General features: G+C 32.6%; 1 protein-coding gene and 1 non-coding gene across 2 annotated transcripts; one reads left to right on the top strand and one right to left on the bottom strand.

Annotated features, from left to right (window-relative positions):
- The first annotated feature begins 15500 nt into the window (after positions 1 to 15500).
- LOC115711804 (small nucleolar RNA R71) lies at positions 15501 to 15607 on the top strand. The gene has a single exon (XR_009687053.1). It is a non-coding gene; the product is annotated as a small nucleolar RNA R71 (small nucleolar RNA).
- Positions 15608 to 29471: 13864 nt separating this feature from the next.
- On the bottom strand, positions 29472 to 40165 carry LOC115710299 (RHOMBOID-like protein 12, mitochondrial). Its single transcript, XM_030638665.2, has 8 exons — positions 39565 to 40165; positions 33306 to 33426; positions 32900 to 33019; positions 31721 to 31831; positions 31020 to 31061; positions 30584 to 30688; positions 30458 to 30499; positions 29472 to 29884 (listed from the first exon to the last, which is right to left on the bottom strand). The coding sequence occupies exons 1-8, from the start codon at positions 39954 to 39956 to the stop codon at positions 29798 to 29800; spliced, it is 1020 nt and encodes a 339-aa protein (XP_030494525.2). The 5' UTR covers positions 39957 to 40165; the 3' UTR covers positions 29472 to 29797.
- Between the last annotated feature and the right edge of the window lie 31924 nt (positions 40166 to 72089).

The raw sequence follows: 72089 nt of genomic DNA, 5'->3' as shown, positions 1-72089 counted from the left end.
GTATGAGCCTTTAAGATTGTTATTAAATCATTATTATCTATTTAAACACATATAAATCTCTTTAGTTATGAGCTTTATTTAAAAAAAAATAATAAATGTATGCCTTTTTAGTAAACTATGAAATGTATCATGATGTGGCTATGTTGATTACATTTATAGGTCAATATGTTATAAAACTTTTTCTCTTTTAAGTTGGTATTAATTTAGCTATGTTTGAGTTAAAATAAATATATAATTAATCTTTTTTTATTCTTAAATGAAAATTAATTTTGATGATTTTTGGTTTGACTGTTCTTATTATAAGCTATAAGTATAAGTATTTTTATAAGTATAGACATATAGATAAAAACAAAATTTTATAATGCCACATCACCTTATTTATCATTAGAATTAGAATTATAGACATATAGATAGATACGAATATATAAATAGATAAATATATATAAATAAATAAATATATGTATAAATATAAAGTAAAAATAATTATATTTTAGTTACAAATCTAATAGGTATAAAACCACCAAACTCATCCTAACACATATATTATGCTAGAACGTTAAATAGAATGTAAGAGTCTTAAGAATTAAATGTCAAATTCAAACTCTGTTATATAAAATCTTTAAGTTATTATAATTGTTAAAAAAAATATAATGATTAAGTTATGGAAGTGTAAGAGTTTTATGGATTAGTTGTCAAAAATATAATGATTAAGTTATGGAAGTGTAAGAGTTTTATGGATTAATTGTCAAAATAATTTTTACAATAATTATGTCAAAATAAAAAATTAAAACACATTAAAGGAGAAAAATATAATAAAAACTAATAAAATAATATGAAAAATTGAGAGAGCTAAGATTTAAAAAAAAAGATCATATCGATTGCCACCTTAACTCCTTCAAACTTTCCTTTATATATATATATATATATATATATATATTGATTGATCCATTAGCAAGATGACATTCTTAGTTTCAATATTATCTTTTTTTTTTTCATTTTTTTTTAAATTTTTATTCTACATTTTTTAGTGTTAACCCACAAAAGTGGAGAGTTACACAAAAACATTTATTAATATTTTTTTTCTTTTCAATTTTAATGTATTATGATAATGACCATTGTTAAATAATCTTTGGTTGCAATCCTTAAATTACAATTAATCCTAATATAACATGTAGTTATTACTATGGAAATTAACTCATATTAAAATATGAAATTTCAAGAAATGATATAGCTAAACTATATTCTCGTATTCTCACTTAAAATAATTATATATAGTATGCATGGGAAGGATGATAAAATTATTGAGCAGGCTACAAGAAGCTGGTATAATACTTGATTAATTATTATTTTGTTAGAAATTTAGATGGTATACTAACTTTTGTTATTTTTTTTATAAAAATACTGCCAGGCAGTATTTTTTACTTTTTTACTGTGTTTTTTTATAAGTTTTATACTGCAGTATACGGTGTTAAGTTTTCACTGGTGTTCTACTGGTGTTCTACTGTTATTTTGAGTTGTTCTGCTTTGTGTTTTACTGGTATTTTATAAAAACACAGTATTTTTTAAAAGATTTCCGTGTGACATTATTTTGAGTAATTTGCGGCATAAATACCTAAGTTTTATGCCGACTAGCAGATAAATACCTAAGTCGTCTTTTTGGCGGTAAAAATACCTTCCGTCACTAGTGTGGAACTTCCGTAGGTACCTGGCCGTTATGTGCCAGATTAGTGTCCACGTGTTATTCTTTGATTAGTCCACGTCATTTAATTTATATATTTTATTTAAAAAATTAATTTAAACATTTAAAAAGTATTTTAAAATTAAAAAAAGAATCATTAAAAATATCAAAATTATATTACAATTAAACATAATTAAAAAACTAAATGACATATTTAAAATAAAATTAAATATATTTAATATATTCATTCAAATTCATCCATGGCTCCCGAACCCAGAAAATTTCCAACCCCAATTCAAATTCATCCATTGTTCTTCCCCAATATTTTTTTACTCAGATCCCACTTCAACTTGTAGCAACATCAAATACAGTCAAAAACCTCATCACTCACCAAACATCTATCTAGCAAAATCAAATTGACAATAAAAATCGGACCACCAAGAAAACCCAGAAAAACTTGAATAATAATTAAAACAAACCCAGAAAAAGAGAGCTCGACGGAGAACCTAAGAACACTTTCAATCTCTAGACGCAGAACCTTGTCGAAGCTCTGAACATTTATTGGGCTGGGCATGGCTACATGACCACTGTTGAAGCAGGAACTGACTTGTTTGCTGAACAAGGGACTGTAAAATCAAAGTCAAACACTTATCAAACCCACAACTTTTTAGATTAAAAACCTCACATTCTTTCAAAATAAAATAAGAAGAAGGAGAAGAAGAAGACCTGAAGCAAAAAATTGGACTGACCCATCAACCTCCGACGAAGGATGTCCAGGCGAAGAGTTAAATTGACCCATGATTGAAGTGTATTTCTTTTCTTGGTCTGATTTTTGTGAAAAATGGGAAAAATAAATTAGGGTTTTTGGTAGAGAAATGGGATAGAGATGCAACATAATGTCACTTATTTAGCTGCCAACTTTTTCTTAGCCTTTTGAATCTTCAAAACCTTCTTCACAATCTTTTGTTCTTCCACCAAGAAAGCACGAATGATCCTCTCCCTAACAGCACGGCCAGAAAGAACACCACCATAGGCACGATTCACAGTCCTACGGTTCCTCGACAATCTAGAGCGCTTGTATTCAGTGGATCTCAAGTGAGGAATCCCCTGAATTCTCTTGCCAGTAATAGGGCATTTTGGGCCGCGAGTGTTGGAAATTATTTTACCAGGATCTTAGATCTACTCACAAGTATGTTTATTAACATCGTAAATAAGAACTTTCTAAAACGATAAATTAAACACATATAAAGTTTAAGAAACCTTACATTGGGTGCAGCGGAATATAATGACTCCTTCCATTCAGATATCTAGCCCTTGATTCCTTTCTGTAGCAGAGCATTATCAATATCTGAACCTGGATGTAAAGCCCGCTTAGTTAATTTGGAAATTAGCAGTTGTTTATGATTAATTATGGAATTATTTATAGCTATTTAAATAATTCATTATACTGTTATTTATGTTATTCAGTATCTTGCATATTTTTGCATTTCCGGTGCCCGATTTTGGAACTCGGCGTTTGGCTCAGTAGAAATCACAACTTAGCATGTTATTAGTTTGGGACGGGTTTTTGACATTGGGAATGTCGGGAATGGCCGGGAATTTAGAATTTCCCAAAAATACCCCTTTAGTATGATTTATGTGGTTTTATGGTGGAAGGGCAAAATGGTCTTTTTGCCCTATTAGTGTTTTGTCTTTTAGTGACTTTTTATTTGGAAATTAAATGTTTAATTGTTTAATTAATGGCTGAAATAAAATGTGATATGTGGCTTATATTCTTTTCCTTTTCATTTCATCACTTAACAAAAAAAAAATACTAAGTTTAGAAAAAAAAAGAAAGAAAATTTCAAAAGAACAACTCTCTTTCTCTCTCTCTATTTCGACTGGTGCATGGGATTCAAAGGCTGGGTTTTTCCATCAAATTTCTAGCTAGATTCTTCCTAACTTTGGGTACTCTTGATTGTGGTATGTATTTCCTAATTGTTCTCCTTTGTTTTCTTGAAAAAAATGGTGAAATATTGAGTAAATGCATGCTCTTAGTGGTTGTTGTTATTGCTGGGTTTTGTTGTTGATTTCTGTGGTATAAAGCATGCCTAATTGAAGTTAAATGAACTGTTTGAAGCATGTTAGTTAGGATTGTTTAAAGCTTTGAGTTTTCTATGCAAAAATGTGGTTTTTGGAAGAAAATATAGTGAATCTGTTTCTGTGATGTTGCTGTTGTTTTTAATTGTTTTCAGAGGCTTAGATAAGCTTGATTAAGTAGAATTAAGCTAGTGAAATGCATGATTAGGTGGTTTTGCTCAAGTTTGAGTTTAGAACTCAAAGCTTGAGCTCCAATGGCATTTTTCGTGTTTGAGGTTTCTGGGTTGTTTTGATGCCTTGGATATGTTCTAGGGAAGGTATAGAACAGGTCTGGAAAGTTTGAGGTGATTTGGGGTTGAATTGTGCAAGTTATGAAAATTTGATGTTCTTTGCTGCGAGGAACCTAATTCGGTTGTGTATCGGAATTCGGATGGGGGTCTGAATTTCCCGAGCCGGAATTCGGTTGGGCAGCCGGTCTCTTAGGTTGGGGAATTTTCAGAAACCCTAGTTTTCCTCGTTTTTATGTTTTAGGGGGTATTGCCATGCTTTTTATCGATAGGGAAACTTTTAGTTCCTAGTTTTAGTCCGCGGGAAGTGATTTAGCGTGTCACTTATAGCGTTGTGATTTTTATGGTTTAGGAGCCAGTAATCCGTCGCTCAGCTTCAGTTCCAGTCAGGTTGACCGGCACACCTGAATTCGGAATCCAGGTAAGATTAGTATAACAGTATGCATATGTAGATTACATGTTTAGCGTGCATGTAGGAAGCCTGTTAAATTACATTAGTTATGTATATAGGCTTCGAACCATCCAACCCTGTCACGTCGGTATAGGCTGGAGTATGACCAGCAGCCGGAGTATGACCGGTTCGACCGATCAGGTTGACATTTGGTTGGTGGAGCCGGAGTATGACCGGTTCGACCGATCAGGAGGATACTTGTCAATAGTACCGTCCCTGTGAACGTTCAAAACTCAGTACCATGTTGGACATGGCAGTAGTGGCTCAATACCATGTTGGACATGGCAGTAGCGGGACTCAGTATCGTGTTGGACACGGCAGTTAGAATTATGTATGAGTATTATTATGCTTTTCTTACTGAGTCTGTCGACTCACAGTTTACGTTTATGTGTAGGTAAAGGCAAGGCTATAGCTGATGGACCGTGAGCGAGCTTATGAGGTTGTACATGTCGGGGCGGTTAGGCCTGGAGCGTACGATCCTCGGGACAGCAAGGCTGAATTTTTTGTAACTGGTCGTTAGACGACTTTTATTTTATGTAACAGTTAAACAGTTAAAACTTTTTGTAAATAATTTTATAATCGGGATCTCGAGTCTTTTGTAATATTGTTTTATAAGTTTAATTAAAAAGCAAAATTTAATTAATCACGTTTTTCCATAAACCTCGTTGATTAGCAACGAGCTGCACAGTACGTTTAAAAATCACGTAATACGCCTAAGTTAGTTAGGGTGTTACAATTTGGTATCAGAGCCGCCAGGTTGTCTTCCGAAGATCGTCACGACATGTACAATCATCATCAGCAGTTAGCTCGGTTCACGGTTCAGTAAGCCTTTATTGCTTTAGTAGTTTATTTTATTCAGTTATGAAAAAGAAAAGCCTGTTAGGAAGCATGTTAGTAGCCTGATAGTAGAATAGGCGCATGTTTCGTTTTTAATTTCCAAATTAAGCGGCATTAGTAAGCTCTCTTTGAATACGACCTGATATGCCAACTCTTGGTTTCGCAGGCGGTTCTAATCAGATGGACGCCAGGCGGACCACCAGGAGTCAGGGCAACTCAGTGGGGTCGAATCAAGGTCAGGGAGCTCAGTTTCCCCCACCTGTTAGGGGCTGAGGTAGAGGTCCCCGAGGCAGGGCTCGTGGCCGGGGTGATGAGAACCCGCCACAGGCTGCCGAGCTCCCCGGCCGATCGGGGAGCCCGGGCGGGAGTTACGGTTTGCGGAGATGCAAGCCGGATCGAAGAACAAGACCTCGAGATTCGAGAGGTTGAGACGGCGGGGTGCTCCTGCCGGTTCTGTGCCGTAGTTCCGGTGGCACACCTTCTTTGCCCGGGCCGAGATAGTGGTGGCGGCCCATAGATTGGAACCATTGTATGAGCGGTTCGGAAGCAAGCACCTCGGTTTTCTGGGAGGTCGGACGTAATGAAAGCCGAGCGGTGGGCGACGGTGATCACCAAGATTTTGAACTTCATGGGTGTCACCGTGTAACGACGCAGTGGTGTGCGCCACGTTTCGGTTCCGGGAGGACGCGTTGGTACGGTGGGACATGGTGTCTCGGATCCATGACGTCACCACCATGACCTGGGAAAGGTTCCAGGAACTCTTCAACGCAAAGTATTACAACGAGGCGGTCAGAAGCGCCAAGAGGAAAGAGTTCGCTCACCTGACCCAGCGTGAGAACATGAGCGTCACTGAGTATACTACTCAGTTTGATCGGTTGGCGAGATTAGCCTCGGGAATTGTGCCGACCGACTTCAGCAAGAAAGAGAAGTATCTGGACGGGTTGAATGCCAGGATCAGGCATGACTTGATGATCACCACCGACGACAGTACCACCTATGCTCAGATGGTGGAGAAGGCACTGCGAGCTGAGGGCGCAGTGGGGTGTATGTCAGAATCAGCCAGTACTCCGGTGAGTGGCGGAGCTCCTACCCCTCCTGCATCAGGCTATAGCAGGGGGGTTAGTGGTTCGGCCATTGATCAGAGGAAGAGAGCACCTGCTGCTTCCGGTGGCTCGAGTCAGAACAAGAGGTTCCGGGGGAACCAGAGCAGAGGGAGTCGTCTTGGTGGTACTGAGACCCTATTCTCCTATCCCGAGTGCCCTAGCTGCAAGAGGCATCATCGGGGCGAGTGCAAAGGTCAGGGATGCTTTCATTGTGGCATGCCCGGACACTTCAAGAGGGATTGTCCCCAGCTCCGACTAGAGGCACCGAGAGCTCCAGCGATACCCACTCCAGCCAGGGTATTTGCTATCACGCGGTGATGCGGATGCCGGCCCATCGGTTGTCACGGTCGGCTTTCTATTAACAACTCGCTATATTCGGTCTTTGTTTGATTACGGGGCTACACATTCTTATGTGGGGGCCGAGTCTTTAGTAAGCCGGGTAGACCTATGATAGATATGAATCGGGGTTTGGAACCACATTGCACAGCGGAGAATTGGTTATCTCCAATAGGTGGATTAGGTCTATGCCGATCAGGATAGATGGTAGAGAGTTAAGTGCTGATCTGATAGAGATGAGTTTAGTCGAATTCGATATTATTTTAGGAATGGATTTCCTATCTAAATATTCGGCGAGCATTGACTGTAAAAGGAAGATGGTAGTCTTCCAACCGGAAAGTGAAGAACCATTTGTATTTGTTGGTTCAGTTCAGGGATCTCGGATCCCGGTGATCTCGGCTATGTCAGCGAGAGAATTGTTGCACGGCGGTTGCTTAGGGTTTCTGGCCGTGGTGGTGGACACCACTCGGCCAGATACCATTCGGCCAGAGGACATCAGGGTGGTTCGGGAATTTTTGGATGTTTTTCCCGAAGAACTTCCAGGGTTACCACCTCAGCGGGAGATTGATTTCGTGATAGACTTGGCACCAGGAGTGGAACCGGTTTCCAAAGCCCCGTATAGGATGGCTCCAGCTGAACTTAAGGAATTAAAGATCCAGCTCCAAGGGTTGCTTGACATAGGGTTCATTCGGCCCAGTGTGTCACCCTGGGGAGCCCCGGTTTTGTTCGTCAAGAAGAAGGATGGATCTATGAGAATGTGCATCGACTACAGGGAGTTGAACAAGCTGACGGTGAAGAATAAATATCCATTACCTAGGATCGATGACTTGTTCGATCAGCTTCAGGGGAAGACGGTCTTTTCTAAGATTGATCTCCGTTCGGGTTATCATCAGTTGAGAATCCGAGAGGAGGACATTCCAAAGACGGCTTTCCGCACTAGGTATGGACATTACGAGTTTCTGGTTATGTCATTCGGACTAACCAATGCTCCTGCAGCATTCATGGACCTGATGAATAGAGTGTTCAAGGATTTCCTCGATATCTGTGTGATTGTATTTATCGACGACATCCTCGTGTACTCTCAATCAGAGGAGGAGCATGAGTTACATCTTCAGATGGTTCTGCAACGGCTTCGAGAACATAAGCTTTATGCCAAGTTCAAGAAATGTGAGTTCTGGTTATCTCAGGTGTCTTTCCTAGGGCACATTGTGAGTAAAGATGGGATCAAGGTAGATCCCGGGAAGATTGAATCTGTCAGGGATTGGCCGAGACCGAAGACAGTGACAGAGATCAGAAGCTTCTTGGGTTTAGCCGGGTACTACCGTAGGTTCGTGGAAGGGTTCTCCAAAATTTCAATTCCACTAACCGAGCTTACAAAGAAGAATCAGCGGTTTATCTGGTCAGATAAATGCGAAGCTAGTTTTCAGGAGCTGAAACAGAGGTTGATTACCGCTCCAGTGCTAGCTTTGCCTTCGGACAAGGAGAAGTTCGTAGTATATTGTGACGCATCCAAACAGGGTTTGGGGTGTGTATTAATGCAAGCCGATCGGGTCATCGCTTATGCCTCCCGTCAGTTAAAGGATTATGAACAGCGATACCCGACTCATGATTTAGAATTAGCCGCAGTGGTTTTTGCACTGAAGATTTGGCGGCATTACCTGTATGGGGAGAAGTGTGAGATCTATACCGACCATAAAAGTCTCAAGTATTTCTTTACTCAGAAAGATTTGAACATGAGACAAAGGCGTTGGTTGGAATTAGTAAAGGATTACGATTGTGAGATCCTCTATCATCCCGGAAAAGCCAATGTAGTGGCCGATGCCACGAGCGAGAAGGGTCCGGACAAGTAGCTAGTATGATTCGGATCTCACCTCGGCTAGCGAGAGGATATGGTTAGATCCGACGTTGAGTTTGTGGTAGGTCAGCTTCACAACTTGACGCTGCAATCTGATCTGTTGGAAAGAATAAAAGTCGCTCAGATGACAGATCCAGAGTTAGTGAAAATCCAAGATGAGGTATTGGCTGGTCAAGCCAAGGACTTTTCAGTGTCAGACAGTGGGATGCTTTTGTATAAAGCCAGGGTTTGTGTTCCGAACAGTGTGGAACTGAGAAATGAGATCTTTGAGGAGGCTCATTCTACCCCGTATTCTCTACATCCCGGCACCACTAAGATGTACCAAGATTTGAAACCGTACTTCTGGTGGAGCGGTATGAAGAAGAATTTGGTAGAATTCGTATCGAGATGCCTCACTTGTCAGCAGATTAAGGCTGAACATCAGAGACCAGCAGGGTTGTTGCAGCCTCTAACCCTACCAGAATGGAAATGGGAAGAAATTACGATGGATTTTGTGGTCGGGTTACCTAGGACCCCGGGTTTATTTGATTCCATCTGGGTAGTGGTGGATCGATTTACGAAATCTGCTCATTTTCTGCCGGTTAGAACAACATTTACAGTGGATCAGTTGGCAGAGTTATATGTCAGAGAGATAGTGAGACTTCACGGGGTACCGAAGTCTATAGTTTCGGACAGGGATCCGAAGTTTACCTCCAAATTTTGGCAAAGTTTGCAACGGGCAATGGGTACAAAGCTAAAATTCAGTACAGCATTCCATCCTCAGACAGATGGTCAGTCCGAAAGGACAATTCAGATATTGGAGGACATGTTGAGAGCTTGTGTTATGGACTTTGAAGGCTCATGGAATAAGTATCTACCGTTAATAGAATTTTCGTACAACAACAGTTATCAGAGTACGATAGGGATGGCTCCCTATGAACTGTTATACGGTAGGAAATGTAGATCCCCTATCCACTGGGATGAGACAGGGGAGAGGAAATATCTAGGTCCAGAGTCAGTTCAGCGGACCAATAAGGCAATAGAGAAGATAAAAGCTAGAATGCTTGCCTCACAGAGCAGACAGAAGAGTTACGCAGATCCGAAACGCAGAAATGTTGAGTTCCAAGTAGGGGAACATGTGTTTTTACGGGTATCTCCGATGAAGGGGATTAAACGTTTCGGGAAAAGAGGCAAGTTATGCCTTAGATTTACAGGACCTTTCGAGATTCTCGAGAAGATAGGTCAAGTGGCATATCGGTTAGCATTGCCTCCAGCCTTATCAGCAGTTCACAACGTATTCCATGTCTCGATGTTGAGAAAATACGTTTCAGAGCCCTCTCATATACTCAGTTATGAGAGTCTTCAGCTACAGCCAGACATGACTTATGAGGAACAGCCAGTGCAGATCCTGGATAGAAAGGATAAAGTCCTTCGGAGTAAGACCATAGCATTGGTCAAAGTTCTCTGGAGAAACAGTAAGGTGGAAGAAGCCACCTGGGAGCTAGAGTCAGATATGAGAGCTCAATATCCAGAGTTATTCAGGTTAGATTTCGGGGACGAAATCCTTTTAAGGGGGGATAGTTGTAAAGCCCGCTTAGTTAATTTGGAAATTAGCAGTTGTTTATGATTAATTATGGAATTATTTATAGCTATTTAAATAATTCATTATACTGTTATTTATGTTATTCAGTATCTTGCATATTTTTGCATTTTCGGTGCCCGGTATTTTGGAACTCGGCGTTTGGCTCAGTAGAAATCACAACTTAGCATGTTATTAGTTTGGGACGGGTTTTTGACATTGGGAATGTCGGGAATGGCCGGGAATTTAGAATTTCCCAAAAATACCCCTTTAGTATGATTTATGTGGTTTTATGGTGGAAGGGCAAAATGGTCTTTTTGCCCTATTAGTGTTTTGTCTTTTAGTGACTTTTTATTTGGAAATTAAATGTTTAATTGTTTAATTAATGGCTGAAATAAAATGTGATATGTGGCTTATATTCTTTTCCTTTTCATTTCATCACTTAACAAAAAAAAAATACTAAGTTTAGAAGAAAAAAGAAAGAAAATTTCAAAAGAACAACTCTCTTTCTCTCTCTCTATTTCGGCTGGTGCATGGGATTCAAAGGCTGGGTTTTTCCATCAAATTTCTAGCTAGATTCTTCCTAACTTTGGGTACTCTTGATTGTGGTATGTATTTCCTAATTGTTCTCCTTTGTTTTCTTGAAAAAAATGGTGAAATATTGAGTAAATGCATGCTCTTAGTGGCTGTTGTTATTGCTGGGTTTTGTTGTTGATTTCTGTGGTATAAAGCATGCCTAATTGAAGTTAAATGAACTGTTTGAAGCATGTTAGTTAGGATTGTTTAAAGCTTTGAGTTTTCTATGCAAAAATGTGATTTTTGGAAGAAAATATAGTGAATCTGTTTCTGTGATGTTGCTGTTGTTTTTAATTGTTTTCACAGGCTTAGATAAGCTTGATTAAGTAGAATTAAGCTAGTGAAATGCATGATTAGGTGGTTTTGCTCAAGTTTGAGTTTAGAACTCAAAGCTTGAGCTCCAATGGCATTTTTCGTGTTTGAGGTTTCTGGGTTGTTTTGATGCCTTGGATATGTTCTAGGGAAGGTATAGAGCAGTGCGGAAAGTTTGAGGTGATTTGGGGTTGAATTGTGCAAGTTATGAAAATTTGATGTTCTTGCTGCGAGGAACCGGAATTCCGGTTGTGCATCCGGAATTCCGGATGGGGGTCCTGAATTTCCCAGAACCGGAATTCCGGTTGGGCAACCGGTCTACCGGTTGGGGAATTTTCAGAAACCCTAGTTTTCCTCGTTTTTATGTTTTAGGGGGTATTGCCATGCTTTTTATCGATAGGGAAACTTTTAGTTCCTAGTTTTAGTCCCCGGGAAGTGATTTAGCGTGTCACTTATAGCGTTGTGATTTTTATGGTTTAGGAGCCAGTAATCCGCCGCTCAGCTTCAGTTCCAGTTAGGTTGACCGACACACCTGAATTCGGAATCCAGGTAAGATTAGTATAACAGTATGCATATGTAGATTACATGTTTAGCATGCATGTAGGAAGCCTGTTAAATTACATTAGTTATGTATATAGGCTTCGAACCATCCAACCCTGTCACGTCGGTACGAGTGGAGTATGACCGACGGCGGAGTATGACCGGTTCGGCCGATCAGTGACATTTGGTTGGTGGTTCCGTGCTATTGACCTATCCGTCGGTACGAGTGGAGTATGACCAGCAGCCGGAGTATGACCGGTTTGACCGATCAGGAGGATACTTGTCAATAGTACCGTCCCTGTGAACGTTCAAAACTCAGTACCATGTTGGACATGGCAGTAGTGGCTCAGTACCATGTTGGACATGGCAGTAGCGGGACTCAGTATCGTGTTGGACACGGCAGTTAGAATTATGTATGAGTATTATTATGCTTTTCTTACTGAGTCTGTCGACTCACAGTTTACGTTTATGTGTAGGTAAAGGCAAGGCTATAGCTGATGGACCGTGAGCGAGCTTATGAGATTGTACATGTCGGGGCGGTTAGGCCTGGAGCGTACGATCCTCGGGACAGCAAGGCTGAATTTTTTGTAACTGGTCGTTAGACGACTTTTATTTTATGTAACAGTTAAACAGTTAAAACTTTTTGTAAATAATTTTATAATCGGGATCCCGAGTCTTTTGTAATATTGTTTTATAAGTTTAATTAAAAAGCAAAATTTTAATTAATCACGTTTTTCCATAAACCTCGTTGATTAGCAACGAGCTGCACAGTACGTTTAAAAATCACGTAATACGCCTAAGTTAGTTAGGGTGTTACACTGGATCTCTTTCTCTGAATCTTTGATGCTGAAACTCCTTTGCTGATGATCTTTCTTCACGATCTTCCTCACTATGATTGAGGTATCACTTGATGTGTGTGGGCACTACTCATACACTAAGGATTTCGAAATATTGAAGAAGAAGAGAGAGAGTGGTCAGCTAAAGATAGGGAGAGAGAGAAGGCTCAGTTTTTTCTGACTCAGAAAGTCTGAAGAAAAGTGTAATTTTCCTGAAGCCTTCACTATCTATGGCATTAAAATAATGAAAAAATCAACTTAAAATACACACAATAGGTGGTCGGCCAAGCATTAGTGGATTGGGCCTTAGGCTTTGCAATTTTGCAATTTTAACACCTTTTGTATCTGATTTTCTCAAAAATACCAATTTCTTAATTCAACCATTTAAATGCCAATTCTAACTATTTAATAACTATAAATAATTATTAAATAATATTGTCATTTATCATATTTATTAATTGAACCATACAAAGTATCATAATTAACAAATATGCCCCTATTAACTCTTTCTTTACAATTTCGCCCTTACTTAGTGAAAATTTCACAAATAGACATAGTCTAATTCGTGAATTATAATTGATTAATCAAAACCAATTACATGAGTCTTACAAGCAATATTATCTCAACTAGTGGGGGGACCATGGGTCTATATAACCGAGCTTCCCATAAGTAGATCAAGAATTTAGCACTAAAATTCACTAACTTATTAATTCTTCGTTGAATCCACGCATAGAACTTAGAATTGCACTCTCAGTATATAGAATGCTCTATATGTTCCACCATATAGACACATCATTAGTTATCCATTGTTATAATCCTAATTTGATCAATGATCCTCTATATGAATGATCTACACTGTAAAGGGATTAAATTACCGTTATACCCTACAATGTATTTTATCCTTAAAACACTTGACCCCGTATAAATGATATTTCAGCTTATGTGAAATGAGTACTCCACCATTTATGTTCGTTTGGTCAAGCTCGAAGGAGATCATCCTTTGCTTACTATTCGCCAGATAGAAGCTATAGATTCCATGTTTATGCTAGCGCTCCCACTCAATTGCACTACCGTGTTCCCAAAATGTACGTATCACCCTGACCTAAAAGTAGGCTTAACTAACAAATCAAAGAACACGAATAGCCTCTCGAGATTGAGCCTAATCATAACAGGATTAAGAACATTTGATCTAGGATCAACTAGGCGATATTGACTTGAATAGATATTACGGTAAGTTTAATAAATCTAAGTCAAAGTTCAATATCGGTCCCTTCCGATGCATACTCCATGCATCCAACCTGAGCTTTACTTTAACCAATGCTCTGGAAAGAACATAGCACTTCTCCAAATGCAAGTAAACTCTTTGTAGATTATCATATCAGTAAAACCCTATGTCTGATAAATCTAGGAAACTTTATTCACATAGTCATGTTTACTTTCCAATGTGTTGACGGCACAATAAACAGGATCAAGTATGTGAAAAGGGTTTCAGATGAATTTATACATTATGTACATATAATCATGAAATAAATCATGTGAACCATGCAACATTAAATGTTATTTCTGATCTATATTAATAAGTAAATCTGATTATATTGAAATGAGTTTTATTTAGGGCATAAAACCCAACAGCGAGCTCTCTTCTTGGTGGTCTGGTACACCAACTTCCCTCCTGGGGTTTTGACGATTTGGTGCTGGTTCGATTTGGTGGCGTAAATGTGTCGAGAACGATAAGTGAGACGCTGCACCATTTTCGATTGCTTGGGAACAAACTCTACAACAGTTTGTTCCTCTTGGTGCCGCTGACTGTAAGAAAGTAGGGTTGTTGGACAAGATAACACTGGTTTTCAACAAGAAGAAGAAGGGCAGGAAGAAGAAGAGGACGATGAAGGGGATGACCTTTTGATTTTCTTGTGTTTATTTGGTAATTTTAGGTTTTGAGTTTTAATTAATGATTTATTTTATTTTAATTTAATTAAAATATGAATATTAAATATTTATTATTTTATTTTGATTTTAAACTTTTTTGTTTTATTTTTAATATTTAAATTGATTTACAAATAAAAATTAAAAATTAAATGATCTGGACTAATCACATAGTGGCACGTGGACACTAACCTGGCACATAACGGTCAAGTACCTACGGGAGTTCCACACTAGTGACGGAAGGTATTTTTACCGCCACAAATACGACTTAGGTATTTATCTGCTACTCGGCATAAAACTTAGATATTTATGCCGCAAATTACTCCATTATTTTTGTAAAAGTTAACTTAAATTTCTGTATTTTTGTAAGTTTCCCTTTTGTTTTGCTTTAGCTTTTATTTATTTTCATGTCAAATACTAAAATAACTATCTTAAAAAAATAAAATATAGATTAAATTAAACAACGGTGCACATGTTTAAAAATTAAATATTTAATTTAAATGATGTTTTTTAATTTTCAAAAATAAAAAATAAAAAAATATTAGAAAAGATAATTTTATCGTTAAATTATGTATATTTAAAATTAATAATAAAAATTTTTAAAAAATATTAGAAAAGATATTTAAATTATGTATATTAGGCAGTATTTAAATTTACAAAATCAATACTTACATAAACATAAAATAATAATAAAAATTTAATCAAACACTATTGGATAGATGTACCAATTATGACTTTCCATGTAAACCAAAAATGTAGGATTGAATTGAAACTTTTCAAAAGTATGGCTCTCACTACAATAAACACACAAAACTTCCTAAAGATGACCCATAGATGAGGAAACATTATTTTGACCCATGCTCATAGTCTTCAAAGTATTTGAAATAGAAGCTACTTGGGCAGCCAAATCGGTAATGGCATCAACCTCAATAACACCAGCAACCTTCTTTCCCAAAGGTGCTCCGGTAGTAGGCCATTGGTAATTGTTGTTGAAAATTCTTTCAATAATGTCATAAGCCTCATTATAGGACTTAGCAAGTAAAGCCCTATTTACCGAAGCATCACCAACATTCGAGTATGAGCGTTTAGACTGCTGTAAAATGTTTCCATTTAGATGCAATGAGAAATGCAATGGTGAGGACATTTCGGCAAAAATTCCTTGAACCTCTCCCATGCCTCATACAAAGACTCGCCTTCACATTTTTGAAAGGACGTTCTCCGTTATCTCCTTCTGGAGCTTAGCATTCTTAGTGGGAGAAAAATACTTCATTAAAAACCGCTCCGCTAATTCTTGCCAAGTTGTAACTGACATAGAAGGCAAGGATTTCAACCAGGCTCGAGCTTGATCTCTCAAAGAATAGAGGAACAACTTCAACCTCAAGGCATTCTCTGTAACTCCAGGAAATTTGAAAGAATTACTCACTTCCATAAATAGACAAAAATGAAGGTGAGGATCTTCAGTGGGTGCACCACCAAACTATCCCACGGTTTGAAGCATTTGGAACATAATCGGCTTCAATTCAAATTGTGAAGCCTGAATTTCTAGCCTCACAATGCTTGGATTGAGCTCATTGAAAAGAAGGGTTGCATACTATCGAATGATTTGATCTCTATCATCCGCCATGATCACTAGATTTTGACCATTGTTAGGGGCCAGCCCCCTCTGAACTCGTTGTCCATCTCTTTAGTTATCCATCATTTCTATTTCCCCTTGTGCTCTTTGTTGTGCTCTTCTTCTTTCTCTGAATGTGCGCTCAATTTTAGGATCAATAGGAAATATATCAAGATTAATGAATTTTCAGTACTCGTTCATGTACTAGAGTAAACTCAAAAAAGAAAAATACAATCCACTCAAACAAGGTTAGAACCTCAAACCAGAAATAAATTACAAAATAGTTGATGATACACAATTTTTAATTTCAATCCCCGACAACGACTCTAAAAACTTGTTGTGAAAAATATATATACGCAAGTGCACATAATCGGCAACAAGTAATATAATGATAAGTTGAGTATTGTCTCCACAGGGATTATAAATTAAAATAAATATAAAATCAACTAGCTAACAACTTAAAGTCTTTTGTCAAAAAAAAAAAAAACAAATAGATGATTGATGAAAGTAAAATAAATTGGTAACAGTGAAAATATGCTCGGAATAAGACGACAACTACTGAAAAATTAACTGCAAGGGAAAGTATCGATGGAATGGTAGACTTGAATAGCTGATTCCCCCTATGTTAAATTTGTCCAGTTTTTACAGCATTACTTACTTCAGCAAAGTTGCACAGAGTTAATAGAATTCACAATATGTTAGTGAGGTTTTTCCAAAACTCACTAATTCAGTTCTACCACTTGATTCAATATATTCCTATATTAAATCAGGTTGTGGAACATCATTTACATACCAATTCTCAAGTTATGCAAGGTAGCAAAATATTCCTATCTTACTAACTAAGAACAACCTAAACATGGTAATTCACTTGCATCATTCAAGTTGTAACTACTAGATTTAGCCTTTTCAGAATCAAATCTATACTTACAACCAATAAGTATAATTAAATGACAATAAACTCACTTGAATAAAAAAAAAAGTCTACATTGCCAAAATCGTGCTTAAAATTAATCATACCCAAACATAGGGGTTTATAGTCACTCAAGCCTTAATAAAATTAGCTCATACTTACTTTAACTACAATAATCCAAAACAGAGTATAATAATCCATGGGTACAAAGTCCTTCTATATGTTCACTTCAGATCTTCCTTCTTTTCCTCCTTCCTTTTTTGTACTTTTTTTTTTTGCAATTAATTTTTCTCCCAAAAATGGCACTTGAGTTAATGTTCTTGATGATGGTGGTTGTCCCTTTTTTAGTTCTTAGGTTATTAGGGTACAATACAATACCCTAAAATAGAAACCCATTTCTTTCTATTATTGGCCCACTAGTCTTGGTCTCTTATCTCCACAACAGCAGCTGGAATCAATTTAAGTGACTGCCACATGGGTGCTGATGTGGATGGACAAAATTCTCTTTGTAACTTTGACCACATCAGTCTAGAATGTTGAGTTGTTATAACATTCTATTAAGCAATTCATCCCGAATTCAGCTTTAATTTTCCTTTTAGCCTTGCATCATTTCCATTTCCCTTGGCACTTTAACTTTCTTTCCTAACACAAACAAAGTTTAATTAAATAAACACAACTAAATATAACTAATTTACAACAGTCAAAAGTTAGTACACTTACTAGAAAATAAAGACAACATCTAACTAAAATTAATTAAACACACTTTCATTACTCTTTTCATGATAATTTCAGTTTGAATCCACTAAAAATAACTCTATACCATAGAGTTATCACTAAGCTTTTTGTTCTAGTTGAGTTTACTTTTCTACATATGACCTTTGTAAGAATATAAATTTCCTATCTAGTATATTTAGAAGTTTAGTTAAGCATTAAGGTGGCATTTGGTTGGAAGTAATGAAATAGAATGGAATAGAAAAGAAACAATTTTTATTCCATTTATTTGTTTAGTTGCATTTTAAAGTATTGGATATAAGAATATTTTTATTTAAAGAAATATATTTCTATTTAAAGAAATAAATTTCTATTTAAGGAAATAAATAAATAATTGATTTTCTGATAAATGAATATTTTATATTCATTGAATCTGGACAAAATCAATTATGTAATATTCTATATATGGTCAGATTTCTATATTCATTACCTGATTTGATTTCCTGAATTAATTGTCAAAATAATTTGACAATTAATGTCGCGCAGATACTGATGGAGTATCTCACCTATAAATATAGGGTCTCAGTCCCCGAGCTCCTCACTCATTCTGTTCATAATAGCAAATTCCATCTAAAGAGAGTTGAGAGAGCGAGGAAGCCCGATTACCCACATCAATCGGTTTCTTTTGCAGATCAAGCTTATGTGGGACTAAAGCTCAAAGATTCAATGGCTGGAGGTATTTCGATCCTATATTCATATAGTATATATGTTCATTTATTCCGCATTTTATATATACACATTCATATATTTCAGTTTATACATTTAAATTGTCTAACAGTTGGTATCAGAGCGGATTATATATCTCTGCCTTGATTTTTTTTTTTGAGTTTCATATATATATATATATATGGGTGACTATTCAATGGTTACATTTTTATTGTAACCATATGGTTCTATTTTTCTTTAACCTGTAATAGCAGGTTACTAATAGGTAGACTTTCTTTTTTTAGATTTAATTAATTATAATTAACTATTTTCTTAAAATAATTAATTAAATAGACATTCCTTTTTTTTAGAATTATTCAATTATAATTAACTATTTTCTTAAAATAATTAATTAAATATTTAACAAGACCTCTTTTAGCAATTAATATTTATATTTAAATCCTTACTTGAATTATTTTAATAATTAAGCCATTTAATTATAATATTTACAATAAAATTTATTTTTTTTTTACAAAAATTAAACTTCTTTTGACACAAATTAAAATTCTCTTCTTATAATAAATTTTCAAATAATTAATTATTTTTAAATGATATTTAATTATTTTGTTACAATTATATGAACTAAGTATGAGGTCTCAAGCTAATCAATCGACAACAAGTGCAGCCATTTTCTTTCTAAAAAATCCTTCAACTTATTTCATTTTTTACTTTTTAAATATTTAAATAAAAAAATTAAATAATTAAGTGTAATAATTTAAAATTAAGATTACAAGTATAATAAAATTTAAATTATGAAATTATATGTGTATAATTTTAAATTATAAAAAGTTTTGCTATAAAATTTTAAATAATTTAAGTATAAAAAAAATAAATTGCTAAAAGATCCTTATATAGTAATAAATTGAAAAAAAATTAATTAATAATTATAATTAATTTAATTTTAAAATATAATTAATCTTACTGAAAGTTTTATAAGGAAATAAATGATTAGGTTACTTTCAGGTTACAAGTTATTTATTATTTATTTTTATTTAATTTCCAAATTAATCACAACCATTTAATAGTAATCCAATGGCTTAAAAAAATGTAACCATGATGGTTACAATAAAAATGTAACCATTGAAGCCTCTTCCCTTAAATATATATGTATATATATATATACATTTACGGGGTTCTTCATTTATAATATAATATATATTTTATGTATATATACTTTCATATTATATAATCCCGATTATATATATTCATACTCAATTTTTTATATATACATATATACATTCATATTCATATACATCTTCATATATATAATATATATATATGATCGGTTCTTAATTTATATATATATATTCATATTCATATAATTCTGATCATATATATACATTTAATTTAATCTACGTATATACATATATATATTCATATTTTAATTTTGTTTATATATATTATATATATACGTAAGTATTGCTGTATATATACGTATATATATATTTTTTATATATGTTTTTATTGCATAAAATTGTGTGTAATACTCTCTTCCATACATTAATGATGATTTTATGCAGTATATATTGTATACGAGTATATATATACATGAAAGTTTTATGCTTCGGTTCGTATTTTTTCCGTTTTCATTTTTGGTATTTATTTTGAATTCTATATGCATTACTATATTCATAAGATATTATAGATCGATTTTGTGCATCAAAATAATTTTAATACCTTAAAATCTGAAAACTTGGAAAAATCCATTCGGACCCGAAAACACTTTTTGAAATTAAAGTATACATTTTGCGTGTTTTCGATGCTTGAAATCAATATAGATCTATTAATTTTTTTTTTTCATTTAGATCATTTTGGAATTGATTTCATGATTTTTAGAAGTTTAAGGAAAATTTATTATGTCGTTTTTCAGGGCAGATTTTTCAAAAAAAAAAAAAAGGAAAATTAAGAAAAATTTAAGAAAATTCCGAAATTTTATTATTTTGATTTATTTTTGGAATTTTATTTTATTTTCTTATTTTTGTTTATTTAGTCAATTAAATTACATTAGTTTAAACTTTCCATTCTTATTTAACATATATCTTCATATATTATATGTTATTTAGTAATAAATTATTATGGAAAGTTTTTAATTTGGTAAATTAATTACATGCTTTATTTTTTACATGTAATTACAATAATTGTGATATTTTAAGAATGTGAATATTTAATTATTCTACAATTAAGTGCGCAATTATTATATTTATTTACCAATTAAGTAATTTATTGATTAAATTAATTGATAATCTGCCATTAAGTATATTCTTTAATTTTGCATTTAATTCATTTCATATAATTAATTGTACTAATTTGTATATTTACCTTATTTATACAAATTAATTATTAGTACAAATATTTAAGATATTATATGGTTATAAATGCATAATTAATTACGTATCATGGAATTAAGCATTTAATTTATTATCATACAATAATTGTTTTAATTTGTATTTATTAGGAAAATTTATTTTTAATACAATTAATTTTGATTTGTATGATTTAAATGCTATACATAAATTCCTTTTATAGTGCTAGATATATTTAGAAATGTTCAAACATTAAGATAGGTTGAATATTTTATATAGCACATTAAGTTTCATAAAAACTTCATAAAATTATTCATAAAATATTCATAAAACTTCCTAAAATGAATAAAATATGAATAAAATGTAAGTAATTTTGTGGTTTGACATAAAAAAACATGAACTTGGGACAAATGCTCATATCTAGAACGGTTTTTAATGATCTTCGCACGACCACACTAGGAGCACTAATCTCAGTGATTGTCTACTATGTTAATAACGAAATTACTTTTAGGTAGAGCCCAATACCTAATGTCAAAGTGAAAATATAATTTTATATAATTAGGGAGTAGCCACAGCATCCTTATTTGTATAAAATTATATATTAATTAAAATTCACCTTAATGGACATAACTTGTAATTAATTATATAGGTATAATAATTTTACCCCACAGAGATTTTATTATATTTGTATAATTAATTAGGATAATATGTTAAATTAAATTCTCTTAATTTACCCCACAGGGAGTTATGGGGATTTAATTTAATAGTGTTATCACAAATTTAATTAAAGATAGATAATAAACCTTCATTTTTCTAAACTAATTGTTTAATTAAATCTATCATAAAGTTCATCTAATTTTATTAAATTTAAAATTTAGCCCACAGGCAATTTTAGATTTAGTAAAATTTTAATCTTCAGTTTATACTTTAGTGTCTAGTGAACCACATAATTTTAAATAATTAGGGAGTAGCCACAGCATCCTTAATTATATAAAATTATATATATTAAGTGGATCAAGATCACATAATGGACATGAATTATGTGAACATAATAATCTTACCCTACAGGGACTTTATTATTTTTACATAATTAATATGTTAAATTAAATTCTCTTAATTTATCCCACAGGGAATTATGTAGATTTAATTTAATAATTTTATCAAAAAGTATAAAATTTTGAAATATTTATAAATAATTAAGTGTTTCATACTTTTCATTGAGATAGAAATATTAAACTTTAAGTTTTTTCATAAATTGTGTAAATCTATCATAATCTACATCTAAATCAAATCTTATTAAATTAAAAATTTAGCCCACAGGCAATTTTTGTTTAATAAGATTTTATATTTAAGCATGTTTATTCATTGGTAAAAATATGATTCATTTAAACCTCAAAACTATATGTAATTTTATTACATCACTATTCATAAATTTTTACCATACCAGTAGAAATTTCCAAAAGTTATTCTGATAACTTCATCCAAAATGTACAGTTTTTACTGTATAATTAAGAAAAATAAATCACACTTTATTATCACCAATAAATTTTAATTTATTGTGTATGAATTCATTCTAATATAGTTAATGTGATTATTAACACATAGTGGATTATTTTAGATTGTTATTCCACATTCATAATTTCTTGCAAGGTTTACAAATAAACCTAAGAAAGTCAGTAACTGTAAGAAAATCTTATCCACAGACAAGATAAGTTCTCACATTTAGAAGTTTAAGGAACAAGCAATATAGTAGTGACTTTGTTTTAAAATTAGCAAAGACCTTTATGTTCCAAGCTTCTTTTGAAACTTGATTTAGACACATTTAAAGGTCTTTACTACAAAATGATGTCACTCATAAAGATATGCAAGTTTAATCTAACAATAAGAAATGTGTTATTAATAAGAATTCTTCTATATTATAGCACCAAAAATTATGGAACATATATCCATAAATAAAATAAATGTGAGTAAATGGTGGGGATATTCATTTCACTTGATTTTACTAACTTTATTTAGAACTTGTGTGAAATTCATTAAGAATTTGTATTCCAACAAGTGAAAATCGGTGCACATTAGAATTCTATCATATTAGAAATCATACAAGTCAATTAATTTTGAAGACATGGACTCAAATTTTGCATCTCATTTTTAACAATTACTCACATAAATTATTTTTCTACAAAAGTATAGATTTATATGTTTCAAAGACATTTAAATCTTAAGTAGAGAAATAATGCATTTTGCATATTAAGATAGTGAGATCAAATATAAAATGGACAATACTACTTTAAAATTCGTGAGTATGGATAAACTCCCAGTATATTTGCAAAGTTTCTTTAAAAGCATGGGTTCATTGCCCAATACATATGCCTGGTACACCCAAATTATAGTGTGTGACAGATTTAAGAAACTAAGCATTTTTTGGACATGGGGTAGAGCCTACATAGCCAACTCCAAACTTTCCTAAATCTTTGTCTATTGATACTCTTCAATGGGGTGTACATATCGAATCGTGTTCTAACCAAAGTTGTTTCTCAAACATATTTTGAGTTGTGATAAGGTTGAAAACCGATTGGATGACATGTACACATTTTATAAATACCCATATATAGTTAGAGTACAATTGTCAAAGAAAAGATCTGGGCCCAAAATCATAAATGAGCATATTTCATTTGAAAAGCTATAAGGTTTAAGGGTTACATATTTTATTATCCATCTCACAACACTAGAACTGTGGAATTAAGAATTGACTTGATTAGTGGGAGTGATCTATCTAGGAACCTAGTTTTTGAGAAAGATCATTCATATTTTCTCAAACTTCCACCTCAAGTGTTAGATTAATTATGATTCACAACAACCCTTAAGGTTAATGGTTATTGAGAATTCATAACTAATCATTAATAATCTACAAGTCATTGATAAAATTCTAATAAGTTATGTTATTTAGTAATTGCTTATAATTTTTAAAATAACATGCATATTGAACCATTTGCTCTTTTAAGAGTTTGTTGGTCCATCCTTAAGATGACTTATTAGAACAATAAGATCAATGTTTTCTAGTGATTACATTTTGTATAATAAAAGTTCAACTACAATATTAATTTGAGACACAAATTAAATTATAGAATGATAAAGAATTGAAGTTGTAGTACAATATGCCATGAATGAAGAAATGAATATCTTAAAGAGCAATAAAGTTTATCTTTAGTAAAGTTGCCTAATGGGGTGGAGAACATTAATTAAGCATAAGTTTTTTCACCAATAATATTCATTAGGCAACATTGAGAAACATAAAGATATAAAAGAATATTCATTGCTAAGAAGTTCATTTTGAAATAAGAATCAATAATAAATGAGATTTACATTCTCACTTGTTTTTATAAAAGATTCTATTATAGACCTTGGCATTTGTTGCTTGTTTTAATTCATTAATCAATTCCAAACAGTGAACTAGAGGAGAAGGTATACAGACTGCCATAAAGATTTTCTCTAATAAGTGGTGAACATATGCAAGCTTAAAGTGTCTACCTATAGATTAAAACAAACATCTCACAAATTGGTATTATATCATCTTTTCCTTTAGGTTTGAAAAGAGAATTATGGAAATAATTATATACCAGAAGGTTAGTGGGAGTAATATTTGTTTTATACGTAGACAATATGTTACTTGCAAATGATGATAAAAGTTTTCTATATAAGTTAAAATAATTCATATCTCAAATTAATATTTTGAGAGAAGGAATATAAATAATATATATAATTTTAATTAATTAGAGAGTAGCCACAGCATCTCTGATTAAATAAAATTACATATTATTCATCTGATATAACTTTTATCTTTATGTGTGATAAATTCAACTCGAACCAGCATCTGAAAATGATCTGGAGTGAGAATAAATTAAGAACATTCATTCGCTTCTATTTTAGAAGCCTAATGTATGCCTAAAAGTCTGAATAAGACTTTGCATTACATTTGTTTCAGGATCGTTAAGCAGTATCAGAATAACTAAAGTTAAGACCACTTTATTCTTCATACAAAGTGGTGAGGTGTCTTTAAGATACTAAAAATTATATTCATACATATTTTGTTAAGATGAATTGACCATCTGGAAATATAGTTAACCAATTAGATTCTAACGTACTTCACTGGTTATATTGATTCACGTAAATCAATATTTTATTACATCCTTAAGATTGCCAGTAAGTTGTATTGTAGAGAATCTTAATTGTTATTTCCACTATAGAAGTCAGATTCATTTATTGTTTAGAGGATACATCTCGCATGATGTATTATAGAGTTTTATAGTAGGCCTAGAGTTCAGAATTACAGTTTCATTAGGCCATTAAGAAAAGTTTGCGATAGATTCAGCTTCAATATTTATGGCTAATAACTATAAGAGTTCTGGTCGAAGCTAGCATATCGACATTAAGTATTTAGCCATAAAAGGCGTGATAAGTGGTCATTAATCACGCAAACTGAATTGGGTGATAGCACATCCTTGACTAAAGGCATGCCGCAACACAAATTCAAGGATCATAAAGTAAATATGGGATTCAGTTTACCTATATGCAGTTTTTTATATTTGTACAACCAAAAAAATTATTCAATGAAACTCTAATTTCGATATTTTCTCATATTTATGTGCACCTTAATTTCATCTGAGAAAATTATCGTAAGAGGACCTGAATACACATAAGGATTAGGGTTTATTCGCTTAAGTACATTGCCACATAAAGTACATTGTTATATAATAAATATATCGTAATACATGGAAGATAATACTCGACTTATAATGAGGACATGTCGCTATGATTCGTATGTTTATTATATAATGAGGAACGTTTGAGTTTGAATATTTTAGTCTAAATGCTGACCAAGTGGGAGAATATAAGAATATTTTTATTTAAGGAAATATATTTCTATTTAAAGAAATAAATTTCTATTTAAGGAAATAAATAAATAATTGATTTTCTGATAAATGAATATTTTATATTCATTGAATCTGGACAAAATCAATTATGTAATATTCTATATATGGTCAGATTTCTATATTCATTACCTGATTTGATTTCCTGAATTAATTGTCAAAATATAATGACAATTAATGTGGCCCAGATACTGATGGAGTATCTCACCTATAAATATAGGGTCTTGGTCCCCGAGCTCCTCACTCATTCTGTTCATAACAACAAATTCCATCTAAAGAGAGTTGAGAGAGCGAGGAAGCCCGATTACCCACATCAATCGGTTTCTTTTGCAGATCAAGCTTATGTGGGACTAAAGCTCAAAGATTCAATGGCTGGAGGTATTTCGATCCTATATTCATATAGTGTATATGTTCATTTATTCCGCATTTTATATATACACACATATATTTCAGTTTATACATTTAAATTGTCTAACATTGGAATGTTATTTCTACTATTTTAGTGAAATGACTATTTCATTTTGAAAATAGAAGGAAAGACCATTACAATGTAACATGAGAAAAAATTTAACGATTTTCTTATCAATTTTTTTTATGCGTTTTAAATTTAATTCAATCCCATTCTATTCCTATTCCTTTTCCCATTCTCATTTTTATTTTTATGTTTTCATTCCTTCCAATCAAACACCAAAGTTTTCAATATAAAATTATAACATTTTTTTCACCATTTATTTTTGCTGCTTCTATATTTTGCTTTTGTTCCTTCCCATTCACCTATTATCTTAGTTTCACACACGCACACAAAAATAATAATAAAAAAAATGATAGAAGTGAAAAAATAATAGATATGGAGCAAAGTGTAACACAAACAATCTTTGATCATTCACGTGGAACCAACAACTAAACTCACACAAGCAGTGAAAGTAAATACACAATTTAAAAGCCATTGAAAGGAAATACGACTGTCTACTTGCTACTTTTTGTAGATGACATGTTTGTTTGAGAAGACAAAAGTAGACAAAGTGAAGTTAATACTAAACAGAAAATATCAACTGAAGAATCTTTGGCTCATCTAAAAAGATTCTTGAAATGGAGATACTTAAAGATAGAAAACATAAGAGATTACCAGTTACTCAAAGGGATTACATCTCTAAGATGATAAAGAGGTTTGGTTTTGACAATGGCAAACTATTTGCAAATCCAATTGCTCAACATTTCAAACTTTCAATCACTCAAAGCCCAAAGATAGCTAAAGATATGGAATATACGAAGAACATTCCATATTGTAGTGTAGTGGGAAGTATCATGTACATTATGATTTGCAACAAAATCTGGTCTGTTCCATGAAATGAGTGTAATCAGCAAGTACACGAGTGATAACTCTATGATATAGAGTTATTTATTTGGCTTTTAAATTTAATTTCTGAAAAATAGTGATGATTCGAGGTTTTAATTCTTTATTTTTAAAGTTAATGTGTATCTTTGTAGCTAGTAATTTTAAGTTAGAGTTTTAAGTGTTTTAGATGCTAATTGAAAGTAAATGATTATTTTGTGCTAGATTTATGCGTAAAAAAGGAATCAAGTGATCCATGGGAAGGTTATAAAAGGAAACTTAAAAGCCAAAATGAAAGAAAAAGCTGAAATAATTGGTAGATGCTAAAAAATCAGGACGATGTATCATTCTTGAGGATTATTTGATGACGTGGAAGAAAGGCCAGCACGTTTTATTTTTTTGTTTGATTCGGCGCCTATGTGGCAGGAAGTATTAATTGACGCCAACTGGACGTTTTAGGCAGAAATGTAGTCCATTTTAGTGGACCAAAGTGAAGGAAAATAGATTTGGACTTTCTAATTTTGGAAGGAACTCTTTTTCTTACCTTAGTTGGCATATTAAAGAAAGTACTAGCCACCATTTCATAATGGGGGCTGCCATTGTTAGAGAAAAGTTGCAGAAATTATCAAAGGAGCATTGAAAAAGAAGAAAACACAAGAAATTGGAAGGGAAAGATGAGTACAAGAAGATTCACAACATCATCAATATAGGATTTGTTATCATTTCTTTCTTTCTTTCTTCTCTATTTGTGTCTTCTTATTTTGCATGGCTATTTTAGTACTCATGGATATTAATTTTCTATCTTAGTTTATGTTTGCTAATTTAGTTATGAGATAAACTTTTGAGACTTGAATATTAAAGACCTATTTTGTCATGTATTTCAAGTTTGAATGCATTACTTAGTTAAATTATCATTGTTTATTCAAGTGAGCTTCATGTTTATTAACTGTTGTTTGGAAATCAATAGCAGGTTATTAAGCTAGATTTAATATTGGAAGGGTTAGATTTAATAGTTAGTACTTGAATGATATTTTCTAGGTTCTTAATAAGTAGAATAGGAATATTTTTTTTTACCTTACATAACTTTGAGAATTAGTGTTTGGATTGTGTTCTTAGATCTTACTTAATATAGGAATATATTTAATTAGATGATAGAACTTTATCCATGAGTTTTGAAAAAATCTCATGAACATATTGGGAATTCTAGTTAATTCTTGCATTTTGCCAAAGTAATATTGTAGCAACTGAGCAGTTTTAGACATTATTCAAGTCCGTTTGTTCCTTTGATAACAGTTTCTTGTAATTAATTTTTTAGCATTTGTAGCAATATTTTAATCTTAATTCCAATTTGATCATTTCATTTTAATTCACAACATTCAATTAATTTATTTTCTTAAAATTCTAAATTGTTAAATAATTAATTTTATATTAAATTTCATTTGCAATCTCTATGAGACAATCTTACTTATTATTATATTACTTGTGAGATTGTGTATATTAGTTTTCACAACAATGAGCAAACCATGAAGAAAACACTGGGACTCTGGGATGCAGTCAAATAGATGATGAGGTACCTAAAAGGAATCTCAAACTTTGGACTAGTCTATTGTTCCAAAACCAAGAAACCTAAGTGTTAAGATATGTTGACTCTAATATGCAAGTGAATATCCAGTGGCATTGTCCACTACTGAAGTTGAATATCCAGCTTGCACAAAGCCATTGAAGAGGCACTTTGGCTAAAAGTTTAACAAAAGAACTTGTCATAAATCAAAGTCAATCTCCGTGCTTAGTGACAGCCGTGCACTTGAGTGAAAATCAAGTATCCCATGAGAAAACAAAACATATCAATGTTACACTACACTTTGTAAGAGATGTCATAGAAGATAGAAAGGTGAAATTAGATAAAGTTTCAACAGCTAAAATTAAAAATCCATCTGATATGCTTACTAAATTTCTGCCATGAGTTATGTTCATCCACTGCCTCAAGCTTCTCTCAACTACACTTCAACTACACACAGCTCACAATAATTACAGGACCTAGGATTAAGGCTCAAGGTGGAGCTGTTATTAATCACCCCTAATCCTAGTTGTACTTTATTAAGTACCTAAAGTAGGTGTTAGTTTACTGTTAAGGCTGTTAGTGTTAGTTAGAGTTAATTAAAAGTTGTGAAATGACAATTAACAACTAATCACACAGTCTAAGCCTAAAGCTATAAATAGCTATAAGCTTAAACCAACAATCTTACACAAACTGATTCACATTTAATAAAAGAAACACTTTCAATATTTTCTCTCTTTTATTGTTTATTTGAATACGGAGCTGTGAATTAGATCAAGCTCAAGCGATTCTCAACACTTTCTTATTTTCTTTCTTTCTCAAAATCAAATTTTAAAATAATCGATATTTATTTCAGACTAATGGACCAATTTTTTGTATATATTGTTCCTGCATCAAAAATTGAAGATGCATATAGTATAATATATGTAACAAAAACTTGTATCAATTTTGTTAAGAAGAAAATAACTGCAAGTCACTAAGAAAATAACTCAGACTAACTGTCTGAAAATTACCAAACAACACATCACCTAGGGGCAATAATGTAACGCAAAGTTTAGCAAATAATAAAATAACTTCTTCCCTTCAAGTATGTTCTTCCAGTGTTAGTAATGGTTCAGCGTCTCACTTTACAAAGGGCACTGGAAGCTCACATAAATCATGAAAAAGCTTGCATGGAAGCGTCATTTACTCGGATATATCCAAAGATGTCCTTGTTAGTGTTAGGTTAGGAGGATTGACCAAAAAAATATTACAAAGCAGGAATCTGCAGAGCTGACAAATAAATTTAGAAATATAATTAAAATTAGAAGGGACGCCCCTTTCTAAGTCGCGTCCAGGCCAAAGCTGCAACTGCTGCGCCGCCAAGATGTGCCGATCCTGGAGTGTCTCCCTGAAAGAATATAACAGCACCCAAACTGATCCACGTAATAATATGTTCACAAGATTGTAAAGTAACGCAAAGTTCTCAATTTGGTGCCATTGTAGGTTGGTGAATTGGTTGATGGAAAGGGAGGTAAATCAGTATGATGTATCAAACCTGGGATTTAAGAAAATCCTATGATATCCTATCAACTATCATTGTTCAGTTCAGTAGCTATCTTCTAGCTAAGCTTTCGTTCTAGTTGAGTTTACTTTTCTACATATGACCTTTGTAAAAAAAAAAAAAAAGAATATCCTATGTAATAAATCTAGAAGTTTAGTGAAGTTAACATTAAAGTTTTCAATATGAAATTATAACATTTTTCAGACTATTTATTTTTGCTGATTCTATGTTTCGCTTTTGTTCCTTCCCATTCACCTATTGTCTTAGTTTCACACACACACACACAAATAATAATAACAAAAAAAAAAAGGTAGAAGTGAAAAGAAAAAAGATATGGAGCAAAGTGTTACACTTCAACAACTAAACTCACACAAGCAGTGAAAGTAAATACACAATTTAAAAGCCATTGACAGGAAATACCTCTATCATCCCCAAGACATCTTTGCCTACTAGATAGATCCCCTAAAAAGGTAAACAACCAAAACAATTTCATAAGATTCCCCATGATTTAGAAAGTGTAAACACAGTATAAAAAAGCAATCTTACCAGTAAAATGGCAGGAACTGGTATGAAGAAGTTAAAATACAAAGTGGATTTTGGGTAGAGGAATATGTCAAGCAAAAGTATAGCGTTGACAGCCCCACTTGCCCCCTAAATTCACAAGCACAAATGATCAGCAGATAACTTTAGAGTTGCCAGATGACACTCCTACTCATCCAAAACCAATTGATGTATAAACTGTGCATGCTAATTGCTAATAAATGTAGATCCATGTAAAAAAAAAAATTATATCTTAACTTTCATCAGTTGTTTCTTTGACAAATATACTGGTGGATTGAATGCTCTTGTTGACTTATTTTCTAAGCAGGCTTCAGATTTGGTATAAATACAAAATCAAAACAAAAGTATCTGAATCATTTTGCAGCTCAGCTAGCAAAGATAACTAAAAAATATATTTAAAAAAAGGTTGTCAAAAGCATACCAATCCTGGTGCTTTTAGAGGGTCCATCCATGGTTGTCGGCCCTGTGAATAGAAACTAAAAACATGAGTCCTCAAACATGTTTAGAAGTTGCCAACCACTGCAAACTAAAATCTTAAACGTCCTTATTGAAAAAGAAAGCGGTAACGAGCGGACACCACTTTATCCAACAAAATATTGAATATCAGCATAGTGTTAGCAGAGATTCTATCCTTCATTTATTCTTTTCCAAAATCTCTATTTATTTCTCAACCATTCTACAAAAATGTAGCCCAATATCACTTTACCATAGTTAACATATGTACACACACATGTGTGCCACTGCCACTTAAAGTGTACTCTAGAAGAAATAAAGAAAAATATATATATATATATATATAACTGCTGATGTGGCAACACTGGTCAAAGGAAGTGATTAGTCTGGGGTCAGTTTTAGTGAGTTGGGTATAAATAGAAAGTCTTATTCTTTTATGTAGGGCATTGAGAAAATTGTACAGGGTAAATAATACTCTAGGGAGATACCTGGCTATCTTGAAAAGCTAGGAAAAGTATTTTGTAATTGTCTTTCATACATCACTAATACCAGACTTTCTTCTTCTTCTCTATGGCTTGGCTATTTCTGATTTGAGCGTATAGGGAGGTGACTGTGTGTGCATCAACATGCATGTGAGAGTGTGTCATGTCTTGTCAAGTATAACTGTACCTTTGACGAGGAAGCCAAAAAGGCAGAATGCATCAAATAAAAGACAGAACCAGCTACTGCACCGGCTAGATACAACTTCAGCAAGAACTCAGACCCAAAAACATGGCCAAGCTGTACAGGGTAAGAACAGATCAGATGTATTATCTTGTTGAAAAACAATATTACAATATCAGACAATTAAGTCACGGTGTTTAGATTACACAAAGGTACCATTTTCAAGCCACATAGTATGACCAAATAACAGTAATATGATGGTGTGCCCCAGCTAGGGTCTTCAATGAATAAGAGATATAATTGGCAAAGTCATAAAGAAAATTGTGAAAAGATGGCAGTAGAAATAACTTGGCAAATATTATAGTTGATAATGCATGTTAAAATTATAACACACAAGAACACGAGGCTTTGAGAGACCTCACTTCTCCCAAGAGCTACTGCTCAATTCCTTACAATTATCATGACCTCCTCATTTTTCTTACCCTCCTATTTATACAATTAGATTCTAGCTCATTACCCTTTTTATTTCATATATCCTACCAATCCTGGGTCTATCATATGAATCTAATTAACTGAAAGCACTAAAATTTCTGAAATATCATAAATAGAATAGAAGAAACTGTGTGACCATAAACAATATCATAAGAAATTGTTTCCACTCAGCAAATGCCACAAGAACAATTATAGTGTTGTTCCTTCAAAATCACACTCCTTCAATAGTACAAATTAAGCATAGATAGTTCTTCTTTATGATCACAATTTATTAAGGTTTTATTAATTTTATAACCTCCTATATAATAATGATGGGACTCCTATCCACAAGCAACTTATACACAGTTTCGTCCTGTCAGTGAGCAATATGAAGTTGTTCTCACAGAATAAAATTAGATTTCTTTATATATATATAATATATATATATATACAAAGTTGCTTTACCAATTATAAAAGAAGCCACAATATATGCACAATATAGTGAGATACTCTGGCTCAATATTATGATAGAAAATAACTCAAAATTTGCAGCAAGCCATTTAAGAATAGCCTTATGTATGCAAAACTGCTATCTATATAGTATAACGAATCAGCTAATAAATTTATTCTAAATACAATGATTCCCAAAGAAATACAGTGCAAAAAGAGAAATAAATTAATAAAATAAACTTAGAGGAAGAGAAGAGAGGATACATGATTCCCGAAGAAGTACAGTCCAATCATGTTATGAATGATATGCTCCATATCAGTATGACTGAAAGCAGAAGTTATCAAAGTATGCAGACGTCCTCTTTTAAAGTTTTCCACTGAAATCTGTTTGGAGAATATCAGCAAAAGAGAAAAGAATGAGATTGGGTAGATGTGTCTATATTCTATGGGACTATTATTTCTTCAGTGACAATTTATATAAGTTTAAGTGCATCAACTCATACTTAACATTTTTCTTACTCCCAAACACCACACAAGCACTGAGTTGCCAATTCTAATTCTGTGACAATATCGTATCATCGCAAGAGAGATTGCACCCCAGATACCAGATGCAGAAATAAAACATACATAGAAGACATTTATATTCACAAATTTGTAAACAAGAACTCACAGTGAAATTGTTCATCATAAATCTATAATCTGCCACCCTCCATAGCAGAAAAATAGCGACATTAGCTATAAGCAAGCCCAGAACCATATCATTAGGTGTTAACCCACTTAACCATGATCTCCTGTAAAATGGAGATTGTGAGTTATTCACATGGGGAAAACACATATAGACTACAAATTTCCAATAAAATATATAAGCTACAGATTTCACATGCTACTACTGTATCCATTGCTGACAAATGAAAATGGTTTTTTTTTAAAAAAAAAAAAAAAAAGAGAAAGGATCCTCTTGTCTTAGACAAGACCCTCCCCAAAATGAATTGAAAAGCCTCACTTGTGGCAGAGGAAAACCATAGTTACAATTTCAAACAAACCAATAAGGCCTAAGCCCTATGTTACTCTCTAAAACTGACCCAATAAATAAATAAACAGCCAAAACAAACCAGTTCGAAACTTCTTACTGCCATTACAAAATTGTTTTCCACTCTCTACATAAATCTAAAAAGGACAGATCCTCAAAGTGTTTGGTTCTGAAGACTCAAGTAGCTTTCCAAAATTTAATTTTCTCCCACACGCCCACTTCTGAGTTAACGACCCCTTCAAATATTCTGGCATTTCTTTCCAACCATACAGCCCAGATTGTTGCCAAGATCACCGTTCACCATAGCTTTGTTCTGCGTTTGCTGCCAATTAATTTGGAAACTATCATTTGTGATACGGAGCTTGGCAAAACCCAAGATAGCTCAAACTTCATTAGCACATTGATCCATAAGCGTCGAATAAATTTGCACTCCAAGAATAGGTGTCCAACATCTTCCCCGTCCGTTGCCTTTTCAACTAAAACACCAACCAGAGGAAATGTATAGGAATGGCTTCCTTTTTTGCATCTTATCGTGGACATTCATTTTGTCTAAATACACAAGCCACCCAAACACTTTAACTTTCGATGGGACACAACTTTTCTATAAATTCTTCATCCAAGGCAAGCCCCTAGCCGTTGGATTTGATACCAACCAGCAAAAGGCTGATTTACAAGAAAAAACTCCATACGGATCTGGCTTCCAAATTCGACTATCATCCAAGGTATTCAATATTTCTACATGTTCCACCTTATTCATTAACGCAATAAGACTTGGATTCTCTCTAGCCATTAATTTCCTTCTAAACTTGAAATTCCAACTCTCCACCCAAAGGCCTGGTAACCCCTCATCAACAATCAGATCCTTTATAGGTACGTTCCTTGCCTTAGAAATCACTACTAAGTTAGGGAAAGCACTAAGCAAAGAAGAATTGTCAAGCCAAACATCTTCCCAAAATCGAATCCTGTCCCCTCTTCGATTTTGAAATATACCAATCCCAGATACTCATCATAGAGATCTGAAATATCCATCCACGGGCCTGGCCTTTAGGAGACAGGCGACTTCCTTTCTTAGAGTCCCAATAATTATTAGCTCTACCATATCTACTTACCACCACCCTGTGCCATAACAAATTCTGTCTAAAGGAAATCTCCTCAGCCACTTCATAAGTAAACCTTTAATTCTCATATCCATCCTTCCAATAACTAATCCTCCCTCATTTCAAGGCATGCAAACTTCCTCCCAAACCACTAAATGATCTCCACCTGTAGACTCGCTACCTTCCCAGAAGAAGTCTCTCATCATCTTCTCCATAGATTTAATTACTGACTTGGACACTTTAAACAATGATAGGAAATATATAGAGAGAAAGGATAGAACTAAATGAATGAGAGTCAACCTATTTAGATAAAAATGAACATTTCCATCCATCGAGTCTTTTAGCACACTTGTCTAGTACTGGTTCCTAGGAACTCCATTTTCTAGATGAACCCCCCAAGGGGGGTCCCTAGACATTGCAATGGCCAACTTCCTACTTCACATCCAATCCTAGATGCAAGCCTTGAGACAATCCTCTCCTCCATACAAATTCTCAATAATTGACTTTTACTCATATTAACCTTTAATCCAGATATAGCACAAAATATTTCCACTAACCTCAACAATCTGTGCAATGAGTTCGCATCATTGGGAAAGAATATAGTGTCATCTGTGAATTGAAGGTGACTAACTTGAACTCTCTCCTTTCCTACCTCAAATCTGAATAAATTGCCTGAGCTGACTACCTTATTCATCATCCTCCCGAGCACATCCGCCACCAGAGTAAATAGAAAGGAGAAAGTGGATTACCTTGTCTAAGGCCCCACGACCCATTAAACCTTCCCCTTGGTCTACCATTGACGAAGACCGGGAATGAAGTAGAAGAAATGCATCCTTTAATCCATTTCCTCCAAGTTTCCCCAAATCCCTTATTGCACAAAACCAAGTCTAAGAAGTCCCACTCGACTCGGTCATAAGCTTTTTCGAAGTCAATTTTGAAAACCAAACTACTCTTACCTCTAATTCTACAGTCTTCTACTGGCTCATTAGCAATGAGAATTGAATCCAGTATTTGTCTTCCTTCGACAAAGGTCGATTGAGTTTCGAGAATAGTATCATCCAGTACAAACCTGAGTCTAATTGAAAGCATCTTGGCAATTATCTTGTAGACACTTGTTATAAGGTTGATTGGTCTACAGTCTCTAACCCTACAACTGCTAAGCTTCTTTGGAATCAGGCAAATGAATGTTTCACTGATGCTTCCTTGAATGGTGCCCTCTCTTTCAAATGACTTAACAACTTCCATAACATCTTCTTTGATTACCTCCCATTGAGACTGAAACAAGGCCAAATTGAAACCATCTAGCCCCGGGGCCTTATTACCTTCAAATCTAAAAACTGTCTCTTTGACTCGCTCTCATCAAATGGCCTCTCTAAATGCCTAGCGGATACATCTAAAATTGTTTGCCAACCAATTCCTTCAATACTCCCACCCAGCCTTCTCTCGGAAGTATGTAAGCTTGAGAAAAAAGAGATTAGTTCCTTAACTTTTGATGGAACACAGCTTTTCCATAGGGTCTTCGTCCAAGCCAAGCCCCTAGTCGATGGATTTGATGTCAACTAGAAAAATGCTAATTTACAAGAAAATCCCGACGGGTCCAGTTTCCAAATTCGACTATCATCCGAAATACTCAACACTTTTACATGTTCCACCTTTTGCATTAATGAAATAAGGCTTGGCATCTCTCTATTCATTAATTTCCTTCTAAACTTGAAATTCCAACTCTCCACCCATCCACCTCGTAACCCCTCGTCAACTATTTATTTCCTTTATAGAAAGCATCCCTTCCCTTTGATATCACTGCTAAATCAGGGAATACACTAATCAAAGGAGAATCATTAAGCCAGATGTCTTCCCAAAATCGAATCCTATCCCCTCTTCCAATTTTGAAATATACCAAACCCAAATACTCGTCATACAAATCTAAAATATCCCTCCACAGACCTTAAGGAGACAGACGACTTCCTTTTTTAAAGTCCCAGAAATTATCAGCCCTACCATATATGCTTACCACCACTGCCACAACGAATTTTGCTCTAAGGGAAATCTCCACAACCACTTCATAGTCCCTGCTAATTAAATGCTTCCCTAGACAATCAAAGGTCACCATTGAATCCACCGGCAACTCAGCAAGCTCCGGCACCGTTTCCGTTACTTGATTGTGGAGAATCGTTTCAGCTTCACTGTTCTTCCTACTTTCTTTAATGAACCAGCTTTCAACCACTGGCCGTACAAAGTTGTTTATTCCATCATCACCGCCACCTCTGACTACCTCAAAGATCTCTTCTCCTTCGTCCCTACCGCCTCCAACCGCCTCTACTGTCACATCACCTTCTGTACTTTCTTTCTCTTCTATCACAGAGTTTTTTCCATCCCCAAACATCTTGTTATGGTCAAAATCTTGGTACCAACAAGTACTAAAATACCCGTGAAATCTATAGCTTAAATTGTTAAACTTGAAAAGCTTCAAATCAAAGCTACCACCTTCGTGTTCTAAGACCAATGAGTCCAGTACAAAACCGTACTCGTCGCCCATCAGTTGAAGTCTGTGCGAAAGCATGCTAGCTTCAGCTGTCTCTTTATCCACGTCCAAGAGTCCGCCACAACAGTCACCTATTTTCCTGAAAATATTCATATGCCAAAGATTCAAAGGCAGTCCTTGTACTCCAATCCATGAATCTCTGCATTCAACTTTAATGTTTTTCTTTTGTAACTCCCAACTCCATTGAGAGAATGAAACAACAGTTTGTGCCCCTGAAACACTCATTTTTTGAATTTTGTTAAACTCAACTCTTTCCCTCTCATCTTTGCACCAAACAATACACCTGTCACCAAACAATTGACTGACCACCAATTTCCTCCCTAGCTCCCTAGAGAGATTATAGAAAATGACACTCCATGAGGCATGACTATTATCTCGGGTAAGAATAATGGCCAACTTCCAATTCCTGGCTTGTGCTCTCAATCTCATATATTCATAATACTTTGGCTGGTGAAATCTCTTCTCTGGATAAGGATTTTTTGGTTTAAAATTGGGGTTGATAGTTGGATATAGATCCTTCCACTCAACATCTCCTTTTCTCCGGCTAGGAGCCTTTGCAAAAGCATTCTCCAACTAATGAGGTTGTGTGGCAAATGGTTTCCTCGGTTCCTTAACTACGTTAGCCCACGATCGCTGGTTCAAAGTTCCCCCACTCCTCATCTCTACTTTCTGCTAAATAGTGTTCTTTTTTACAGTTACTTGCTCTCTTTTCATAGTGTTGTTGAGACATCGTAAAAATTCAAACCATCCCTTCGCCTTTTCTTCTTCTGGAATGATTACCATTTTCATCTTGTTGTTCCTCAATACTGAAAGTTTCAGAAAACTTCCTTTTGTATTTAAAAAATATTCCAAAAAACAACTGAGCTATTTCGAAAAGTTCTTTTGAAGCTGTCTCTTTCCCTTCCTTCCTTCTGCTGTACTTCCTTCACAATCTCGATGATCCAATCCACAACATCAGTAGTAATAGCAATTTCATACCCAAAGTGTCTAGTTCTTTCACAAATACGAATTTAACCACCATCATAAGTCAAAGTAACCATGAAAGCCTTGTGTTTAGTGTGGAAACTCCAATATTTCCGGAGTTTCTGAACACGAAATGAATTAGAAAGATTTTTCCAGTCATTACCAGTGGGGTAGTGACCTTTTTTCTTCCCAAAACCAGTGGGATTTCGGTGCCTTCCATGGCCAAAAGGGCCATGGAAACCCCACGTATGCATGGGCACACTTCTCCAAAAGAGGAGAGAGGAAAAAGACTATACTTATGGGGAGAGTATAGTTACAACAACTTAATGATGAAAAGGTATAAGTATTTCAAAGATCTAAATTTTAACAAGACCTAACGACCAATTAAAATGGTTTACAAACAGATAGCAGTTATTACTGAGTTTTCTCTAACCCGCCAAACAATGATCTAGTGACATGCTAATCCATATTAAACATCACGGGAAAAGAAAATATATCGTATTAAAGCAATTGCAATTTTCACATTGAAGAGTTAGTAATCTATATCTATATGACCCCGGCAATGATAGATTCTGAGAACTTCTCAGTACAAAAAAATAACCATGAACAAGCCATTTTTTTTTTTTTTTGAAAAAGAGGTAGAGGCCTTTGTCTAAGACTGACCCCTCCCCATTTATATGTAGAAAGCCTCACTTGTGGCGGAGGAATACCATGATTACAAGTGCTATATCACAAACATATAAAACATTTGAAACAAAACCAAACCAACGAGACATAAACAATTCATGTACTATTAAGCCACATTACACAACAATTCATGTACCATGAACAAGCCATTTAAAGACTGAAAACGTCCAACAGATATTGTTTGTTGAGCAAGTTAATCTGATTACTACAAGTTCACTTCAACATTGCTCTTAAAAGTATTGCATTAACATTACAGGACCAGAAAGCTTCAGCTATTATCGCCATTGAAATTCAATGAAAGTTTTTTATTTATTTAAAGATACATAAAAGTAACAGAAACGTCATTTCAAGTTATAGACAATTCTTTACTCTCACAGGTCATAATTTGTACGATTGGCTTAAATGCAAACCTATACTACTAAGAAATGAAAGTTTCCTTCACGAAAAAAATCGGGTTTCATCGCAGGAATTTCAAAAACCCATGAAACTTAACTCCATTACCACAATCTTCCCACAGTTTCTTGATAACCAAACAGGCCCATTTCCCACAAAGTTCTCAGCAAACCAAATAATAAAATGTGTACATACATAAATAAAGAAATAACCTTACCAGGAACGCTTATAAGAACTAAAATCCGGGTCAAGGCGAAAAGCCCGTTTGGGTAATTGGCTTCTGAGAAAACCAACACTGCAATCCTTGAGAGTCCTTCTGGTGGCGCTCAAATTGGAGGCATCCAAGAAACGCTTGGCGAGAAGTGGGTTGGAGAGAAAGGCGTGAATTTTGGGAGAGAGATTGTGGTGCGACCGCCATGAATGAGAGTTGTAGGGCGGTCTATGAGAGAGGAAGTGGGTTTGGGTTTGGGTTTGGGTTTGGGTTTTGGGTAGTTTTGGTAGGGAAGTAATAGTTTTGTAGGGATGTGAATTGAAGAGCGAAGAAGAAGAATGGTTAGAGGTGGAGTGAGAGAATTTCGAGGCGAGTTTCGAACTCAATAATCTCTGCATTTTTTTATTTCCTTTGATCAGGCAGACAAGAGCTTCTGCTCTGTCTTCCCTGGGCTTTTGTACGATTCAAATCGTTTTCTAACAAGAGAGGTTTAAGCTTTTTCTTTAAACTAGCAAGCTATGTATTATATTTGATTTTTTTTTTTAGAAAAATACTTTCTTTTTTTTTTTTTTAGAAACAATTATTATTAAAGAAAAGAATTAGGAACAACAAAAGAAAAGATTGGGGATAGAATTTTACCCAACCAAAACATATGTGATTGCGAGGTGGCAAACGGGGCTGTCACCGGAATGGAGGGTCAGGGGGCTTATTTGATGCTACCCGTCTTCTTCTCAGTCAGCTGCCGAACCACATTTTACGTTGGATCCCCCGAAGTTGGAACTCTGGTGCGCACGACTTAGCAGCCTGGGCTACTTCTGCTTGCTGTTTTAGACAGTTCTCTTCAAGGGAAGTGGCACCCTTTGTTGCCACTATGAACTTTGGCCTTTAGGCCTTTTCTGGTTTTAAATAAAGCTTTCAGTTATCAAAAAAAAAAAAAATATCTTCATCCAATCGTAGAACAAATTTAGCTAAGTCATGGGCCTCTTGATTAGCATCTCTTTTAACATAAGATACCTTTACTCTAGAAAAAAAGGATAAAAAATAATTAATATCTTCTACCAAATCATGAAAATGAGTTACACACCTAGTAGAAGATAAACTATTGACATAATTAATTAATAAAAGAGAATTAGATTCAATGAAATGTATTTGAAACGGATACATCAAGGCCCATTACAAGTTGTAGAACACTGCCATAGCCTCCATTTCTTTTGGTGAACAGCATCCTTGTAAGGCTTTTGAGAGACCAGCTACAATTGCACCTTCATTATTACGTATAAGAGCACCCACACCTATTATTGCACCAGTAAAGTCAAAGGCAACATCTATATTCATCTTGTACAAATCTTGTTCTGGTGGCTACCACCTCAGATGGACCAGCAATGGGGAGGGAATGGCCGGTTGTGCACTACAAGATGTAGCAGTAGTACTCTAGGGCGGTATAGCAGCAGTAATGGCTTTGTGATATTGAGTAATATATGTAGCAGAGTAACTACATATAACCTCAGCAATCTTAGGCTTAGAACCATGCATCTTTTTGTTTCTTTCAGACTAAATACACCACATAATGCATACAATCCTCTCCAATTTAGCATCTTTATTTATAGCAGCAAGATGGGAAAAATATCATAACTGTAAAGACTGCTTATGATTAACACTTTGGGTTAATTAATAATTAGGGTTTATTCTTGAGATTAAATATTATTTATAATATGTATATTGTGGAAATTTATTTAAGTTAATATATATATATATTAATTATGCTATTTATGTAATTTCTAAATTTTTGTGGTTGTGTTCGGAAGCTGTGGAAAGCGATGTGGGCCATTAGTGAGTTTCGTTTGGTATATTTTGGTATGTCGATAGTGGGATTTTATTGTTAGGCTTTGGATGTATCGGGTTTTGGCGGGGTTTGGAAATGACCAAACTAGCCTTGGTAATCTTTTAGCTTTTGAATTTAACTAGGGGTTAAATGGTAATTTTATTAATTAAGACATTTGTCTTTTTGTAAGGTTGTATAATATTTTTCTTTACTTTATTTTAAAAATAAATGATATATGAGTTTATTGGGGAAAAACCTAGAGGAAATCAAGTCAACCTCTCCATCAACTCTCCTTCTCTCTCTCGAATTCTCTAGAGGACCAACTAGGGTTCAATTCTTCAACTTCTTTGTGATATTCCAGTAGGTTTTGAACACTACAATTCAAGGTAATTTTCTTTGGCTTTATCCTTTATGACTTTTCCAAGCTTAAGTTAGGTTTAATGGTAAATTTTAATTCTAAGATGTTGTGTTGTAAATTAAAGTTTAATTTGGTGTTCTGGAGTGTATTTGAGATGATTTGTGTTAGTTTTTGTTGGTTTATTTGGATGTAAGAATGTTTTGACAAGGTTTGAGTTGAGGAAATCAAACCTTGACGTCTAATGGTGTCTTTGGATTTTGAGTAAATTGTTGAGTTCTTTTGGTTGGTTTGGGTCTATTTGAGTGTTTGCAGGTATCCTGGAAGTTTTTAGAAAGTTTGGGGTTGAATTGATTTAAAGGGATCGATTTTTGGGTTCCCAGCACAAAACCAGAATTCTGGTTCTAGGGGACCATTTGAACCGGTCGACCGGTTGGTGCCCAGGAACCGAACTTCCGGTTGGGTCATTTTCTAGAACCCTAGTTTTCTTCGTTTTTGTATTGTTTAAGGTGTTAGCATCCTAATTATTGATAGGGTTATTCTTGGTTTTAATTTTAAATCCCCAATAAGTATTTTAGCATCTCTCTCATTGAGTTTTGAACGTTATGGTTTAGGACCCTGTAAAACGTCAAGTTGCGCTTCCACTCAGGCTGACCGACACACTTGAGCACGGAACGAGGTAAGATAGCATAATATTATATATGTGAATGTATGCTTGTGTTAAATGTTTACACTACTAACACTAGCAGTTATATGATTATTTTAAGGGTGTTAGTACAGTGTAGGATATCAGGATGGTTACAGTGTTACCAACACGAGTACCAGGGAGTACGTCGTGCATGTGGTACAACACTTAGTAACTTCCGGGAGTACAATAATGGCTCTACCAACACGAGTATAGAGTTGGTACTTTAGTACATTTGGTACAGTGGTCGTACTTCCCTTAAGAACGTTCTTAATCATTTGGTGAGCTTGTTTCTTTTGGAGCTCAAGATGGCTTAGGCAGTAAGTCGGTATAAGTATCGTTTATATATATGTTATGCATATCTTGCTGAGTCTGTTGACTCATCAGTTTGCTACCTTGTGTAGCTAAAGGAAAAGCTAAGCTGAACGAACAGTGAGATGGAGCTCGGCAATGATTGTACATATCGCGGCAGTGCAACCTGGAGGGTTTCGGTCTTTCAATATTTTGAGTTGTATTTGTTGGAATTAATTTACCAGGATCTTAGATTTACTAACAAGTATGTTGTTTAACATCCTAAATATGAACTTCTAAAACGATATGAAATAAACACGTATAAAGTATGAGAAACCTTACAGTGGTTGCAGCGGAATATAATGTCTCCTTCCACTCAGATCTCTAACCCTTGTATCCTTTCTGTCGCAGAATATCACCAAGATCTGAGCCCGAATGTCCTTCTCTTGAATCTGGATTCTTCACAATCTTCCACACTATGATTGAGGTACCACTTGATGTGTGTGGGCACTTACTCACTCACTATAGGCTCTGTTTTCAGAAGAGAGGAAGAGAGAGAGAAGGTGGCGGCTAGGTTTAGGAAGAAGGCTTTCAGTTTTCTCTGAAGGAATGAGATGCATCATCTTTTTCCTGAAGCCATCACTACCTATTTATAGTCAACCACCTAGGGTTAGGTTAGATTTATTTGGCATTAAAATAATGAACAAATAAATGATAAATACCCTACATAAGTAGCCGACCATGGTTTAGGATAATGGGCCCCACTTTTGCAAATTTGCCATTTTATCATTTCTACATCTCATTTTCTCAAAAATACTAATTTTCTAATTTAGCCACTTAAATGCCAATTCCAATTATTTAATAACTAAAAATTAATTATTAAATAATATTATCATTTAATATATTTATTAATTAGACTAACCAAAGTCTCTTAATTAACAAACGAACTCTAGAAACTCTTTCTTCACAATTTAGCCCTTTCTTAGTGAAAATTTACAAACTAGACATAGTATAATTTTAGAATTATAATTGATTAATCACAATCAATTAACTGAGTCTTACAAGTAGTATTGTCTCAAATAGTATGGGGACCATGAGCCTATATATCCAATAAGCAGACCCAGAACTTACTAGATAAATTCACTGACTTATTAATTCCTTGTTGCATCCACGCATAGAACTTGGAATTGCACTCTCAGCTATATAGAACGCTCTATATGTTCCACCATATAGATACGCTATCAATTATCCATTATTATAATCTCAATAATTAATGATCTTCTATAGATGATTTACATTGTATAGGGATTAAATTACCGTTACACCCTTCAATGTATTTTATCCTTAAAACTCTTAGCCCCGTATAAATGATATTTCAGCGAACTGAAATGAGTACTCAACCATTTATCTCTGTTTAGCCAAGTTCGAAGGAAATCATCATTTCACTTCTATTTACTAGATAGAAGTTATAGATTCCATATCTATGTTTAGCGCTCCCACTTAATTGTACTACCATGTTCCCAAAATGTACGTATCACCCTGACCAAAAAGTAGGCTTAACTAATAAATCAAAGAACATGTATAATACTCCTGAGATCGAACCTAACCATATCAGGATTAAGATCATTTGATCTAGGATCAACTAGGTGATATTGAATTGAATAGATATTACGGTAAGTTTAATATATCTGAATCAAAGATCAATATCGGTCCCTTCCGATGCATACTCCATGCATCCAACCCAAGCTTTACTTTAACCAATGCTCTGGAAAGAACATAGCACTTATATCCAAGGTGCAAGTAAACTATGTTGTAGATTCACATATCAGTTGTACTGATAAATCTAGGAATATATATTTAATCACAGAATCTTGATTACTTTCTACTGTGCTGACAACACAATAGACAAGAATATAAATGTGATATGGGTTTGGATGAATTTGTAAATCAAATAAACAAGTAAATGATAACATGAACCAAATGACACACAAAGTGATGAAAAATACTTCTGTTTCTTTATTGATATTTAAAAGATAAAGATTACATTGAAATGGAGTTTTATTTAAGGCATAAAACCCAATAGTATTTTGTGTTGCCTGTCGTTTGTTTAAAAGAAAAATGTTCAATGGGTTTTGTATTAACAAAGTAGTTTTTTAATATGTTTTATAACTCGGGATCCCGGCCTTTATAGTTAATTAATTATAATATATTAAAATTAGCTTTCAAGTTTAGTAAATTTCAAATACGGGCGTTACAATAACTTTTAAGATTACCAATGTTAGGCATAAGCACATTAATATGTGACTTCTTCCAAACTGCTTTAGCACGAGTACAGCAAAAGATTGCTTGTCCCACAGACTCCTAAGCACATAGACAAAGTATACAAGCTGATGAAGTTGAGATTTTGCGCTGCATCAAATTTACAGCAGTGGGAAGTGCATCATTAATAAAATGCCATGCAAACATCTTGACTTTTTTAGGTAGCTTCAGAGACCAGAATCGGTTCCACCATTGACGATTAGATGATGAGGAAGAATCAACATCCATAGATTCCAAACTTGCCGCTAAGTGGTAACCAGATTTCACTATGTAATAGCCTGTGTCCGAGTGATGCCAAATGAGCATGTCCTCCCTAGGAGTAGGAGCAAGAGGTATAGAAAGAATACGCTCAATATCCACATTCCCAAAGTGATCTTTCAAGATCCTTAAGTCCCATTTTCTGTCAGTCGTTATGTAATGAGCCACCGTAAAAAGGGGATCCCTTCCATAGTGATAAGGGGTAAATGTTGTGTTTCCTAGAAGCCATGGGTCGGTAGCACATCTAACACGCTGTCCATTTCCAACTTTCCATCTCAAGCCTTTTGACAAGTAGATAGGTGGAGTGGAGGTATATTCTCAAGCTTCATCTACTTTTAAAATAAATTTAGTGAAAACATGAACAGTCATATTAGTTGAACGTTTAATATGAACTACATTCATTCAAGAGAAAAAGGATAAAAGACTTAAAATATATACAATTAAATCTTTAAATGAAGGAATTGCAGACAAAGGTGCTCTCAAAGCAATTGAAACCATCAATGCATCAATTTCTACTTGTGCAATTGGCAGTTGCATCTAAAGTACCCAATTTAGACTATGAAAAATAGCTTTAGCCTCCATTTCATGCAATGCCAAATTGCCAATTAATGGCATTGAGAGAGCTGCAATCACCTGGTCGTGTGTGTCCAGAACAACAACCCTAATGCCTATGATTTTTCTTTTGGATTTTGTGCCCTAAATAAAACTCATTTCAAGATAATCAGATTTACTAATTAATAAAAGATTAGAAATCATTTTATGTTGCAGGGTTCACATGATTTATTTCACAATTATATTCAATGTATAAAATTTATTAAGTCCAGAACATATGTAAATATATATTTGTTCATGATTATAGTGTCGTCAGCACATTGGAATATAATCATGATTATATATTCAAAAGTTTAATTTCCATGATTTGTTAGTTCACTAGATTTAAACTGACATGATAATCGACGATAAGTTATACTTACACCTTGGATAAGTGTTATATTCTTTCCAGGGCATTGTCAAAGTTTACCAGTATCGGATGTATGGAGTATACATTGGAAGAGACTGATATTGATCTTGGATAAGATATCATAAACTTACCGTTATATCTTTCTAAGTCAAATATCAATGGTTGATCTTAGGTCTATGGATCTTAATCCTGATATGGTTAGGTTCTACTTAGTTGTATTATTTATATTCTTCAAGTTGTTCGTGGAAGCTAACCAATGGTTCTGGCATATATTTATATCTTGGGAACATGGTAGTTTAATTGAGTGGGAGCGCTGATCATAGATATGGATTTTATAGCTTCTATAAGTATTTAAAAGTGAAACGACGATTTCCTTTGAGCTTGGCTTGATAGAGATAAATGATTGAGATCTCATTTCAGTGATTATATTAGTTTACTGAAATATCATTTATAGGTAGCTAACTGTTTTAAGGATAAAATACATTGAAGGGTAGAAAGGTAAATTTGTCCCTTTTTGATGTAGATCATCTATAGAGGATCTTTGACTATTAGGATTGTAACAATGGATAATCATAACATGTCTATATCGTGGTACATGTAGAGCGTTCTATATAATTGAGAGTGCTATTCAATTCCAAATCTATAGTGGCGTAAGGAGGAATTAATAAGTTAGAGAATTTACTTGGTAAATTCTAGATCTACTTATTGAAAGCTCGGTTATATAGGCCTATGGTCCCCTCACTAGTTGAGATAATACTACTTGCAGACACAGTCAATTGGTTTCAATTAATCAATTATAAAATTAGACTATGTTTTATTTATGAATTTTCACTAAGCAAGGGCTTAATTGTGAAAAAAAAGAGATTTTGGGGTCAATTTGTTAATTAGGAGACCTTGTATGGTCTACTTAATAAATAATATAAATGACAATTTTATTTGATAATTAATTATAATTATTAAATAAATAGTTTTTAGCATTTATAGGATTGAATTGGAATATATGATATTATTGAAAGAAGAATAAGTTGTTGAAATAAAGTGGAAAAATTGTAACTAGAGATTGGTCCATTATATGGCCGACCTTAGTGTTGATTTTTGCCTAATATTTTATTCTTTTTTAATTCATATATAATTCAACCCTAAGCCCTAGTTGAAACACTATAAAAGGAACATGATGCTCTCATCACATCCAACTTAACAACAATTGATTTTTAACCTGCCAAAATCTAGTTTTCATTCTCTGACAACTAGTAGATGAGAGACACCTTCTTCAGTGATTTCAAGCCTCCTTCATTGTTCTTCATACTCGAACCCTATAGTGATAAAGTGTCATGCCCACACATAGCAAGTCAAGTACTCAATCATAGTGAGTAAGAAGGTGGTAACCAACCTGAAGGAGAGAAAGAGATCCAAACTCAGATCTTGATAATACTCTGCAACAGAAAGGAACAAGGGTTAGAGATCTGAGCGGAAGGAGTCATATTATTCTGTTGCAACCAATGTAAGGTTTTCTAAACTCTAATGTGTTTGATTTCATTGTTTTAGAGATATTCATATTTAGGATGTTAATTCAACATACTTGTTAGTAAATCTAGATCTTGGTAAAATATTCCTAACATTTTCGGCTAGCATCGAGAGTGACATCCACGTTCAGCTTGAAATCACCTTCAGCTGGCGGCTTCCACGGTGCTTGAACAGTAGTCAGTGGGGAGAGATTTGGGGTTGCACAAACGTCATGTGATATTTAATTTTTACAGCTCTGAAATTCTACAAATATGTAACTGCAAACGAAGCAAGAACTAGAGCTGGCTTGGCCACAACATACAAATGATTTGTTTAATCTCTTCTTTGGTATAAATTGTTGAGAGATGCACCAAATAATCACCCTTATGCATAGTGGATGACTTACTCCAATCAAAACTCAGTTGTGTATTATGCCATATTGATAGGGCATACTTACATCCATATAGTGCATGTCCAATGGACTCCCAAGCTTGTTTACGTACCAAGCAAGTAGAATTAGTGATGATTTACGATTCTTAAAGGGGGAGTTTTTTTGGCTTACCTATCTCAATAAAATATATGATTGGTTCAAAGAACATCTTGAGATTCAAGCAATTGCGGATTATAGAACTAGTAAATATGTTCCCCGTCATGTCAACATATTTTGCTGTCTAGGAAGAATTACGCTTACTTGTTTTTTAAAACAAGTAGCTACGTGGTTTGCTATTACTTTTTATTATTGCTTGACTGTTGTGGAGGCTTTTACTTATGTTCAATATATAATGACTGAAGTTAACTTTGGCTGGTTAATTTGATCAGTTCATTGATGGTCGGCAAGTATGATGGTACTAATGATGATTTTCCACGTATTTTGTGTGTATCTCACAGGTGGTTTTAAAAGACCTCGTGAATTGACTCGAGTTATAGGTGTGGTTTTGGGTGTATTGACTGCATCTTTTAGTGTAACTGGTTATTCCTTACTTTGGGACCAAATAGGTTATTAGGCAGTAAAAATTATAACAGGTGTATCAGATGCTATTCATGTAATAGGATCGCCCTTGGTAGAGTTATTGCGTAGAAGTGTTAGTATTATTGATAGGGCATACTTGCATCCAAAGAGTGCATGTCCAATGGACTTCCAAGCTTGTTTACATACTGAGCAAGTAGAATTGGTGATGATTTTTTGCCTGACTTAAGATGTAGCCACTAGTAAAGCATCATGAAAAACTCGCCAAGAAATTTTGTTTACCTTTTGTGGCATCTGTAGAGACCAAAAATATCTCCACCAAGAAGAGGATGAGGTGGAGCTTGAACTGTCATGAGCTTCTTCAATAGAAGTGGCCAAATAGTATCTCGATTGAATGTGTAAACACCTGAGGTGTGATGGTGCCAAATAAGGATATCATCATTGCAGAAAAAACTCAAAGGTAAGGTCAAGATTCGGTCCATATCAAGCTGGGAAAACCATTGTTGCAGCAGGGGTTCATTCCATTGGCGATCATCCATTATCAAGTTTTCCACAACCCCATTCATGGGTCCTGAATGCTGAATCGGAAAGAAAGAATCATGTTCAGGAAAGCAAGGATCAAGTGCACAACGAACCAATCTCCATTCACCAATCTTCCATCTTAAACCTTTCAAAAAAGCGATTCCCTACCCTAAATGATGCCTTTCCAAGTCAAAGAGGGAAAACAACCATGATGTGTCTCAAGAAAATCATTATTGGGAAAATAATGACTCTACAACAGTTTTCTTAGGAGGGAATCAGAATTTTCCAAGAAGCGTCAAGCTTTCTTAGCTAGTAAAGCTTGATTAAAATGCTCAAAAGATCAGAAGCCCATACCCCCATCTGTTTTCATTTTACATAGCAGGTGCCAAGCACGCCAATGAATTTTTGAACCATTTTCATTTGAGCCTATACGGATGCACATGGGGATGGGACAATGCGGGAAATACATTCCCTGCCCCGTACCCGCCTATTATATTTTTCCGCGTCCCCGTCCCTTCCCCCTATATTTCCCATCGAGGAACGGGGCGGGGAATTCCCGTCAGTAATGGACACCATAACGGGGACCCGTTTATTAAAAAAAATTCAAAAATAAATAATTATATATAATCAAAATTAATATTTGCAAACATTAAATTAAAACAACATAAAATTAAATTTATTCCATAATTGATAGTCATTAAGATAAATTCTAAAATTAAAAGTCCTTCAACGTTAAACTTAAAATCCATAAACATAAGCTTAAAACATAAACACAAATTTGAGATCCAAACAAACACACAAAACTTAATAAAATTGTAATAATGTCTTCATCTTCAACTTTAAAATCTAGTAGTAGTCACTGTTGGAATTTATTTTACCAGGATCTTAGATCTACTCACAAGTATGTTTATTAACATCCTAAATATGAACTTTCTAAAACGATGAAATAAACACATATAAAGTTTAGGAAACCTTACATTGGGTGCAGCGGAATAATATGACTCCTTCCGTTCAGATATCTACCCCTTGATTCCTTTCTGTAGCAGAGCATTATCAACATCTGAACCTGGATCTCTTTCTCTGAATCTTTGATGCTGAAACTCCTTCTTGCTGAAAGTCTTTCTTCACGATCTTCCTCACTATGATTGCGGTATCACTTGCTGTGTGTGGGTACTACTCTTACACTAAGAATTTCGAAATCTCAATGAGGAAGAGAGAGAGAGTGGGTTCGGCCAAAGATAGGGAGAGAGAAGGCTCAGTTTTTTCTGAATGAAAAAGTAGAAAATTTTTAGTGTAAATTTCCTGAAGCCTTCACTATCTATTTATAGCATTCCACTAGGGTTAGGTTTGAATTATTTGGCATTAAAATAATAAAAATATCAGTTTAAATTTCCTATAAAAGTGGCTGGCCATGCTTAGTGGATTTGGGCCTCACTTTTTGCAATTTTGCAGTTTTATCTTTTCTGCATCTGATTTTCTCAAAAACGCCAATTTTCTAATTCAACCATTTAAATGCCAATTCTAACTATTTAATAACTATAAATAATTATTAAATAATATTGTCATTTATCATATTTATTAATTGAACCGTACAAAGTATCATAATTAACAAATATGCCCCTAAAACTCTTTCTTTACAATTTCGCCCTTACTTAGTGAAAAATTCACAAATAGACATAGTCTAATTTGAGAATTATAATTGTTTAATCAAAACCAATTATATGAGTCTTACAAGCAATATTATCTCAACTAGTGCGGGGACCATGGGTCTATATAACCGAGCTTCCAATAAGTAGATCAAGAATTTATTACTAAAATTCACTAACTTATTAATTCTTCGTTGAATCCACGCATAGAACTTAGAATTGCACTCTCAGTATATAGAATGCTCTATATGTTCCACCATATAGACACATCATTAGTTATCCATTGTTATAATCCTAATGTGATCAATGATCCTCTATATGAATGATCTACACTGTAAAGGGATTAAATTACCGTTACACCCTACAATGTATTTATTCCTTAAAAACACTTGACCCCGTATAAATGATATTTCAGCTTATGTGAAATGAGTACTCCACCATTTATGTTCGTTTGGTCAAGCTCGAAGGAGATCATCCTTTGCTTACTATTCGCCAGATAGAAGCTATAGATTCCATGTTCATGCTAGCGCTCCCACTCAATTGCACTACCGTGTTCCCAAAATGTACGTATCACCCTGACCTAAAAGTAGGCTTAACTAACAAATCAAAGAACACGAATAGCCTCTTGAGATTGAGCCTAATCATAACAGGATTAAGATCATTTGATCTAGGATCAACTAGGCGATATTGACTTGAATAGATATTACGGTAAGTTTAATAAATCTAAGTCAAAGTTCAATATCGGTCCCTTCCGATGCATACTCCATGCATCCAACCTGAGCTTTACTTTAACCAATGTTCTGGAAAGAACATAGCATTTCTCCAAATGCAAGTAAACTCTGTTGTAGATTATCATATCAGTAAAACCCTATGTCTGATAAATCTAGGAAACTTTATTCACATAGTCATGTTTACTTTCCAATGTGTTGACGGCACAATAAACAGGATCAAGTATGTGAAAAGGGTTTCAGATGAATTTATACATTATGTACATATAATCATGAAATAAATCATGTGAACCATGCAACATTAAATGTTATTTCTGATCTATATTAATAAGTAAATCTGATTATATTGAAATGAGTTTTATTTAGGGCATAAAACCCAACAAACTCCCACTTGCACTAATATAAAACAAAAAGTGCGTTTCAAATAATCTCAACACCTCGATATACAAATCAAGTGTAGTAGTAGTAAACTCCTCGTAATAGAATCTGAAAGGTTGAATTAAACACAACCTTTTCTCCACCATTACTCTTCCTTAATCACAAAATTATTGATATTGTGAAATTCCTCTCTATATGTCTACTCTCTTGGGATACTGGATTCTATAGCTTTGACAACTACTTTTGGTTAATCAGGAAATTAACACTAGTAGTTTAGGCAATTTGGAATGGTGCCAAAAATGCATAGAACTTTCCTTAGACTGAATAAGTACCTTTCCTGCAACTTTAACATTCAGTCCCTTCCTGGTAGACCTAGAGACTTCAGATAGGTTTTTACACTTCTCCAAAATCACTATTCCACCCCCAGATTAACCACCATCTTATCAGAAAGATTTACTACCACAAAGGCAAATTTCAAAATCTGATATGGTGTAGTCTAAGAGTTTTAAACACACCCTTATAGACTAACATATAGTTCCTCTTCTTAATCTTAAGATTTACTTGATTGTCTTCCAATGTTCTTCTCCTGGATTAATCTGATACCTACTCATTACTCCCACTCAACAGCAGGTGTCTGGTCTAAGGCATACAAAAGTATATCTAAGACCTCTCACTGTTGATATAAGAAATTCTTTCATGGCTTTATCTTTTCTGGAATAGTTGAGACTTTTCCTTAGATAAATAAAATCTATACCTAAGAAGTTGTGAAGCCTCTATAGATTGCCATTAGAAAGAAAATGCTTCAGCATCTTACTAAAGTAAGTTGCTTGCATTAGAGTAAGTAATTCCCAGGTATACCACAAGCCATAGGTTTAGATAAACTCAAACCTATAATACTAGGAACTGGAAGTTTTGTTAAGGCCATTGAATGGACTTATAAACGAAAATTTCCTTTTATGTCCTTGTAATGAAAACTTTAGGTTATTCCATGTGAATGGATTAAACCATAGTTCTTTTGGCTTTCTTCTTAGTTTCTTATCTTGACAATCCATTACTTGTTTAAACTCACAATGGATTTTAATTACTAGTGTCTCCCAAGTCATGAGAAGGTGAGTTCCTAGAAACTCTCCCACTACGACAAGGTACCGTGAATTATGTCTAAGAAAACTAAATGGTATTGATCTCTTCGGTTGTGGCAAGACAACAGAGGCAGTGGGATCATCATATATCAAATAAGATGATAGAACACTTTTGGAATCAAGAATTAAATATCTCCTTTATTTGCTACTTGTTTTCAGACTTAGTCATTATCTTAGAAAAGTAGTATTTGTTTGAACAAACACTTTCTTATCTATTGACAATGGGATGGTCCACCCCTAATCACTTAGAATAGCTAACAAACCATGGTTAACAGTTCTAGCTTTTCTTAAGATTTTGATTAGGTCATCCATGAATCTAGTAATGATTTACATTAAGTACCCAACCATTACATCATTCTGAAATTGTATTACCATAGAAGGATTTAGGCAATGACTAGTAACTAATCATCAATATGCAACTCGAAATTTCTGGGGAGGTAAGTTTGGATATAATTCAAAAATCAATTTAATGATCTTTGAACTGCATATCTACTAACTATTTCTCCACCCCTACCAGTTCGCAAGATCTTTAACCACTTACCTTAATGGTTTTAACCATTGCTAGAAATTAATGAAATTTTTCAAACATTTCAAATTTCTTTGCTAAAAGGTATAATCTAGAGTAATCGTTTTAAGAATACAACGAAAAACTCATATCCACCCATGAATGTACATCCATTTGCAAATGAGATGAACTACTTTCAGTGGATATAGGCATATTAACTCTTTGCAGAGATTGATCTTGTCAAATCCACTATGAACAAGATACAAATGCCATAGATTAAAAAAAAATGTGGTAGTGTCTATTGATGACATAGGTTTAGTTACATCAAAGAGTTCTTAGAATACTGCAAGTGGTGTTGGAATTTATTTTACCAGGATCTTAGATCTACTCACAAGTATGTTTATTAACATCCTAAATATGAACTTTCTAAAACGATGAAATAAACACATATAAAGTTTAGGAAACCTTACATTGGGTGCAGCGGAATAATATGACTCCTTCCGTTCAGATATCTAGCCCTTGATTCCTTTCTGTAGCAGAGCATTATCAATATCTGAACCTGGATCTCTTTCTCTGAATCTTTGATGCTGAATCTCCTTTGCTGATGATCTTTCTTCACGATCTTCCTCACTATGATTGAGGTATCACTTGATGTGTGTGGGCACTACTCTAATCACTAAGAGAGGTTCGAAATATTGAGGAAGAAAAGAGAGAGAGAGTGGCGGCTAGAGAAGAGAGTGGAGGCTCAGGTTTTTCTGATTCAGAAAGTGTGTTATTTTCCTGAAGCCTTCACTATCTATTTATAGCATTCCTCTAGGGTTTGATTTGAATTATATGGCATTAAAATAATGAAAAAAAAAATCATTTAAAAAAGATGACATAAGTGGCCGGCCCTAGTCTAGGTGGACTGGGCCTTGATTTTTGCAATTTTGCAATTTTACCACTTTTGTATCTGTTTTTCTCAAAAATGCCAATTTCCTAATTCAATCATTTAAATGTCAATTCTAACTATTTAATAACTATAAATAATTATTAAATAATATTGTCATTTATCATATTTATTAATTGAACCATACAAAGTATCATAATTAACAAATATGCCCCTATAAACTCTTTCTTTACAATTTCGCCATTACTTAGTGAAAATTTCACAAATAGACATAGTCTAATTCGTGAATTATAATTGATTAATCAAAACCAATTACATGAGTCTTACAAGCAATATTATCTCAACTAGTGGGGGGACCATGGGTCTATATAACCGAGCTTCCAATAAGTAGATCAAGAATTTAGCACTAAAATTCACTAACTTATTAATTCTTCGTTGAATCCACGCATAGAACTTAGAATTGCACTCTCAGTTATATAGAATGCTCTATATGTTCCACCATATAGACACATCATTAGTTATCCATTGTTATAATCCTAATGTGATCAATGATCCTCTATATGAATGATCTACCTTTGTAAAGGGATTAAATTACCGTTACACCCTACAATGTATTTATTCCTTAAAACACTTGACCCCGTATAAATGATATTTCAGCTAATGTGAAATGAGTACTCCACCATTTATGTTCGTTTGGTCAAGCTCGAAGGAGATCATCCTTTGCTTACTATTCGCCAGATAGAAGCTATAGATTCCATGTTTATGATAGCGCTCCCACTCAATTGCACTACCGTGTTCCCAAAATGTACGTATCACCCTGACCTAAAAGTAGGCTTAACTAACAAATCAAAGAACACGAATAGCCTTTCAAGATTGAGCCTAATCATATCAGGATTAAGATCATTTGATCTAGGATCAACTTAGGCGATATTGTCTTGAATAGATATTACGGTAAGTTTAATAAATCTAAGTCAAAGTTCAATATCGGTCCCTTCCGATGCATACTCCATGCATCCAACCTGAGCTTTACTTTAACCAATGTTCTGGAAAGAACATAGTATTTCTCCAAATACAAGTAAACTCTGTTGTAGATTATCATATCAGTAAAACCCTGTGTCTGATAAATCTAGGAAACTTTATTCACATAGTCATGTTTACTTTCCAATGTGTTGACGACACAATAAACAGGATCAAGTATGTGAAAAGGGTTTCAGATGAATTTATACATTATGTACATATAATCATGAAATAAATCATGTGAACCATGCAACATTAAATGTTATTTCTGATCTATATTAATAAGTAAATCTGATTATATTGAAATGAGTTTTATTTAGGGCATAAAACCCAACAAACTCCCACTTGCACTAATATAAAACAAAAAGTGCGTTTCAAATAATCTCAACACCTTGATATACAAATCAAGTGTAGTAGTAGTAAACTCCTCGTAATAGGATCTGAAAGGTTGAATTAACCACAACCTTTTCTCCACCATTACTCTTCCTTTAATCACAAAATCATTGATAATGTGAAATTCCTCTCTATATGTTTACTCTCTTGGGATACTGGATTCTATACCTTTGGCAACTACTTTTGGTTAATCAGGAAATTAACACTAGTAGTTTAAGGCAATTTGGAATGGTGCCAAAGATGTATAGAACTTTCCTTAGACTGAATAAGTAACTTTCCTGACTTTAACATTCGGTCCCTTTACGGTAGACCTAGAGACTTCAGATAGGTTTTTACACTTCTCCAAAATCACTATTCCACCCCCAGAGTAACCACCATCTTATCAGAAAGATTTACTAGCACATAGGCAAATTTCGAAATCTGATATGGTGTAGTCTAAGAGTTTTAAACACACCCTTATAGACTAACATATAGTTCCTCTTCTTTATCTTAGGATTTACTTGATTGTCTTCCAATGTTCTTCTCCTGGATTAATCTGATACCTACTAATTACTCCCACTCAACAGCAGGTGTCTGGTCTAAGGCATACAAAAGCATATCTAAGACCTCTCACTGTTGATATAAGAAATTCTTTCATGGCTTTATCTTTTCTGGAATAGTTAAGACTTTTCCTTAGATAAATAAAATCTATACCTAAGAAGTTGTGAAGCTTCTATAGATTGCCATTAGAAAGAAAATGCTTCAGCATCTTACTAAAGTAAGTTGCTTGCATTAGAGTAAGTAATTACCAGGTATACCACAAGCCATAGGTTTAGATAAACTCAAACCTATAATACTAGGAACAGGAAGTTTTGTTAAGTCCATTGAATAGACTTATAAACGAAATTTCCTTTTATGTCCTTGTAATAGAAAACTTTAGGTTATTCCATGTGAATGGATTAAACCATAGTTCTATTGGCTTTCTTCTTAGTTTCCTATCTTGACAATCCATTACTTGTTTAAACTCACAATGGATTTTTAATCACTAGTGTCTCCCAAGTCATAAGAAGGTGAGTTCCTAGAAACTCTCCCACTACGACGAGGTACCGTGAATTATGTCGAAGAAAACTAAATGGTATTAACCTCTTTGGTTGTGACAAGACAACAGAGGCAGTGGGATCATCATATATTATATAAGATGATAGAACACTTTTGGAATCAAGAATTAAATATCTCCTTTATTTGCTACTTGTTTTTCGGACTTAGTCATTTTCTTAGAAAAGTAGTATTTGTTTGAACAAACACTTTCTTATCTATTGACAATGGGATGGTCCACCCCTAATCACTTAGAATAGCTAAGAAAACATGGTTAACAGTTCTAGCTTTTCTTAAGATTTTGATTAGGTCATCCATGAATCTAGTAATGATTTACATTAAGTATACAACCATTACATCATTCTGAAATTGTATTACCATAGAAGGATTTAGGCAACGACTAGTAACTAATCATCAACATGCAACTCGAAATTTCTGGGGAGGTAAGTTTGGATATAATTCAAAAATCAATTTAATGATCTTTGAACTGCATATCTACTAACTATTTCTCCACCCCTATCAGTTCGCAAGATCTTTAACCACTTACCTTAATGGTTTTAACCATTGCTAGAAATTAATGAAATATTTAAACATTTCAAATTTCTTTGCATAAGGTATAATCTAGAGTTATCGTTTTAAGAATGCAACGAAAAACTCATATCCATCCCTGAATGTACATCCATCTTCGAATGAGATGAACTACTTTCAGTGGATATAGGCATATTAACTCTTTGCAGAGATTGATCTTGTCAAAACCACTATGAACAAGATACAAATGCCATAGATTAAGAAAATGTGGTAGTGTCTATGATGACATAGGTTTAGTTACATCAAAGAGTTCTTAGAATACTTCAAGTGGATCCTGGTCACAGAATACTTAACTCACATTCCATACGGTTTTTAATCCATTAATAAAAAATGGATATTAAACACTTGAGAAAGTGTAACCGTATTGTATTACGGAATTAGAAATTTAAGAAAATTTCTATTTGGATTCTAAAATTAAAGTCAAAGACTTAAATTCAACCAAATTTAATGAGTAATTCTTTCTTGGACCACCACTACTAATACAAACTCTAAGTCGATTTGCCCATTACAAGTAGGAGATTTCTAAGATTGAGGATTTATATCAATTGGGAATAGAATTTCGGGGTTATAATCATATGCGTCATTTAATTTCTTAAGAGAAAATATAATGACATGAAATGATTCATAGACCATTCATCCAATGATATATTTGAAAGCTAATTCGAAATGAATAAGCTAAGAGGAATTAGGATAATTTCGTTTAAAATAAGAATCCAACGATGCTTCGATTAGCGAAAGTCAAAGTAATCTTATTTATATAATCTTCTTGTTTTATATCGTAAAAATACTAGTCTAAGGTGTCATCAATTGATGAACAGCTAGATGTCGCATATACAATATTTATCTTTCGAGATCTAACACTATTATGTATGTCTAATGGTGAAAATCCACTAGGGATTTATCTCATTAGATAAACAAGCCAAGTTAGACCAACAATGAAGATTCGAAATTAAACTACAACTTAATAACGAGAAAATAACATGGTTCAATATAAATTCATACACAATTCGTAAATTATAAGCATATAGCAAGTAGGAATGACAAGTGAAAATACTAAAACATACAATCCTAAATAATTTCCAAGGTTTTCAACAAGGCGATATCGGTTGTCCCGTTTAGGCGAGAGTCAAAGCTACCATTCATTGAATAGAGTTGTCAGCTCGTCTAAAATGTTAAACATTCTAGCAACCTTTTATTCGATCAAGATTGGAATTCAGCGTTGTCCCGTTTAGGCGAGAGTCAAGGCAATCCTATCTTATGAGCTTCCACCATTGTTTCATAATTTGCAAGTCAAGTATGGTCGCCACCATTAGGGTGATCCATACCATACAAAACACTTACAAACTACTTATCATGCGAGGTTAAACGGTGCGAAATTGCTAATGAACGTTCCTCCATTAGGGAGGATTACTCACTAAAACAAACGCGGTGTAAAACCCACAATGGAGATCGAATGTCTCTTGATAATAAAGCTCATTATTTAAAAAGAGTTGTATTTTCTTTTATTCTCTTTATTTATTCTATTTATTTTAAATATATATTTATTTAATTAAAATTTCCAATTTAGAATGAAAAATTCTAAATATAAATTTTAATTTAATATTTATAAATTTTACTTAGATGGATATGAAAATAACATGAATTATTTCCATCTTAGTAATAATTTCCAATAAATATTTAGAAAAAAATATTTAAGTTGTTACAAAATTAATTTAAATTAATTTACAACTCAAATTTAATTTTCTATAAATATATATTGCATTTCGAAAAATTAAAGTATATAAGAATACAATTTTCGAAAAATGCATATTAAAATAAAAAATAAATCCTGGAAAAATTATTCTAATTTAATGTTGGCCCAAAATTAATTAATAAAATTAATTTACAACAAAAAATATAATTTTCCTATTTAATTAAATATATAAGAAAAATTACAAATATTTAAGTATGATGATGAAAATCAACTTAAATATTAATTTTCTATTTAATTAAATACACTAGAAAAATACTTCAAGCAAAAATATCACCTATCTAGATTTTCCTTTGACTAATTAATTCAATTTCTAATAATATACTTTAATTCAATTTATTTTAAATTAATCAATAAATGAAAAAATCATTGATTTAAGTTGATCCAAGAATTAATTAAAATAATTAATTTACAACTTAATCTATTTTTCAAGATAAAATTCGAAATTCTAGCATTTAAGAAATGCAATTTCGAAAATTGATTAATAAAATAAAGAAAAAATATATTTTGAAAATTATTTAAATTTAGTTGAAAAATTAAATTTCAACTAAAAATAATTTTTCTATTTAATTAAATGTCATGAAAAAGAAATATTTAAGTATGATGATAAAATCAACTTAGATATTTAATTTTCAAATTAATTAAATGTATTAAATTCAAGAAATAAATAATTAAGTGTAGAGAAGGCTTAATTATTAATCTCTAGTTTAATACTAGGAAAAATATTCTTAAAATAAATTGTACCAAAATTAATTATATAAATAATTAATTTCACAATTTATAATATTTTCCTATTTAATATTAGAAATAATAAGTAGTCTAGAAATAACTATCTAGAAAATATCTTATTTGACTAAGTATCTTTTCCACAAAATTTGAAAAAATATCTAATTTAAGTTGTAATAGAAAAATCTAGAACTTAAATATTTTCAAATTTAAATTTAATTAAATATCAAAAATTAAGTTGTAACCACTTAATTTGAAAAATATTCCATTTTAAGTTAATATTTGAAAAGATATTAACTTAAAAAATAATATCTAAAGAATCTTAATAACCAATGCCTAAAATTCCTCAACTTAATTTTGAAATTTTGAATTCAAAAGATATTCAGATTTAAGTTGGTTAGTTGAAGATAACTAAATATCAACTTAAATAGGAATATTTAATGAAAAATTTAAATTAAGTTCCAGAAAGAATCTAGATGGTTATAATTCTATATTTAATTAAATACAAGAAAATACATATAGTTTAGCTTAGAATATAAAATTCCTTAAACTATATTTTTCTTAAATTAATTTCAAAATAAATGAAATTAATTATGTTGCTAATCAATTTTATTAGGTTAAACTAGTTTAATTAACCTAGTACAGTCATTCAAATCAGGCAAATGGGCCTTCACAATTGGGGTGGTTTGTGTGAGGGGGTGCTGGGTTCAGTATGTCGTACCCACTTCTATGGCTCCCAACTCTCACACAAGGCCCAAAAGAGAGGAATTTAACCTTAATAAGAACAATTGTTATTAATTGAATAAGCCCAAAACTAAATGGGCCTAAATAAAATCTATCAATGACTATGACATTTTATTTAGCAACATTAACCTATATGCATCTATAATAAAATTAAACACATAGGCTCACACAGGCACACTTTGGATGGGTCCTATCATGTTGCTAGGTCATACACAGATGAAAGAAGATTGTAAAATTTACCTGTTACAAATTATTAACTTGACCAAGGGAGCCATCAGATCATTAGATCTGGCAAAAAGTAACCATGGCTATTTGCAATCAAGTAATAATAGGTTTTAAAAACTTACACATAAGCTAAAACACATACTCCTGCAACAAGGTTAGTTGGATAGTTGGATGTAGGATTTATTTAATTTTAAATTAAATATTTAATTTCGAAAATAATTAATTAAATAAAAAAAAATAATTTTTCGAAAAATTTAAAAAAAATTTGAAAAATTCGAATTTTTTTTTTTTTTTTTTTTTTTTTTTAATTTAAATTTAAAATTAAACCTACAATTTTTGAAAAATTAGGTTTCAACCAACCTAAATATCATTTCAAAAATTTGCTAGCTACTTTTAAATTTTAAATGTTATTTTATAAATAAAAATTAAATAAAAAATTAGAAAAGATATAAATATCTTTTTCAAATTTTAAATGTAATTTAAATAAATAAAATAACAAAATTTAAAAAATTAGCAAAATATCTTATATCATTTAAAAATTACATGATTATAAATATCTTATTTTTAAAATTTAAAATAAGATAAGATATAATCAAATTTTAAAATAAGATAGATTTTTTAAGCAAAAAGATAAATACTAATACTATTCAAATTCAAATTACACTAATATCTTGAATTAAATTAAAAAAAAATTTAAATTAATTCAAAATGATAATTAGAATTGAATTAGGAATAGTAATAGTATATATACAAAACCATACAAAAAATTGGAAGTTAATTCCATGAAAAAGTATGAAAAATTGAAGAAAAAGGAAAAAATCCGAAACTGTACGGACAGTTCTGCGATCGCAGGAAACTATCAGCACAGCCCCGATTTTGTTAAATCTTCAAAAAATCATAACTAATTCAAATAAAATCCAAATTGAGTTCTGTAAAAGGCTAACTTGCTTAATTTTTTCCATACTATCCAATAAAAATAATTCCAGAACCGAAATAACAATTATTTTTCACGAAAATTTCACAATCATCAATCAATCATCAAATAACACTCAATACAACATGATACCATCCAAAGAACATACAAACAATCGTTTTAAAGTCCAAATTACATGTAAGTAAATCAATTACCATGGCTCTGAGGCCAGTTGTTGGAATTTATTTTACCAGGATCTTAGATCTACTCACAAGTATGTTTATTAACATCCTAAATATGAACTTTCTAAAACGATGAAATAAACACATATAAAGTTTAGGAAACCTTACATTGGGTGCAGCGGAATAATATGACTCCTTCCGTTCAGATATCTAGCCTTTGATTCCTTTCTGTAGCAGAGCATTATCAATATCTGAACCTGGATCTCTTTCTCTGAATCTTTGATGCTGAATCTCCTTTGCTGATGATCTTTCTTCACGATCTTCCTCACTATGATTGAGGTATCACTTGATGTGTGTGGGCACTACTCTAATCACTAAGAGAGGTTCGAAATATTGAGGAAGAAAAGAGAGAGAGAGTGGCGGCTAGAGAAGAGAGTGGAGGCTCAGGTTTTTCTGATTCAGAAAGTGTGTTATTTTCCTGAAGCCTTCACTATCTATTTATAGCATTCCTCTAGGGTTTGATTTGAATTATATGGCATTAAAATAATAAAAAAAAAAATCATTTAAAAAAGATGACATAAGTGGCCGGCCCTAGTCTAGGTGGACTGGGCCTTGATTTTTGCAATTTTGCAATTTTACCACTTTTGTATCTGTTTTTCTCAAAAATGCCAATTTCCTAATTCAATCATTTAAATGTCAATTCTAACTATTTAATAACTATAAATAATTATTAAATAATATTGTCATTTATCATATTTATTAATTGAACCATACAAAGTATCATAATTAACAAATATGCCCCTATAAACTCTTTCTTTACAATTTCGCCATTACTTAGTGAAAATTTCACAAATAGACATAGTCTAATTCGTGAATTATAATTGATTAATCAAAACCAATTACATGAGTCTTACAAGCAATATTATCTCAACTAGTGGGGGGACCATGGGTCTATATAACCGAGCTTCCAATAAGTAGATCAAGAATTTAGCACTAAAATTCACTAACTTATTAATTCTTCGTTGAATCCACGCATAGAACTTAGAATTGCACTCTCAGTTATATAGAATGCTCTATATGTTCCACCATATAGACACATCATTAGTTATCCATTGTTATAATCCTAATGTGATCAATGATCCTCTATATGAATGATCTACACTGTAAAGGGATTAAATTACCGTTACACCCTACAATGTATTTATTCCTTAAAACACTTGACCCCGTATAAATGATATTTCAGCTAATGTGAAATGAGTACTCCACCATTTATGTTCGTTTGGTCAAGCTCGAAGGAGATCATCCTTTGCTTACTATTCGCCAGATAGAAGCTATAGATTCCATGTTTATGATAGCGCTCCCACTCAATTGCACTACCGTGTTCCCAAAATGTACGTATCACCCTGACCTAAAAGTAGGCTTAACTAACAAATCAAAGAACACGAATAGCCTTTCAAGATTGAGCCTAATCATATCAGGATTAAGATCATTTGATCTAGGATCAACTTAGGCGATATTGTCTTGAATAGATATTACGGTAAGTTTAATAAATCTAAGTCAAAGTTCAATATCGGTCCCTTCCGATGCATACTCCATGCATCCAACCTGAGCTTTACTTTAACCAATGTTCTGGAAAGAACATAGTATTTCTCCAAATACAAGTAAACTCTGTTGTAGATTATCATATCAGTAAAACCCTGTGTCTGATAAATCTAGGAAACTTTATTCACATAGTCATGTTTACTTTCCAATGTGTTGACGACACAATAAACAGGATCAAGTATGTGAAAAGGGTTTCAGATGAATTTATACATTATGTACATATAATCATGAAATAAATCATGTGAACCATGCAACATTAAATGTTATTTCTGATCTATATTAATAAGTAAATCTGATTATATTGAAATGAGTTTTATTTAGGGCATAAAACCCAACAAGTGGATCCTGGTCACAGAATACCTAACTCATATTCCATACAGTTTTAATCCATTAATAGAAGATGGATATTAAACACTTGAGAAAGTGTAACTGTATTGTATTCTGGAATTAGAAATATAAGAAAATTTCTATTTGGAATCTAAAATTAAAGTCAAAAACTTAAATTTATACCAAATATAATGAGTAATTCTATCTTGGACCAGCACTACTAATACAAACTCTAAGTCAGATTTGCCCATACAAGTAGGAGATTTCTAAGATTGAGGATTTATATCAATTGGGAATAGAATTTCGGGATTATAATCATATGCGTCATTTAATTTCTTAAGAGAAAATATAATGACATGAAATGATTTATGGACCATTCATCCAATGATATATTATTGAGCTAATTCGAAATGAATAAGCTAAGAGGAATTAGGATAATTTCGTTTATAAATAAGAATCCAACGGTGCTTCGATTAGCGAAAGACAAAGTAATCTTATTTATGTAATCTTCTTGTTTCATATTGTAAAAATACTAGTCTAAGGTGTCATCAATTGATGAACAGCTAGATGTTGCATATACAATATTTATCTTTCGAGATCTTACACTATTATGTATGTCTAATGGTGAAAATCCATTAGGGATTTATCTCATTAGAAAAACAAACATGTTGGACCAACAATGAAGATTCGAAATTAAACTACAACTTAATAACAGAAAATAACATGGTTCAATATAAATTCATACACAATTCAGAAATTATAAACATATAGCAAGTAGGAATGACTAGTGAAAATACTAAAACATACAATCCTAAATAATTTCCAAGGTTTTCAACAAACTGATACAGTGTCCCGGTAGGCGAGAGTCAAAGTATCATTTATTGAATAAAGTTGTCAGCTCATCTAAAATAGAAACCATTCTAGCAACCTTTTATTCGATCAAAATAAGAATCCAACGTTGTCCCGGTAGGCGAGAGTCAAGGTTATTCTTATTTTATGAGCTTCCACCATTGTTTCATGTTTTATGAGTTTATCTCTAAGTAGTCACCATAGGGGAGAGTCTAAATAGAGACGAAAACTCACAAAACACTTATCAAATGAAATCTTACGGTGTTAAATACGTTCAACGAATAACCATCCATAAGGGGACGAAGTCTAGCGTCTCGAGGTTATATTGAAAACATTTAACTTTTGTAAGACCAACAATGGAGATCGAATATCTTAATAATAATCAAGCTCATTATTTAAAGTGAGTTGTATTTTCTTTGATTCTCTTTAATTAATTTATTTATTTTAAATATATATTTATTTAAAATTTCCAATTTAGAATGAAAAATTCTAAATATAAATTTTAAAATAATATTTATAAATTTTACTTAGATGGATATGAAAATAACATGAATTATTTCCATCTTAGTAATAATTTCCAATAAATATTTAGAAAAATATTCAATTTAAGTTGTTACAAAATTAATTTAAATTAATTTACAACTCAAATTTAATTTTCTATAAATATATATTGCATTTCGAAAAATTAAAGTATTCTAGGACACAATTTTCGAAAATGCATGTTAAAATAAAAAATTAATCCTGGAAAAATTATTCTAATTTAATGTTGGCCCAAAATTAATTAATAAAATTAATTTACAACAAAAAATATAATTTTCCTATTTAATTAAATATATAAGAAAAATTTCAAAAATTTAAGTATGATGATGAGAATCAACTTAAATATTAATTTTCTATTTAATTAAATACACTAGAAAAATACTTCAAGCAAAAATATCATCTATCTAGATTTTTCTTTGACTAATTAATTCAATTTCTAATAATATACTTTAATTCAATTTATTTTAATTAATCATTAAATGAAAAAATTATTGATTTAAGTTGGTCCAAAATTAAAATAAATAATTTACAACTTTAATCTATTTTTCAAATAAAATTCGAAATTCCAGCATTTAAGAAATGGAATTTCGAAATTTGATTAATAAAATAAAGAAAAATATATTTTACTTCATTTATTTTAATTAATCATTAAATGAAAAAATCATTGATTTAAGTTGGTCCAAAATTAAAATAAATAATCTACAACTTTAATCTATTTTTCAAATAAAATTCGAAATTCCAGCATTTAAGAAATGCAATTTCGAAATTTGATTAATAAAATAAAGAAAAATATATTTTGAAAATTATTTAAATTTAGTTGAAAAAATAAATTTCAACTAAAATAATTTTCTATTTAATTAAGTGTCATGAAAAAGAAATATTTAAGTATCATGATGAAAATCAACTTAGATATTTAATTTTCAAATTAATTAAATGTATTAAATTCAAGAAATAAATAATTAAGTGTAGAGAAGGCTTAATTATTAATCTCTAGTTTAATACTAGGAAAAATATTCTTAAAATAAATTGTACCAAAATTAATTATTTAAATAATTAATTTCACTATGTATAATATTTTCCTATTTAATATTAGAAATCATAAGTAGTCTAGAAATAACTATCTAGAAAATATCTTATTTGACTAAGTATCTTTTCCACAAAATTTTAAAAAATATCTAATTTAAGTTGTATTAGAAAAAATCTAGAACTTAAATATTTTCAAATTTAAATTTAATTAAATATCAAAAATTAAGTTGTAACCACTTAATTTAAAAATATTTCATTTTAAGTTAATATTTGAAAAGATATTAACCTAAAAAAAAATATCTAAAATATTCCATTTTAAGTTAATATTCGAAAAGATATTAACTTAAAAAATATCTAAAGAATCTTAATAACCAATGCCTAAAATTCCTCAACTTAATTTTGAAATTTAAAATTCAAAAGATATTCAGATTTAAGTTGATTAGTTGTAGATAACTAAATATCGACTTAAATAGGTATATTTAATGAAAAATTTAAATTAAGCTCCAGAAAGAATCTAGATGGTTATAATTCTATATTTAATTAAATACAAGAAAATACATATAGTTTAGCTTAGAATAAAAAATTCTTTAAACTATAATTTTCTTAAATTAATTTCAAAATAAATGAAATTAATTATGTTGCTAATCAATTTTATTAGGTTAAGCTAGTTTAATTAACCTAGTGCAGTTATTCAAATCAGGCAAATGGGCCTTCACAATTGGGGTGGTTCATGTGAGGGGGTACTGGGTTCAGTATGTCGTACCCACTACTATGGCTCCCAACTCTCACACAAGGCCCAAAAGAGAGGAATTTAACCTTAAAATAAACAACTGCTATTAATTGAATAGGCCCAAAAACTAAATGGGCCTAAATCAATTCTATCAAGAACTATGATAATTTATTTTAGCAACAACAACCTATATGCATCTATAATAAAATTAAACACATAGGCTCACACAGGCACACTTTGGATGGGTCCTATCATGTTGCTAGGTCATACACAGATGAAAGAAGATTGTAAATATACCTGCTACAAATTATTAACTTGACCAAGGGAGCCATCAGATCATTAGATCTGGCAAAAAGTAACCATGGCTATTTGCAATCAAGTAATAATAGGTTTTGAAAACTTACACACAAGCTAAAACACTTACTCCTACAATAAGGTTAGCTGGATAGTTGGATGTAGGATTTATTTAATTTTAAATTAAATTATTAATTTCGAAATAATTAATAAAATAAATAAAATATTTATTTTTCGAAAATTTAAAATAAAATTTGAAATATTCGAAATTTTAAAAAAAATTAAATTTAAAATTAAATCTACATTTTGAAAAATTAGGTTTTAACCAACCTATATCTCATTTCAAAATTTGCTAACTACTTTTAAAAATTAAATGTTATTTTATAAATAAAAATTAAATAAAAAATTAAAAAAGATAAATGAATATCTTTTTCAGATTTTAAATGTAATTTAAATAAATAAAATAATAAAATTTAAAAGTTAGCAAAATATCTTACATCTATTTAAAATTACATGATTATTGTTATCTTATTTTAAATTTAAATAAGGTCAAATTATTTAAAAAAAAATTAATTTAAAATATTAAAATCTGACCTTAAATTTAAAAATAAGATAAGATATAATCAAATTTAAAAATAAGATAGATTATTAAGCAAAAAAGATAGATACTAACTATTTTCAAATTCAAATTACACTAATATCTTGAATTAAATTTAAAAAATATTAAATTAATTCATAATGATAATTAGAATTGAATTAGGAATAGTAATAGTATAAATACAGAACTACACAAAAAAATCGGAAGTTAATTCCATGAATAAGCATGAAAAAACGAAGAAAAACGAAAAAATTGTGAGCTGTACGGACAGTTTTCGCGATCGCAGGAAAATTTCAGCACAACTCCGTTTTTTTTCGAATCTTCAAAAAATCATAACTAATTCAAATTAAATCGAAATTGAGTTCTGTAAAAAAGTAACTTGCTTAATTTTTTCCATACTATCCAATAAAAATAATTCCAGAAACTTTCGCATTTCTTTTTTACGAAAATTTACAAACATCAATCAATCATCAAATAACACTCAATACAACATGATACCATCCAAAAACAAACAAACAATCGTTTTAAAGTCCAAATTTCTAGCAAGTAAATCAATTACCATGGCTCTGAGGCCAGTTGTTGGAATTTATTTTACCAGGATCTTAGATCTACTCACAAGTATGTTTATTAACATCCTAAATATGAACTTTCTAAAACGATAAAATAAACACATATAAAGTTTAGGAAACCTTACATTGGGTGCAGCGGAATAATATGACTCCTTCCGTTCAGATATCTAGCCCTCGATTCCTTTCTGTAGCAGAGCATTATCAACATCTGAACCTGGATCTCTTTCTCTGAATCTTTGATGCTGAAACTCCTTCTTGCTGAAAGTCTTTCTTCACGATCTTCCTCACTATGATTGCGGTATCACTTGCTGTGTGTGGGTACTACTCTTACACTAAGAATTTCGAAATCTCAATGAGGAAGAGAGAGAGAGTGGGTTCGGCCAAAGATAGGGAGAGAGAAGGCTCAGTTTTTTCTGAATGAAAAAGTAGAAAATTTTTAGTGTAAATTTCCTGAAGCCTTCACTATCTATTTATAGCATTCCACTAGGGTTAGGTTTGAATTATTTGGCATTAAAATAATAAAAATATCAGTTTAAATTTCCTATAAAAGTGGCTGGCCATGCTTAGTGGATTTGGGCCTCACTTTTTGCAATTTTGCAGTTTTATCTTTTCTGCATCTGATTTTCTCAAAAACGCCAATTTTCTAATTCAACCATTTAAATGCCAATTCTAACTATTTAATAACTATAAATAATTATTAAATAATATTGTCATTTATCATATTTATTAATTGAACCGTACAAAGTATCATAATTAACAAATATGCCCCTAAAACTCTTTCTTTACAATTTCGCCCTTACTTAGTGAAAAATTCACAAATAGACATAGTCTAATTTGAGAATTATAATTGTTTAATCAAAACCAATTATATGAGTCTTACAAGCAATATTATCTCAACTAGTGCGGGGACCATGGGTCTATATAACCGAGCTTCCAATAAGTAGATCAAGAATTTATTACTAAAATTCACTAACTTATTAATTCTTCGTTGAATCCACGCATAGAACCTAGAATTGCACTCTCAGTATATAGAATGCTCTATATGTTCCACCATATAGACACATCATTAGTTATCCATTGTTATAATCCTAATGTGATCAATGATCCTCTATATGAATGATCTACACTGTAAAGGGATTAAATTACCGTTACACCCTACAATGTATTTATTCCTTAAAAACACTTGACCCCGTATAAATGATATTTCAGCTTATGTGAAATGAAAACTCCACCATTTATGTTCGTTTGGTCAAGCTCGAAGGAGATCATCCTTTGCTTACTATTCGCCAGATAGAAGCTATAGATTCCATGTTCATGCTAGCGCTCCCACTCAATTGCACTACCGTGTTCCCAAAATGTACGTATCACCCTGACCTAAAAGTAGGCTTAACTAACAAATCAAAGAACACGAATAGCCTCTTGAGATTGAGCCTAATCATAACAGGATTAAGATCATTTGATCTAGGATCAACTAGGCGATATTGACTTGAATAGATATTACGGTAAGTTTAATAAATCTAAGTCAAAGTTCAATATCGGTCCCTTCCGATGCATACTCCATGCATCCAACCTGAGCTTTACTTTAACCAATGTTCTGGAAAGAACATAGCATTTCTCCAAATGCAAGTAAACTCTGTTGTAGATTATCATATCAGTAAAACCCTATGTCTGATAAATCTAGGAAACTTTATTCACATAGTCATGTTTACTTTCCAATGTGTTGACGGCACAATAAACAGGATCAAGTATGTGAAAAGGGTTTCAGATGAATTTATACATTATGTACATATAATCATGAAATAAATCATGTGAACCATGCAACATTAAATGTTATTTCTGATCTATATTAATAAGTAAATCTGATTATATTGAAATGAGTTTTATTTAGGGCATAAAACCCAACAGTCACCACCACCATTCAAGAGTTTTTATTCTTCAAGCATCGTAATCCTCAAAACTTGTGCCCTAAAATAAAAATGTCATCAATTATAAGTAAATAGATATTTTGAAGGAAAAAATAGTAAACAAACAAATAAATAAATGCTTACTGTTGGAATATGTTTTACAAGGATCTAGATTTACTACCATGTATGTTGTTTAACATCCTAAATATGAATTTCTAAAACAATGTAAATAAACACATATAATGTTTGAGAAACCTTACATTGGGTGCAACAGAATTATAATGGCTCCTTCCGCTCAGATCTCTAACCCTTGTATCCTGTCTGTAGCAGAGTATCACCAAGATCTGAGCCCGAATCTCCTTCTCTTGAATTTGGATTCTTCACAGCCTTACACACTATGATTGAGTACCACTTAATGTGTGTGGGCACTTACTCTATCACTATAGGGTTTGAAATTATGAAGAGAGGAAGAGAGAAGAGAGGTTCGAATGGCATAGAATAGATGAATCAAACTTTTGAATGAAGGCAAGTGTTTTCATCATCCTTTGATTTGGGGCCATCACTATCTATTTATAGGCAACCACCTAGGTTTAGGTTTGAATTATTTGGCATTAAAATATTGAAAAAATAAATGGTAAAATCCCTTCAAGTGGCCGGGCATAGGATGTGGGCCCCCACTTTGCAATTTTGCCATTTTTCCAATTATTTATCTTATTTTCTCAAAAATGTCCTTTTTCCAATTCAACCAATTAAATGTCAAAACTATTTATTTAATAATTAAAAATAAATATCAAATAAAATTGCCATTTAACATATTTATTAATTAGACTTAATAAAGTCTCTTAATTAACAAATAAACCCTAGAGACTCTTTTCTTCACAATTAAGCCCTAGCTTAGTGAAAATTCATAAACTAGACATAGTCTAATTTTAGAATTATAATTGATTAATTAAAATCAATTAACTGAGCCTTACAAGCAGTATTGTCTCAACTAATATGGGACCATGGGCCTATACAACCGAGCTTCCAATAAGCAGATCTAGAATTTACCAAGTAAATTCCCTAACTTATTAATTCCTTATTGCATCCACCATAGAGCTTGGAATTGCAGTCTCAGTCATATAGAACGCTCTATATGTTCCACGATATAGATACGCTATAAACATTTAACCATCGTTCTAATCCTAATAATTAAAGATCCTCTATAGATGATTTACACCGAGTAGGGATAAATTTACTGTTTTACCCCTCAATGTATTTTAGCCTTAAAACACTTAGCTTCCTATAAATGATATTTCAGTAAACTAATATAATCACTGAAATGAGAGCTCTTCCATTTATCTCTATTAAGCCAAGCTCGAAGGAAATCATCATTTCACTTCTATCTCTAGATAGAAGCTATAGATTCCATATCTATGTTTAGCGCTCCCACTCAATTGTATTATCATGTTCCCAAAATGTACGTATCACCCAGACCAAAAAGTAGGCTTAACTAACAAATCAAAGAACATA

Source organism: Cannabis sativa, chromosome 3 (assembly GCF_029168945.1).
Source record: "Cannabis sativa cultivar Pink pepper isolate KNU-18-1 chromosome 3, ASM2916894v1, whole genome shotgun sequence".
Lineage (NCBI taxonomy): Eukaryota > Viridiplantae > Streptophyta > Magnoliopsida > Rosales > Cannabaceae > Cannabis > Cannabis sativa.
This window is presented reverse-complemented; position numbering and strand designations above follow the sequence as displayed.

Excerpts from the sequence above, each read along its gene's own strand:
- LOC115710299 (XM_030638665.2), bottom strand. The coding sequence starts at position 39,956 with ATGCAGAGATTATTGAGTTCGAAACTCGCCTCGAAATTCTCTCACTCC. Across the intron at positions 31,832-32,899 it reads TGTACTTCTTCGGGAATCAT|CTTGGCCATGTTTTTGGGTC; the intron begins GTATCCTCTCTT and ends TACCCTGTACAG. Across the intron at positions 30,500-30,583 it reads CAGTTCCTGCCATTTTACTG|GGGATCTATCTAGTAGGCAA; the intron begins GTAAGATTGCTT and ends TTACCTTTTTAG.